This window comes from Eschscholzia californica, unplaced genomic scaffold (genome assembly GCF_041429995.1).
Source record: "Eschscholzia californica isolate CP2 unplaced genomic scaffold, dmEscCali1.0.p SCAF_1, whole genome shotgun sequence".
Lineage (NCBI taxonomy): Eukaryota > Viridiplantae > Streptophyta > Magnoliopsida > Ranunculales > Papaveraceae > Eschscholzia > Eschscholzia californica.
Window position 1 is genome coordinate 20,738,792 of NW_028238198.1, and position 72,089 is coordinate 20,810,880.

Below are 72,089 nucleotides of genomic sequence, written 5' to 3' on the forward strand. Positions count from 1 at the left end.
AGTTGAGGGGCATTTGCGCGAAGAGGACGCGCTCAAATCTGGACGACCAGCGTTCATCGCGCGGATTTGCGCGAGATCTGACGTCTGGCGTTCACTCCGCATTCGGGCACGCTCCGGGCTAGCATCTAACGGTCGGTTAGTGCATCTGTGGGACAGCTTCGGTTTTGATCTAATGGATCAAGTTCTGGCCGAGTTTTTGAGCCAGATCTGATGGCCAAAAATTCACCCGAAATTCCCAGTTATATAACCAACTTTTCTCAAAGAGTTGTGTCCCTAAAAACCAAGAGTTTTGTCCCAAAACTCTAGAGATGTGTCCCCAAAACACTAGAGATGTGTCCCAAACCAATGTGACCACTCAATTCCTATAAATACCACCCAAACTCACTTCATTTTTAATTAATTCAATTCATTCTCTTCTTCTCTTCCCTTCTAACAATTAGAAGTTCTGGTTAGCCTAGAATATCTAATTAAAGAAGTATTTTCTAGAAGTTCTGGTTAGACTAGAATATCTGGAAAAGGAAGAAAGAAGTGTCGAGTGACATCTGAATTACCGAAGCATCTAGAAGATCATCCGCATTTGTCCAAGAGCTCATAATACTGACAAAGGTTCGTCCGCTTTCAGAATATAGAAGTACCATCTTAAAATTCTGAAAGGTTAGTCGTTGTATCCCGAAGGCATTCACCCTAACGTTTGGTACTGTTACGGGGGTGTAAAATGTCTTAAGGAAAGAGAATTTATTCTTGCCTCGACTACATTAACACCTATCTCGGTTAGCCCGAAAGAAGGAATATTGATTAATCATTATTCTTTAATAGTTTATCTCTCTATAAGTTAGAGAAAGGAAACTCTGTCTAAATCAAGCCAAGACAGAGAGAAATCGACTTCTCGATTGATAACCAGAGAACAACATCAACCGCCTCATCATCACCGTCTATTAACATTCGGTTCAAAGCAGCGTATAGGAACTATTCAAGATACAAGATAACTCCAAAAGAAAACTCCAAAGGGAAACCCCAAATCTCTTAGCTACAAAATAGTAGTTCCAGTACAACACGGTGGGTCTCAACCGCCTCATCATCACCGTCTATTAACAGTTGGTCCCAAGCAGCGTATAAAAGGGCATCAAATCACCTCGAAGAAGGTACACGCTAAAAAAAGGTTCACTCAATCCTCAATCTTTTATCTGCAAGGGTAATCTGACCGACTTGAGCGTCGGAGAGGCACCTGAACTCCTTACAGATTTTCCTCCAGGTTTCCAGAAAATTGAGCGGAACAGATGGTGGAAGGAACCAATGGAGCAAAATCAATCAACCATACCTCATCCAGCATCAAGTCATCTTTATTTTGACTGATACCGGATTGCCAAAAATCGACACCAGTAGATACTTTCTTGTTCGCTAAAGCTTATAATTTGATGATTGGGATGCTTAAAGATCCTTAAGGGCCTCTGAAATCAATGCACGCTTCAATATCATCACGGGGTTCCAGCTAACTGCCTCCATGTCATTATGGAATTCGAGATAAAATGTCCCACTCAAAATTGTTGTTTAACAAAAAAAATTTAAAATCTCAAGAAAGACTCTAAATTTTTTAGAAATTGAGTCTCCTAGATATGTTCTTAGGGATGATTTCCTTGTAGCAAAGAGCTAATTGGCCAACAACCTTTGTGTGCTACCATATTATGCATTAGCCTACTCCAAAAAAAAAAAAAAAAAAGTATAATGCATTGGCCAATTTAGTAATGAAATAAACAACAATCCAGTTAATCCAGCTTTGTTCAAATTTTTCCTCTTGGTCCCCAGTACAAAATCTTTAGTCGACATGTAAACAATTCACGATTATATGATGATTGGAGATATAAATTTAAATAATGACACGATAATTTAACGTGATTCGGTCGGATACTCAAGACCTACATCCACGGAGAATAACTTCTTTATTAATATTAACCACATACAAATGTGGGTTGATCGGTTACATTGGTCAAATATAACTCGATAAGTTTGAATCCTACAACCCTCTCCTATTTATAGAGACTTTAGAGTTCAGGGTTTCCTAGTTTCTCATAGCTAAACCAGGAAATAGTTTCTCCTAACTAAACTAAATTATAGATCTTCACATATCTTCAAATATCTTGGAATATCCTGAATTCTTCTTGATAGGGGTGGGAATCGGTCCGGTCGGGCCGACCGCGGGCCTTAACTTCATCGGTCGGTCTCGGTCGGGCACTCAAAATCAATGTTCGCCTATTTACTCGGTCGGTCCGGTCCGGTCAAAATCAACATTTCCATCGACCAAATCCCGTTTGTGACCGAGAGACCGGTCGGGACTCACCAGTATCGGTCAGACGGTATCGGGTCAAAACACCTAATTTACAATTAAATAATACCTAAATGAAAGGTTAAAATTCTAAGATTTCATTAACTATTCTTATACTTTTAAATACCACTTAGTCACTTACAATTTACAAGTAAGATTACAATACTTTCAAAAACAAAAAAGTAACATTATAATATTTGGGTATTTAAATTACAAAAGCACAAAAGTGAAGGCAGAGAGATGAACTTGAAGTGAAGAAGAGAGTCGAGAGATACGAAAGGGGAAGGCAAATAGATGAACTTGAAGTGAAGAACGAACTAGGGTTAGTTGTTTACAACTTAGAACAGATGAAGTGATGAATGGAGGCAGAGAGTGAGAGAGATGATTCAGATGAAGGTGCGGCAAATGAAAGGAAGGGAGGTGTTTAGATGGTTTATATAGAGGAGGGTAGAATGTTCTGGACTCTAGGGTTTTAATCCAACGGTTGTGCATCATACTCGATTGGCTCCAAATATCAACCGTTGGATTAACCCTAATTTACTACGAGTAGCGGTCGGTCGGTCGGGTAGATAGTTAAGTCAGTACTTAATGGTCGGGCCTATCGGTATTAACCATCGGTCTGTAATCGGACGGGTTAATCGGTACGGTCACCCGGTCAAAGGGCTATGACCATTTCCCGACTGCTAACTACCCGACTGACGGGCTGGGCTTTTCCTGTCACGGGTATCAGGTACCGTGGGACCTAACGGACCCGGGCGGACCCAAGCGGGTACCGGGCTTCCGGGCCATTATCCCACCCCTACTTCTTGATCGTCGGATCTCGTCTTCTCGATTTGTCATGTACATACACTATCTCTTTGTTTGGACAGGTCTTCGCCGTCGGATCTCTTCGTCTCGATCTGTCTTATATCACGTATCCTATTAGCTTTTGACACGCTTTTCTGGCATAGCATCACTGTTAGGTTATAACTTACATACATTTTTAATATTATATTAGCCAGAATAGTAGTAGAAGTAATGCTTATGACCTTATGGCTTATACTGTAAAAGCACATACACCTTGTTTACACACGTTTGGCTCATAGTCTGCAGGAAAAGAAACACATTACACATGTGTACTAGTTACCACCCAGCTAAAGTGGGTTTTAAACACACTAGATTTGTTTACAGTTAATTAAACGTACTTAATCACCTAATTTTTAATTGACTTGTTAATTATTTAGAAGATACATAAAATCGTCAATAATGAATTAGGTGGGGTTTTATTATAAAGTCATAATTATTGGACCCTCCCATTTTCCTTATTTTAAAATTGTTAAGCACCCGATTACCTAACCATAAGATGTTTCTCTTTTGATCGATCAATAATGAACTGTGAGTTATATATTCATCCCATATTGGTCTATATGGTGGTGGGCTAAGTACTAGAGTGTTCTAAGTGTGAAAAATGATTTCTTTAGTAACATAAGCTTTTTAATTAATCATGTTAAAGGAATCCCTTTACAGATATAATGGTAATATTATCAATAGTATGATGAAATTTCTTTTTTTGAAAGGTTGAAGGTATAACTTATAAATGCTACTTGCTCTTCTATTCAAGCTTTACAAGTTTTCATAACCCTAACCCTACCTGGGTAAAGCCTAAAAAGAAAAGAGCTTCTTGGTGTTTTATAAATTATTCCATTTAATCAGGATCGTGTTGGAATCGGAGCCGATTTTGGCTCGACCCGACTCGTCAAACTCATAAAATGAATGCGCCATCTTGTTCGTCTCGTCGAGCTCTTCAATTTAGAGCCAAGAATCACTCGAATCCGATTCCGGATGAATGAGAAATTCAAGTTTAAAGTTTGGACGATGATCGGTTGAATTAAGGACTAAATCTACAAAAAGGACAAAGTCAGATTGGGGGGCTCTTAAGCAAAGAGAACGCGTCAAGATCTGGACGGTGGGCGTTCCTTCCCGTGTCGGGATAGCTTCGGGACAATCCAAGAGCGTTAGATCAAGGAGGATCTAACGGTGCGCATCATTCCCGTGTCGGGCAGCAGGTGGGATAACCCAGATCGTTCATCCAACGGTCATTTTTTCCCATCTGTTGGGCAGATTTCGGTAAAGACCAATGCCATCTAATGATGGGCGTTCTCTCCGAGAATTCAAGCCAGATCCAACGTCCTAGATTATAACCGACTATTATATTCAGTTATACTTCATATGTAGTCCTCCATTCCGAACAGGTGTGTCCTTCTAACCCAACAGACACTATGCACCCATTCAACTCCTATATAAACAACCCAAAACCATTCCATTTCATATCAATTCAATTCATTCTCTTCTTCTCTTCCCTTCTAACAATTAGAAGTTTTGGTTTGTCTAGAATATCTAATTAGGAAGTATTTCTAGAGGTTCTGGTTAGACTAGAATATCTAGAAAAAGGAAGAAAGAAGTTTCGAGTGAAATTTGAATTTCCGAAGCATCTAGAAGATCATCCGCATTAGTCCAAGAGCTCATAATACTTACAAAGGTTCGTCGGCTTTCAGAATAAAGAAGTACCATCTTAAAACTCTGAAAGGAAAGTCGTTGTATCCCGAAGGCATACACCCTAACGTTTGGTACTGTTACGGGGATGTAAAATGTCTTAAGGAAAGAGAATTAATTCTTGCCTCGACTACATTAACACCTATCTCGGTTAGTCCGAAAGAAGGAATATTGATAAATCATTATTCTTTAATAGTTTATCTCTCTATAAGTTAGAGAAAGGAAACTCTGTCTAAATCAAGCCAAGACAGAGAGAAATCGACTTCTCGATTGATAACCAGAGAAACAACAATCTTAAGACATTTTACATAACGATTATTTCTCTGGTTATAAGATTTTGATCTGGGTTATTTTCTGTGTGTTTCAGAAAAAATGGCAAGAACAAGAACAACCCTACGGGTTCTTCAGCCTAACACCACATACGTGTAAAACCCAGAGATGTTCAAGGGAACTGACTTCGCTCTGAAGCGGAAGCGTCCATCTCAAAACAGAGGCAAGTCGAGGAAAAGGCAAAGGCTTATCGAATGCTACAAATGTAGAAAGCGGGGACACCTAGCCAAATATTGTCACTCCACATATGGCAATCAAGGGGAAAAGGTTGATAAACAATCTTCATTTGTAAAAAATACCGAAAATCGGAATCACTGTCTTATGACTACTGAATTCGAAAAGATGTTTAAGATACTTCATAAGATGAACCTCTGTGCAGAGGCACATGAAGATAACCTGGTTAACAACCAGAGATGGTGGGTCGACACTAGGGCAAGTTGTCACATCTGCAGTGACAAAAGCCTATTCACTTCTTATACGGAGGTAGCTGAAGGAGAGACCTTATTCAAGGAAAACGGCTCGACCACACAAGTCAAAGGAAAGGAGGAGATCGTGTTAAAATTTACTTCAGAGATAGAAGTGACTTTGACCGATGTACTGCATGCTCCAGACATTCAAAAGAACTTGATCTCTAGTTCCCTTTTAAGTGAAAACGGGTTCAGACTAATCTTTCTGTCAGATATCGTTATCATATTTAAGAAAATGATGTATATTGGAAAGAGCCATTTATGTGGGGGGTTATTTCAATTAAATGTTACCCATGTAATGCCGAAGGCACTTATTATTAATGAAATTAATAATTATGCGTATACTGTTGAGTCCTCCAATATTTGTCACGAAAGATTATGACATGTGAATAATAAGTCATTAAAGAAACTAATGAGCTTGGAGTTAAATTTTCGAAACTCGAAATTGACTCAAGACGAACATGTCAAACACATGCAGAGTTAGGATGACTAAGACATAGTTCAAAACTTTAGACTTAAGTCACCATGAACTCTGGAGCTTAAAAACGGTTCAAACATGAGGAAGAAAAAAGTAATTCATTACCTTTATCGATGACTCCACTTGGTTCTGTTATACTACTTACTAAGGAGTAAGGACGAAGCAATCGAAAAGTTCGAGCTTTAAACTCAACTTTGTAAAAAGCTGGAGGCTTTGACAAACGATTGAGGAGGAGAGTTTGAAGCTTCTTTCGCCGAGATATGCGCCACGAGTGGCATAGTTCATCAAACGGCGACTCTCTTGGTAGAGCACAACAAAAGAACAGAATGTTAAAAGGGATAAAACTCGATTAGTGGAGATTGAAAACAATGATTCATCTCATCTCGTTGGGGTTGGTGAAGTATTTCACTAAAGTCTATTACTAGTCATAGGCAGAAATAAGGTTCAACACATGGTGACCATGAATGTTGACTTAGTTGATAACTCTTAAAATATCATCTCGATAATAGAGACATCGAAAAGCTAAGTGACACCTTGACCACCAAGTATCAACATAAATACTGGGTGTGAAACCGGCTATCGAGAATACAGAGAGGGATCAATAATGTTGGCATAAGTCTTGAATACTTGATCCTAAAGGTTCAATTCGATGACGAATCGAAGAAGACAACCGCATAAATGAGTGGAGAAGTGTGTCAAGACAAATGTCAGAACCTAAACGGTTAGACAAGGTCGACGATAGAATGTTCTCATTATACAAAGAGTTACAAGACGATGAATTGTTCGAAAGAACTCATCGGTCCGAGATAATGAAAATTCCGTGAAACAGTCTCGAATACAAAGTTGTCGGAGAATGCAAAATTCTGAAATTAAACTTGTTTTCGAGAAAGTAAGTTATTTCGTATAACATACTCAGACGATAAATTAGTATAATTCTCTAGAAGGTCCTTAGACCTATCTAAGAATTACAAAAGGATCCTCAGATATGTTAGAAAGAAGGACCTTTGTTGAAAGATCACGAGATCATGAGTTATTATAAATAAATCCTTAAGTCTTTGTAAGGAGGTCCCTAGTTCTGTATCATTACAGAATAGTCCGTATAAATCCTCATGGCAACCTAATCTTCTTGGATAGACAAGAGAATTAAGGTTGATAAGACGTAAAGTTGAATATTACATCATTCGGTCTAGACGTGACTCGAATAGTAAATTCAAGGGTCTTGGTAAGATTTTCGATTCAAGAGTATGAATGAAATCTAAAGACGATAAAGGACAAAATAGGGAATGATAACTTTGATGATCATGCGATAGTTTAAATCTATCAAGGGAGTATATATGATTAAGACATATAACTTAAGAAAGAGTTAAAAGAGAAACTCACCTTGTATTATATCTCAAGGTTCTAATGATCATAAATTATCATGTTATGGAACAAAACTAAACACACTACACTAAAGAAATTGTGTACGAAAATAGTTTTGTCAAAGAGGAGAACCCAATGGTTACCCTAGAACTGTGGGGGCAAATATTGTTACATATCTGAATGGTACCCTATATGGAATACTATAAAATTCCACACAAATTGACGAATAAGAGAAAATACTCTTGAAATGTGGGGGGAACCAAGAAGGAACCGAAAAGCCAATTATACAGAAATAAAATGGCATATAGAACTCCAAATTTTCCTGAATATATAAAACGTCATAAGGACGTTAGAAGAAGGAAATTATGGAATACCTCGGAAACCAGATTTAACCAATAAGAATGTTTGGTCAATAAGGTTTCATTGAGCTAAGAACTGTAGTTATATTCACTAAAGATTGAGAAATCAAGTGTGTGAATATAAGTAATGACGTGAACGTCTAATTCACTCAACAAATCTGGAAAAACACAAATGAAAAGAAATCTTCTTTCTAATCCTAAACTAAGTAACGAGATTCAACCGTGAATCAATTGTTCAAAATAACAGACGATACTAGTTAGGAATAAGAAAGTGTTTGAGAAGATGTGATTCGATGCTTTCCAGATTGAATCGTTACTCATGATTGATAATCTAGGTGCATGGTTAGACAGAGAATGGTATAATAATCACTAAATAACCACGATAAGCATAAACACATGAATTTGAACAAATTCAAGAAAGAGTTATCTGAGTAACAAATAGTTCTTAAGTATCTGAGCAGACTCGTATTAATTGGTTGTACATATCATAAAGGAAAATGAAGATATGTGGACAACACTCGAATCTCAGATACAAAGTCTAACAGTGGATGTGAAAAACCACTAAGGGCTACGATATCACAAAATCCTCAGAGGCAGACGTGCATAGCTGGATCAACAATGTAATCCTAAAGGCCTTGATGGATACATTGCTTTGGAAAAAGCAAAGGAAGTAGGTGAACTTCCTGGAGGATATTTGTTTGTGATAGAAGTCAGTGCACGCAATAAACCTAAGTAGTTTTTGCGTAGGCACTAATACGGTAAGTCTAGAGAATTCAAAATAAATAGACTAGCACCGTAAAGCAATTGCTCTCAAGGAATGCATAAATTAAAATTATGCTCAATCTTAAGTTACCTGGCGGATCCGTAAAGAACAAGGGTGAACAAGAGAGTTGAAATTGCATCATCAAGGGGAATGTGGCAAAAAACGCCTAAAGTAAATGAGTAAAGGCATGGTGAAACCCTACCTAGATGACTGGAGATCCCACGATCTAGGTTCAAAGGGCAAGTGAAGCTATATCCTGACTCGACAGTAATACTGTAAGAGACTTCTATCTCTTACCCATTCCTAGGATGACAACAGTGTTGCCTGCAGTGAGAGGCTAAGCATTAAGCTTTTAATGAATCCGAAAACTTAGAACTTGATTCTAACGTGAGGTATAGCAGGATACCTTATTACGGATAACCTATATGTGTGTGAATTGATGCCGGTTCCGTGGGAAGGTCGTCTAGGCCGATTTCTCTAAAGCACACATGAATTCGGGATTGTTCAAGGCCGAAATGAACACAACCGAGAACTTAAGTAGGTAAGGGATTAGCTGTGTGATAGCTATTCAGGTTTACAATTTCCAGAACTCAGTTCAAGACGATAAGTTCACTGCCGTCCTTGTAGGCCTTGTAGTTATTCACTAGAAAAGGTTCAAAGTCGAAAGACTACCTTCTTCTGATGCAGCGAAGTTGCGCATATGAGCTCTTTTAGTGTCAGTATGTCAGTATAGTATATATCATAGTAAACCTCGAATTTTCATTCATGTGGGGGATTGTTGGAATCGGAGCCAATTTTGGCTCGACCCGACTCGTCAAACTCATAAACTGAATGCGCCATCTTGTTCGTCTCGTCGAGCTCTTCAATTTAGAGCCAAGAATCACTCAAATCCGATTCCGGATGAATGAGAAATTCAAGTTTAAAGTTTGGACGATGATCGGTTGAATTAAGGACTAAATCTACAAAAAGGACAAAGTCAGATTGGGGGGCTCTTAAGCAAAGAGAACGCGTCAAGATCTGGACGGTGGGCGTTCCTTCCCGTGTCGGGATAGCTTTGGGACAATCCAAGAGCGTTAGATCAAGGAGGATCTAACGGTGCGCATCATTCCCGTGTCGGGCAGCAGGTGGAATAACCCAGATCGTTCATCCAACGGTCATTTTTTCCCATCTGTTAGGCAGATTTCGGTAAAGACCAATGCCATCTAATGATGGGCGTTCTCTCCGAGAATTCAAGCCAGATCCAACGTCCTAGATTATAACCGACTATTATATTCAGTTATACTTCATATTTAGTCCTCCATTCCGAACAGGTGTATCCTTCTAACCCAACAGACACTATGCACCCATTCTACTCCTATATAAACAACCCAAAACCATTCCATTTCATATCAATTCAATTCATTCTCTTCTTCTCTTCCCTTCTAACAATTAGAAGTTCTGGTTTGTCTAGAATATCTAATTAGGAAGTATTTCTAGAGGTTCTGGTTAGACTAGAATATCTAGAAAAAGGAAGAAAGAAGTTTCGAGTGAAATTTGAATTTCCGAAGCATCTAGAAGATCATCCGCATTAGTCCAAGAGATCATAATACTTACAAAGGTTCGTCCGCTTTCAGAATAAAGAAGTACCATCTTAAAACTCTGAAAGGAAAGTCGTTGTATCCCGAAGGCATACACCCTAATGTTTGGTACTGTTACGGGGGGTGTAAAATGTCTTAAGGAAAGAGAATTAATTCTTGCCTCGACTACATTAACACCTATCTCGGTTAGTCTGAAAGAAGGAATATTGATAAATCATTATTCTTTAATAGTTTATCTCTCTATAAGTTAGAGAAAGGAAACTCTGTCTAAATCAAGCCAAGACAGAGAAAAATCGACTTCTCGATTGATAACCAGAGAAACAACAGATCGGTCTAGACATTTGAGAGACCCCAAGCAAAATTAAAATTTAGAAATAAAATTACTTATGGTGTTTAAAGGAGGATCTGAATCCTCGACCTTTTGTACGAGATCTACTCGCTTAACCGTTAAGCACAATTTAGATTATGTCATAAATTTGCTTAAAATATAATTATTATTTCGGAAATATACAAAATGACCGCTTTGGTTGTTCTTTTCTCGAGCCACCCTTACACTTAATCAATGTCTTCTTTTGATTGATTAATTTTGTTATAAGTCCTAATGTGATCAACTAACCGGTTTAGCTTCATGAATGTCCAGCAATTTGTTTTGGTCCCCAGAGACCAAAAAGATAAAAAGAAAATTCGAAAATACTTTAGGGCATAAATAAATTTAACTCTTAAAAAAAATTTAAAAACATAAGAACCCGCACCATCTCTTTATCTCTCTTCCGCTTCATCTCATTTCTCCTCCATCTTGTCTCTTTGTTTTCTTTGTTTCCCACATCACTTTTCTTTTTCAGCAGAAGGTCGTCCAGCTAGCATTGTCCGTGATTTCTAAATTCAAGTATAACCCCTACAACTATAGCAATTTCGGTTACCAAAAAAGAAAAACTTTAGCGATTTCAGAACGGACTCTACATAATGGGTCTCCATTGCTAAAAATTGAACCAATGTTTGGCATAATGACATTCCTTAACCATTTTATTACTTTGATTTCTTGATAAACATGAAACATGGTGTGGTGAATTTCCAAGAAAAGATCCCACCACCAACGGGACAGGTTGGCTCCACTGCCTCCACATGGCCTTGGAAGTCAAGGCCACCGCAAAAAGGCAGGAAATAACTTGTTTTTGTTTTTGGTTGAAGAGGGAGTGATTTGTTAACTGTTAAGTGTTAATAAATTTTCCATCGATTTGTGTGAGCCACATAAAATTGTCTTTATTTTGTTTTTATAAATTTCTCTGGCTTTTTATTTAGTTTATTAATTCTATCATTGCTTTATGTCATATTGCCATCAGGCCACCCCATACTTTCTCGAACATAATCATTTTTGTTGGGTACAAGTCACTGAGGATATGTAGTTACTAAGGGCATACCCACCGTATGGGGTTAGGGCTCCCAAATTCGGTGGGTCTCCCAAATTTATATTAATCCCAACCCGGGAGTCCTGGGGATGACTCCCGGTGGGGCTGGGAGTCTCATGCTTCCGGCTCCCGTTTGAGAGTCGGGTTGGGGGGGCTCCCAACGGATAGTTGGGAACCCCCAATTTTATTTTTTTTATTTTTTTAAAATTTCTTTTGATTTATTTTTTTAAAATGATGATAGTCTTAAATTTTTTTACTTTCCATTCTTTCTCCGATTATTGTTTTTTTAGTCTTTTCATAAATTTATCTCTCCGTAGAATAATATCAAATTTTGTATTTGAAACTAGCAATTTATAGTCGAAAATACGCGCGTTACGCTTACACCACGCATGTACATAACTTGGATTTGAGAGCCCAACGTTGGAATGGCGAAACGTCCCGGGGCTCTCAAAATTGTGAGCCCGAGCCCACATGGGTGTTGTCTTAAGCCTACATTTTAATTTGTATGTGTAATTCGAATTTTTTTTCAGTGCTATTCTTTTGTTTGCTTAATTCTGATTATATATGGATTTAATCTAGTTCTAACGAAAATGATGAACAACGAAAGTAGATAAATATATAAAGTTATGTCTGTAAACAGTAGTTTATCGGATCAGATATAGGTATATCCGTATCCGATAAGCTATCTGATATCCGAAAAATAGCCGACGAATATTATAAATCAATATCCAATATTAACGGAATATCCGATATCTGAAACTTTAACAAATTTTATATTACTTATCGGATACAGATAATTATCGGATCGAATATTAGTGTATTTGTATCTGAATCCGATAAACAGGTATTCGATAAGGAATATCCGAATCCGTATCCGATATCCAAAATTTCAGATGTTTTTTAAATTCGAATACGAATGTACGAATGTGAATCAGACGAATATTCAAATTTCCATTGACAGGCTTAGTTTTAATAAAGAATTTTTTGATGAAAGGCCCAATTTTTGGGCCCAAATACAAAAAAAACCAACAAGGATTGTTAACCCACCCAAAACCCAAAAATCAACTAATATCTCAAATCAAACCCAATTACACATCCCTATGCTCAATCTGGACCCAACTTGTATCTCTAAGACCTAATATTTTCTTCTAATCCCTCTTTTGCCCTCTTATATATATCCAACAACTCTCTCCCTCTATAAGAAACCATATCTTTCTCTCTCCAAAATATCTCTCTTCCAGAAATCAAATATCTTTCTCTCTCCATAATCTGTTTTCACTTTCTCTCTCTACCATATTAAAATCGAACCTCACCGACCATCATCTTCTTCAATCATCATCTTCATCTCTCTACAGTCATCATCTTCTTCAATCATCATCTTCACTTTCTCTCTCTACCTAAACCGAAACACAAACCCAAACCCTCTTTTCTCTCTCGAACCTCACCGACCATATTCAAACTTTTCCACCTTCATCTCTCTACAGTCACCATCTTCTTTAATCATCATCTTCAATCATCATCTTCGAGTTATCGCCATATTCAATCTTTTTCACCTTTCTCTCTCTAAATAAACCGAGACACAAACCCTTTCCACGTTTGAGCGACCTTCATCATCTTCTTCGTTTGAGAAACCTTCATCATCTTTTATCTTCAATCATCATCTTCTTTAATGGAGGTTAAAAAAAACTTCAAATCTGGTTTTAGGGTGTTTTCATGGTGTTTTCATGGTATTTTCATAGTTTTGTAGAGAGTTAAATATATAGATTTGTAGATCTACTTATTTGAAGCTCCCTTGGTGAGGTTGTTCTTGGTTTTAGGGTATTTTCATGGTGTTTTCATTGTTGTTCCGTACAGATTTGTTAATATTAGCAACCACTTCTCGTTTTGTAAGCAACACTTTACAGTTTGTCTAAACATTTTACGGGATGTGTTAACACTATTCCGTACAGTTATGTTAACAGTAGCAACTTGTTCTCGTTTTGTTAAAAACACTTTACAATATGTGTTAACATTTTAAAGGATGTGTGAACATTTTGAAAAATGTTCACCACAATTTTGTATTAAAGATGTTTAGATCAGTCTAACGTTTTCTAAGCATTTTAAGCAGTGCCCAAACATTTGTTAAATTGCAAAGCAGAATTCAATTTAAAATACCTACACTTCTCTGCTGATGAGAGAACTTTTGATTTTGAAACGGACATACTCCGCCGTTGTGTAACATTTCCAAATTTGTCTTAACATTTGTTAAATTGTTTGGCCACTACCCAGACAAACTAAACATTCCGTATAATGTTGGGACATTCATTTAGATGTTGTAACAACACTCTTGGATGTCATTCGACAGATTATTATGAACAAGATGACAAAGCACAGAGACGCCGCTATTGGATGGAATACATTTCTTTGCCCCTCCATTAATTATGTTCAGGATGGGAAATTCAAAGTTGCCGAGACGTGAGTTACGTCGAGGCAGGCTAATGAGACATGGAAATGTCCCATCTGAGTCTCTTAATTTAGACGAGTTAGTCTCTCTAGAGCAGTTACTCTCACGAATCACTCTCTTTTATGTTCAGGTACCTTTTTACAGAGTTACGCGTGCAAAACGGATAAAGTCAGAAAGAATACAGACTAGGGACATTTTGGTCATTTGTTCTGACTTCTTGGTCAAGATTAATGCTCGGATGAGAAGAGGGGTCCATGACGAGTCCGTAGGCGAAAGCAGAAGTCAGATCGGAGTCCGGATGACAAAGTTAGACCAGGTCAAAGTCCGAGTCAAATCAGTTGACTAAAAGTCAACATATACTATCAGAGACACGTGGCGTGCAGATGGGAAGCAAAACTGACGGCTCAGATGGATTCGGGTTACTTTCTGGCACACACGGTGGTACTTCAGGAGTTCCAGGGGTCCTCGATTCGGTGCAACCGCGTGCATGAGATTACCATGTATTCTCGACATCTGACGGATGATAGGAATCACAACCGAACAGATCAACGGTCGTCCCACTACATCGTACAGAAATCCATGGTCCGCGCAACAGAAAAGCTTGGTCTTGAACCGCACATACCAGATGATTCGAAATCTTCCTTCTCTCTTATCTTCTTGAACTGTTTTGGTAAATAAAAGATGGTTCTCTAAATCCGAAAACAGAAAAGATTTAGAGAGAAAAACCCGAGAGAGAAGGATGGGATTCGATTCAAAATGGGTCTATAAAGAACAGAAGAGTTCGGCTGAGAGGGGGGAGTTGGTATCGGTTTTTTTTAGAAAAACAGAGAGGGAGATAGCTCACGGGTTAGGAAGAAGAACAAGAGAGAGAGAGAGAGAGACAGAGACAGAACCGAGGCAGCTCATAATTCGAATTGTTTTTAACTTTGATTTTTGTTTTTCTTTGAAAACCTTTGTTTCTTAGTGAGAAAGAGAGAGAGATTACAGAGGAAGAGAGAAAGTTAGAGACAGAGACAGAGAGATATTGTATAGAGAGAGAGAAACTCGGTTTTAATATTATCATTTTCTTGCTTTTTATTTTTCTTGTTGTTTTCAACTTCTTAGTGAGAGAGAGGGAGATTACAGAGAAAGAGAGAGAGAGAGAGAGAGAGATTAAGAATAGAGAGAGAAAACAAAAAGTTTAGAGAGAGAAATAAGGTTGAAGAAGATGAGAAAATAAATTTCCCAGAGGGAAACCATTTCCGGGAAGACGAGAAAATTGTTTTCCCAGAGGGTGCGTTTGGCAGATTTCCAGGAAAAACAGACGGAAATCAACTCCTTAAGGCTCTATTTGGTGAGAAAATCGCAGAAAAGTAAGTTTCTTTCTTCTTTTCCTTATATTAATTCAAATATTTATCGTTTCTAGCATGAGTAGCTAAATCTTTTATATCTAGGGTTTTAGATGAAGTCATAATAATTATTTTCTCGATAATTTATTAAAGTTTTTACCATTTTAACGATAAAATCTTCCGGGTTTTTAGACCGTTCATGGACTAAAACCTGAGTTATATAAAGAACTCTCTAATAAGAACAAAATTAAACTGTCGTTAGAATTATTAGGAAGACGGATTCGAAAACCCTAGGTTCCCTTTTTCTGAATACCGACTTATTTCTTTATTTATTTATTTTTTGAGTTTTATATTTTATTTTTATTTTACATCCATCAAACCACTTTCGAAAATCTCAATAGTTTTAAGGTTAGAATTTAGTTTAACTTAGTCTCTAAGGAACGAACCGGTCTTACCGGAACTATCACTTGACGCCCGTATACTTGCGGGTGGAGACCTTTTAGGGTAACCTTTTAGGCCCATCACAGGCCCACTTATTTTTGAAGTTTATTCCACTCTTACATGGTCTTGCCGGCGTTTGCAAGTAGACATTCTGAAAAATGTTGAATGAATGGATTGTGCCTTGATATATTTTCTTAAACAAAAATCATATTTATTTCTCTTAATCATATAATGTTATCAACATTCCTCAATATGTCTATATATCTTTGGTTGTGTCTTCACATTTTGTTTATTTCTTTACACATTCCGAAAAATATTGAAAGAATGAATACTTATGTTTTTTTTTTTTGTTGAAAGAATGAATACTTATGTGGTTAACTATTCTTTTGTAGATTTCTTTTTCATCCAAAACAAAGGCAAAACTGTAGATTACATTCATAATAATGTTAGAACATTATTGATTGTGGCTTTATATATTTTCTTAAACAAAAATGATATTTATATAGAGTTTGAATCATATAAAGTTAGCCACATGGCCAGCATTTTGTCGACATTCTCTAAAATGTCTATAGATCTTTGATTCTGTCTTCACATTTTGTTTACTTCCTCAGACAAACTATTTATTGTCTATGCATCTCATATATTTTGAAGAACAAAAATAATATATTAAACAAATGTACTCCATATTCTTTCAACATCAAGATCCCACAACAAACAAAAAAAATAAAATACCAAACAAAATAATTTACAATCATTTTTTGTTTGTCCTCTAAGCAAAATTGAAGTCATTGCGGGTTTACGAATGTGAACATAACACCGTTTCTCAAAAACAACTTCACTATTGCTTAGAACTTCTTTCCCCAAAGCACAAAATATCAATTCAGGTTTAATCTCCACAATCTTGTGTTTTCCTTCAATATTGATGACACCGCCCGATGCTTCAAAAACACAGTAATACATATGTTAGTATTTCTATATATTACTTGCAAACACTGTAAGACTTATGCAAACAATCTGTAAAATGCCATACCACCACCACTAATGTGACGCCCCGTGTACCGAATCACGGTTTGCCAGGCAGTTTATAAAAGAAACTCGGTCTCAGACTCACTAGAACCAGTTTCAAATATAAACCCAAGCCAAAACTCTCATCACGGGTTACCAATCAAGAACAAACACAGCGGAAAATCAAAATAGTTTAAACCTTTTGAAAAATGCTCGGAAAATATGTAACCCAAAATAGTTTTCATAAAGAGAAAAAAACAACTTGAATTCATGTTTATAAAAAGTTCACAGAAGAGACTGAATTAGGACAGAGTCTCCTCTATAAATTGAACATATCAAACCTGAAAAACCTGTCAAACATTCATCATACATATCTCACAAACTTCTAAATATCAATAGCATCAAATAGAAAGTGATAATGTGCATACTATTTACATGTGTACAATCGCAAACGAGTGAGAGAACGATCCTAACTATTCTAGATGATACATATATAATATTAACGTTGTGATTATGTTGAAAATACAATAGAAGTTATAATCTTACATAATGTGAGCCGTCGAAGTAAACTATGTCACTCCGGGTCACCAATACCTGCAACTGAACAACAACAAATAGGAATGAGATAACCCGAAGGCCAGCTCAGTAGGATACCTAGACATCCTACCCGCACCACACACATCAACATTTTAATATATTAATAGTTATAAGTGTTACATATATACAGATATATATACAGAGATATCAATATGCACACGAAGCAAAACAATATAGCAAGATAATTCTTCTAGCTTACCAAGATCACGACTGAATACGCCCTCAGTCGGGGTCACCTACTATTCGGCTAGGAAGAACTGGTAGACCTTTGTTAGTGCGTAGGCAGGCGGCGCCTTATCGAACGTTTGACTACTGATGGGCCTAAAAATAGGTCTTTTCCCGCAAGTATACGGGGTCAAGTTATAGTATTGAAAATAAGATCGAGTATCGTCCCAAGGGATAGGTAGGTAACTTCGGATGTTGACGGCGAGTTTAGCCCAATAATCCAAATGTCAATAGGTAACTTAGACTAACACACACACCCATCACTCATTGATTTGATGATTGATTTGTAAAGAAATAAGAAAACGAATAAAAGTAAATAAACTATCTAAGAGAGGGGAGAAGATATCTAAGGTTATAAAATCCACCACATAATTTCACTTTATAAAACAAACACTTAATCACTTAAATCTCTTTTGTATTTACTCGGGATCCAATATAATGAACTATTTGGATTCCGGATGATATTCTAGATAAAACAATTTTATAATTAAGAATGTATGATTGACTACCATATAAAACTAATTTCCTACACTATCATTCAAGATCTAAAAGGCATATCTCATCTAATAAATCAATAAAAGCATGAAATATATAATTATAATACATGAATGATAATAAGGTTATAGAATCAACATGAAATGACAATCAATAGGCATTGAAGCACATCAAAGGATTTAATTAATCAAGAACAAGTATTATAAAGATCCAAAATAGGTTTCATTCACAACCTTAGATTGCTAAATTAACTATACATGAAATCTAGAATAACATTCATTGACATTGTAAAATAAATGAAAATACTAAGAAATTAATGGAAAGAAATCACCAAGAATGCTCAAATTCCATATCCCCATGTATCTCCAATTTGTCCAAGATTTGCTCCATTTATGTTCAACAATTGTACTCCAAGAAATCCCAAGTAATAGCTATTTTATTGCAACCCAAATAAGAAAAAGAAAGAAAAGAAGGAAGAAATTAGATGTAGAAAGAAGTTAGAAAGAAGAGATGAAAGGGGATAAAGATGATGGAAGAATATGGAAGAAAGAAGGAGATGACTATTAATGGAAGAAAGAATAGTAGTAGAGAAGAAGATGGAAAAAGAATGGAAAAGAAATGGATTTAGTAGTAGAGAAGAAAGATTAGGTAAGAGGAAGTAGAAGAAAAGAATGGGGGATTAGGGTTAGAAGATAGAAAGAGAAGTGGCTTAGAAATTAGGTAAGGAAGCCATTTGAGAGGGTTATTGAAGTCTCGGTTTTAATGGAGGAGAAAATGATTTATTTATAGGTGGGTTTTGGTTTTAGTTGGGTTAAATGGTAAAAAGAAGGTAAAAGGAGGGTCATTTTGGGAATTAATGGGTTAAAGTGCAAAAAAACCCTAAAATAATTCAAATAGGCTGGCGGCTAGGGTTAGGGTTTTGAAATCCGGAAGCTGGGTTGTAGCCGGGTTCACGGTTTAAAGTTGCGGTTTAAACAGAGGCCGTCGGATGAAAGGTGTATGCGGATCTAAAGGTTTGGATGGAGACACGTGGTCGGGAGCATGTTCATACGAAGCTTCGGGTGCACGGGATCTGGTAATAAAGCACGGATGTACAGGAGCCGTCCGATCTTGATGACGCGGGAGGTTGCGGCCAAGATTATAACGTGGGAGCGGGTGCACAGAGTTAAGTTGCAACGGCTACACAGAATCATTAGATTGGAAGACGCTCAGCAACCGTCGATCTGGGACACGCGGAGAAGGACGGTCAAGATTAAAACGTTGAAGTGGGACTACCGTACTAACATGCAACGCGCTACACCAGATCATGCTCGATGGCTCCACTTCGCTGTTGAGCGCTAAGACGGGAACCGCGTATACCGGCCTCCAAAGCGCGCCACGTGTCCCACCGAATCCCGCGTACCCGAATTTCTACAAAATATATCCCACCTGGTCAACCCTCTTTGACAAAACTTTGACCTTGATTTATTTCTCCATCCGGACTCCGATTTGACTTCCGTTTTCTCCTTCGGACTCGTCTCGACCTCTACTTTTCAACCACGCACTGACCTTGGCCAAATTACCAGAATTTCCTTCACTCCAAATGACCAAAATATCCTTCATGCGTCTTTTCCTCGTTTTTAACCGTTTTTTACACCTAACTCCACAAAAGACACCTAATCAAGAAAACCAACCATTTTATTATAATAAAGACTCGAAACGAACTAACTCGACTAAATTAAGCGACTCAGATGGGGCATTTTTATGACCCATCAACTACTGTAGTGTAAACATGGATCCACGTAATACCCCGGTAAGAGCTTCCGTAACTCTCCCTTCGTCATCATTGCCCATCGGGCTGGCTTGTGATCTCAATACGCATCGAATAGTAAATCTCACCCAAACAATGATACGCTTAGAATATGTCATGACTTACCCAGACGACTATAAGAGTATCGTCGCTTAGTAGAGCCATATACTCACGGCGATACAATTATCTCGTCTTGAGGCGCGTCCTATCTCCGGCCAGATCTGACGCTTCCTCGCAAGGTAACTCATTGACCATTCGAAGAATACCCAAACATATGCATGAACCTATAATAATATTAAATGATCTGATAGGCTCCCAAAGCTACAAGAACAGATCCCTCCTAAAGGTCCCATCAACCCAAAGGAGAAGAGCGTTCTTGTCTCTCAAGGTAGGGTAAACCCTGTTTAAAGCCAAGCTTTTATAAGTGTCCACTTTCAGGGATTAAGTATTTTCTTATTAAGAAAACTCGGGTAAACACCCACTTTCAGTTCGGTGAAAACATTGTAAGTATCAACCACAAGTCATTACAGAATTCAAACCACACTCACCAGTGGCTTAGCAGAATAAATAAACAAATATGACACTGGTCAGTCCCCTAATCACTCCAAGGGTCGGAATACCCTAACTCCCAATCTCTCTCGGACCCCATTCCGGGTAAACAAGAATGGTCGTTTACCAAACGGCTGGCCACACGCACCGAGTGTAACCCTTAACATGAATTCATGGCTAATCCATAACAGAAATATAAACAAGGGGACCAACCAATGCACGACGTCAAACAATCAATACACGTAACACAGATCAAGCGATTCCGCATCCATGTTATACACGCAGCTCAAGCGATTCCGCCACCACGTGTTTACAATTCACACAAAACGATCACACAGATCAAGCGATCCCGCCTCTATGTGATTATTTTTCAGAAAAACCAATTTGTTTTGAAAAGAGAAACATCCATAACATATAGCACACCACTAAATTCATATCATACCATATCATATCATAAATTGAACTAGAGAACTATAAAGAGAAGAAAATGACTATATATATATATATATATATATATATATAATGGTGAAACGGGGAATACCCGTGCTCCAAGTAAGATTCATAGGATCTTACCTCTTCTTGCGCCTCCAATGGTGCTCCAGACTAAGCTCCACTTCTCCTCGAGCTCCCTATTGCAGTTCATTAGTCTTACTGAAATATGAAAGGGCAAAACGGTCATTTGACAGTTACATAACTATCAAGAGTCCTCTTGCAAAGCAAGAATGCATAAAATGAATGAAACTATACTAGGAATGTCCTATCGGCACTATCCAGTTCACTGAGACATCCACCGAATAACTGAAATACAAAGAAATCAACCAACCAACTTCCCACAAACTTTATTAGACATTTCGGAGTCTTCATAAGCTGACAAATTATATAACACACCAAATACCATGAATCTTGAACTATCAAATCATAAAATGAACCCAATGTTACGAATCCATAACTCAACCTATCCATTTATGTGAAATATGACATAGTTCGAGTAACCATTTCTATTCGAATTCATTTCCAAAACTATTCCAAATATGAAATTCGAGCAGTAAAATAATTCGGCAGCAACCCGTCTATATTTGGACACCCCAAAATAGTTTATAACATCCTAAACAGGGTCCTGAACACTCATCATTCGACGAAACTAAAGAATAACTGCTCCAAATCATGAACCCAAAAGAAACTAGTACAACTATACAGTATTCGAAATATCTATCCTAAAACCATCAAATTTGGACGAAATTGAAAATTCTGAACCGCCAAATACGCAGAACAAGTCGAATGGGATTACCTGGAAGAAGTTTTATAGATTTCGGACCAATATTCGCGAAGAAACCGACGACAAAAACTTGAGACACTTTTACGGCCAAAACGGTTTGCTTCTTACTGCTCACGGTTGGAATTGATTTTGCCTCTCAAAATAGAGAAATGGACAATTGGGTTTAAAGGGGAATGGTAATTTGGGTTGGTGACGTGGGCAACTATATGGTGGGTGAGTGTAAAGTGGGAAATGAATTAAAAATTCATTTAAATAAAGTGGGCTGATGGTTTTCTATCCAAAACGGTTTGGGCACCAAGTGTCACCCATGCAAAGGCCATGTTACTTAGTTAATTTGAAGTCCTTCATTTACATACAACTCATAAGCAAGTCCATAGATTTGACCGGTTTGCAAAATAGCCACTAAAATCAAAACAAGTTGTAGATTTAGCCCTTATCTTGACTTGCCCCAAATGTAAAATAGTCCTTCTAGTAACCTTTAAAACACGGGATGTTACAACTAATGTACAAATATATTCTAAAATAAATGAAGATTAGGTAACTTGCATGCTACATTATACATAATGTTTGAGGAACAATTTCTGCAATTCTTAAACATGCTTTAACATTATTAATAATGCTTTAACATTATCTATAACTATACACAGAACCCTAGGAATAATGTAGACAACACTTTCCAAAATGCCGGGACACTACCGATAATGCAAAAATATTATACTTAATGCTAGACCACAATCAATATTGAGAGGACATTTCAAAAATCTGATGCCACTGTTTTTTCAAATTTTAACTTTTTTCACAGAACCTTATGTCATTTCGTATGCATTCCTAAACATTTTGCAAAATGTTTAGGAATGCATCTTACCTTGGTCTGTGATTCAGTCACCTTTAATATTTTTTTTGCCTTTTTTACTAGGCCCTGCAGTTGTTGTCTCTTCACTAGCCCTCTTTCTAGAGCTAGCTCTTTGTACAGCCTATTGTCTTGCTGCTGCTGCTTCTCCTTTTTAAATGTTTTGCACAAAATATTTCTACACAACCCAAAATGTCAAAAACATATCAATTTTTACTCATTAATAACCACAAAATCCATAACACCCCACTAAATGTTAAAACATAAACCACTCTTGGATGCCACATTGAACAATAACATCACTGTAATAATCAAGTAAAACTCCCAAAAATCATAAACAAAGTACTAAATGTCTCGACATAACCCCAATTTCTGGAACACACCCCAAAATGTTAAAACAACTCATTCATTTCATCAACATTCCAGAGAACAAAAACTGGACTACAAATGCTTCCAAATTGTCCCTTGCTACCTTGTGAACTGCTTTCAAATTACATTTGTTATTTCAAGAATTTTTCTTCTTTTTCTCGCTTGGCTCTGTACGTAGAGCCTCCACCATCTGCTCTTTCAATTTGGATGTCGCAGATCGATGCTTCAAACACACAGTAATAGATATGTTAGATCATTCAGCAAAATGGTCCAACATGACTACAAATGCTATAACACTGTAAGCTGATGCCAATGGTTTTCAGAACTTTTCACAAAACCCTAGGAATAAGAGTATGAATAAGTGAAGCACCATTTTACAGAATGACAACACACTACCAATTATGCCAAAACATTATACGAAATGCGAGACCACAAACAATACTGAGAGGACAAACTCCAATGGTACAAAACAAAGTTCATTGTCTGAGCTCCTATATCTGTCCACGGAACTTCATGAATCATCAAGTGATCATAGGAGAGCCCATTCTTGGAGTATGTCTGATGGATTAGAGCATTCAGAGAGAACAACTGATATCAAACTTTTTGGGCAAGTTCTGAGTCCTCAACCATCTTCACAAAATCCACTAACGACATCCCGTGAGACCAATGATAAGTCGTTAACCAGACAAAAAATGACTTCCGAGCCATTTAACTTGGATTTGAATGATGAAGGATTAGATGAAACTTCGGTCCCATCGAAGCTTGATGTTAGCAATCATTCAGGTTTAGAAGGTTTTCCCTTGAAAAACGATTTTCCTGCTTCTTACGAAGCAGGAGATAAGCAACCAGTGCCATCAGTTGCCAAGGAAAAGGACCTGAACTTGGATTCTATCCCAGCTCCGACCAAAGATCAAGAGTTGATCGATTATCGAGTGTACATAAGCTACGAAGACACAAAAGTAAAGCCCCTTGCAGTTGACATAAAGCGGCATGATTCTTTTCCAGAGCTGCAAGAATGCGATGGATTTGGAACTGAATCAGGATCGTCTCAAGGAGGAAGCCGGGTAAGTGGAAGTTGTAATGCCATATCCTATCCTATTACAGCCATAAAACTGCATTGTGCCATAACAGAGCAGCGGACTGGTACAGGAACAAAAATTGAACAGGATGACTTGCAGTTTGCAACTTGTTATGGTAGATGGGCTGAAGCAGGTTTCAGGAAGGAGGTTACCCTTCCGTAATTGGCCTCAAGCCATGGGCTTGCACAGCGTTGTATCATATTAGTGGTATATGGAAGTGTGAATCGTTGATTTAGACTTCGTTTTTCATTGAAGAAAAAGAACCTGCAAGAAGTTCAACAGGTTGAAGATAGGTAGTTAATGTAGCCATTAAAATGTTCCAACTACGACGTGCTAAAGTTAATTCTTTCTTTTGTTGTCTGTAAATTGAGGTATGAATGTTAGGGTTTAGTTTATTGACTCTGTTAGAGAGTTGTTCCATTGGGGCGGTGCAGAGAGAAGCAGATATTGTCAAATTATGTTGTAGTCTGTACATATTCTTTATAATGTTATTGACCTTCAGAAGGTTGTCATAAGTTTTTCATGTTTCTCCTTTTCTGTTAAACAAGGTTCCTTCCGGAATCATACATTACCAGAAACTGGAGAATGAAAAATTAACAGGTCCAACCTAGAGCGCGCGGCTGACGATTTGAGGATTGATGCCAACCCATATTGAAGGTCCTTTTGGACTAGTTAAAAAAAATTTATAACCCAAGTAATTAAACGAAAACGAAGTCATTTAACTATAAGAGTAAGTCGTAGATGAATCTAAGCTTTAACATATAGTGTTGTTATTTACTGTCAGTCTGTCGTGAAGTGCATCAGGAAGTGATACATTGCACATGAATGCCGAGTTATCCGAGTAAGATTTATCTCATCTTTCTAAAAATGTATATCTTGTTATTGAAGTTAATTGACTTCTATTATAAGGTTCAACTTATCTCCCTATAACTAAAACTGCCGTGTGGTTAGTAGAGGGAAATGACTACTGAGACAAACATCTCATCATCCCACCTAATTTGCAACAAAAATATATACACATTTACAGCCAAAAGAAGCACTGATCACTGAACCTAAGAATTTGAGGTACACAGATATAAACCTTTTCAAATTTCACAAAAACTTCGGTTGGCCGTCTCCAAATGGTAGCATAAAGTAATGTCAGACCAACCTTAACTATTCATCGGAAAGAAAATATAAAACCAAACAATGAATTTCTGTTCAGATGGACAAGTTCAACCATTACTCACAATGTCAGTTGAGCTCATGAGAGTCGTATTCTAAAAAAAAGAAAGTGCCCCCTGGCCGCAGAACTGCAATTTCATCTTCATCAAGCCACTCTTGATCAAGGTTACCAGATTCGCGGTACGCTCCGGTACGCGGTACGAAAACGGGTACGCGGTACGAAAACGGGTACGCGATACGCCCATTCGGTACGATAATTCGATTAATATAAAATTTCTCCCAAAATTCTTCACTAATAATTGTATTTGTAACTAATTCTCCCATTTTTCGATTGTGTTCATCACAAAAAATTTCGATTGTGTTCCTACCATTCTTCATGAGAATGGTTCGCTAGATCGGGCGATCTGGTTCGCGAACGTACCCTAAAAGGATTCGCACGAACCAGATCGCGGTTCGCAGGGGTTTCCAGCGAATCTGGTAACCTTGCTCTTGATAGTCTTCTTCTTCTTCTTCATACTCTTCTTCTTCTTCATACTCTTCTTCGTCATCGAAATCTTCGTCATTTTCAATGTCTCCGTGCAAAATATTGGCCTCGGTCCAGAGTGGACAAGAACATGTTGCTTTTTTGTTCTTCCATTCTGCTCCACACTTGTAACAAAATTCGTTGCCGCACCTGAAACCCAAGTAAGTTGGCATTTAAGATATTGTCAAAACATGGAAGAGTTCTTCAACATCCTACATTACTTAGGAGGGGCTTCGGAGACTGGGTTATGAGTATGAACTCTAGCCTAGAGTCTGTAAAAGCCTTTTGTCATGGAGCAGTTGCCAAGAACAAAACTTTATACACGTTGGTCTTGGGCCTGAGTGGTAGAAGAGGGGACAATATTAATAACTACAAGGGCTTGCGCCATTACAAGTAGATATATCATAGGGATTTTCCCAAGTCGTAAACATCAAATCGAAATGCTCAACTATTGGGACCTCTGCATTAAGGAAGAGAGCGAATGAAGCATGATAGAAAAATTATCTCCTCTTGTTTCTACTCTAACACTCAGAATACGTAAAGCAAGAGATGGTATGAAAGAATGTTACAGACACTATATTTTAAGGAAAGGAAGCAGAGAACAGATATAAACTTTTACAGTTTCTAATCTTTATACTGGTAAGGAGGAGTTGTTGTTATGCACAAAAGAATCGATGATTCGAGCAAAAAAAGATGTTAGGCATAGAGAATAAGTCAACATGCCGAGAATTGTTTGCAGAAAGAACCCAGTCCAAAAATGAAGTTGAACATTCAAGAACACACTTGAACCAATAATAGTCATGAATTTCAGGATAGGATCATATGTTTCTATCTTAATATTCAAAACAAAGCAAACTTGGGTTGGTTGTTAAGAGAAAAAAAAATACCTGCAAGTCATGTGGAAGCAACCTTCAGCCAGTTCTATCATATGGTTGCACTTCATACACTGGCGCCACAGTTTCTGCGAAGCAATAAACTTTAGTTTTGCTTCTTCTCCACGCGGATTTACCTGTTTATGTTCATCGCAGGACATGCCACTGTGCCATGTTACTTTGCAATTGATACAGAAAAGCCCACGGCATTTGATGCACTTCCTGGCTCCAGATCGATTTGTATTGCCAAATAAATCATTATCAGACAAAAGCTTCTTCTTAGACATCAAAGTCGAGCACTTTGGGTATGGGCAATAAAGTTTTTCTTCCGCAGGAACAGATTCCTCCTTTATACGTTGGTTCATCATCTCAACAAATTTAGGGGTTAAAAATCTTCTACAACTATCTACTTTCAGCAGGATTTTACATCCTTCATGAGGGCACTCAGGTATTATGCCATGAAGTAACTTAACTTCTACATGCTGCTTCATACAAGGAAAGCAATAGCGGTGCAAGCAATCATCAATGGCGAACACTTGACTAATATCAATATCTTCCAAGCAGATTTTACACGTTTCTTTGATGTTTTTGGCTTTATTAGATTCGTCCGGCTTCATGGTTTGAGAATCTATAGCATCCCTTGCCAGTTTGATTGCAAATTTAACATCATTCCTTGCCAGTAAAACTGCACGACAACTCGTAAACATCCTTCGAAGGGCAAACACCAGTTTGATTAGTACTTCCATATTACGTTGCTTCACTTTCCATCTCCCAGTGATCTGTGTGAGGAGGTAGCCATAAATTAGTGCCTTTGATATCAGGAAGCAGAAAATCAGACTAAACTTGTAAGAGAAAAAAAGGTTTTCTCTGGAGAATCAAGGCGCATGCCACGAGCAATAAAAAGAGTACATCAAACTTGAGAAGGAAAACTACATCATACTTATATATATAGTTTATATAGAAAAAAACTGTGACATGCATTCGTACTTCGTTACAATAATATAAAGTTTTAAGTATTAGTTTACACTAAAAATAACACCTAATGCTTCTACATTCTCCTTTTATATTTTTGCTTTGATATTTTTCTTAAAAAAAAAATTTACGAAAAAAGATTACTATAAACCATTTCATACAATTGTGCCCCAATACGTGAGCCTCTGTTGCCTCAAGGCATATGCTTCACGAAGTGTTTGGCCTTTAGATGTACGTCTTCAGGCAAAATACGACCGAATAGATTTGATGCACGCCTCAAGCCTTACACCTCAAGCTGTACGCTTCGACCAAGTTTAGACATATAGCTCACAAATGAAATGCGTATACATTGCTTGAGCCTTTAGATGCATTATGGGGTTGGGCCAAAATACAACCCAAACGCTTTGATGTGCATCTAAGGGAATAACCAATTCTGCTAGATTATCAACTTAGGATAAGAAATTCGGAATGGGGGGAAAGGTTCACAATCTTAAAACGCCTACATACATCTTATGCTCCCGACCAAAACCCAACTAATAAGTGATACCCAGACATGTCAGAACTTCAATTTTAAATGGAGAATGGAAAGTTAAAAGTAAATTAACTTACTTGTTTAAAGAGGGGATAATAATCAATGAAGATGACAATATTCTTGATCTTCAAAGAGAGAGCAGCAATAAGACCATCAATCAAAGCTTTTACTTCAACAAAACGATGACTTCTCAAATTACCAATCAATGGTTTTTGAATTTTTAGAATCAAATTATCTCGACGATCACAAATAGCAGCACCAATAGCAGAACAAGTAACTTTATGACCTTTAACTATTTCTTCACTGACTAAACCCCTAAAATACAATCTATATGGTTCACCAGTTACTGAATACAAAGAAGAAAATGAAGAAGCCGAAGAAGAAGAACCCTCACCAAATGGTTTCTTGAAATAATCACCGTGACCTGCCCTTTCTTTATCGGGAAATTGAGTGACATTACGATGATCAGTCCGACTTTGAAGATAATCACGAACAATTCTAGAGTGATCATGATCTTTTTTTTCTTGATCTAAGTTGTCCAATTTTAGGGTTCGCAAGCCAGTCAGATAAACTAGATCATCATCGTCATCATCATCATCAAGATCGTAATCACCATCATCATCAAGATCGTAATCACTGTCTGTGAATCCAGTTTCATATCTAGAGGCGTTCATGGCTTCCTCCATCTGCAAACGGAAGGCAAAATCGAGATCAGAATTAAACCCTTCTCCTGCCATTTTTTCTAGGTCGTCGTCGTCTTCGTCTTCGTCCAATGCAATATATCCTCTCACTCTCTCTCTCTCTAGAATTTCATTTGTGATTCTGTCTACTGTAACTGCCCAGATAAAGCGTACATGATGATTTGCTTTTTTTCACGAAAATGACAATATTATCCTCGTTCTCGCGTCCTTTGTACGCTCGTTCTCGCGTTCTTTGTACGTTAGTAATATTTGGGCTTCTATATGGGCCTACAGCCTATGGGCTGTTCCAACGAATCAGTTGCGGGGAATTAAGCGCTCGCCCTTGTTAATTGCTACGCTTTACTTGGTATAAAAGTTTTCTCAATTTTGCCTCTCCAGAGCGCCAAAAGCAATAATAAGAGGCGCCTATAGGATCATCAGTTGCCCTTCAATAACGGAAACAAGTCTATTTTTTTTTTTTTGTTAAAAGGAAACAAGTCTATTTTGGTCATTTAAACTTCGAGTACGTATACCCTCCCGCCAAATGTTTTTAGGACGTTTGGGCCAACTAAATTGGTCAAAGTTAGGGTATTGTTTGACTCCATATAATAATTGTATCATAAATGGAAGATTTCCATCCATATACTTTCTCTTTCTCCATCATAAAAAAATTCTCCCGGGCTGAGCGTTTCTTCTTTTGGGCAGTTAGGTCGGATTCCGCCTATTTGGGTGGCTCTTTCAGTTATATTGCATCTGGTCGGTTCACTTTAATCAGTTTTTCTACCTTTTTTGTCAGTTATTGGCGGTTCTCCGCCAATTGAGATATATCTTTGCTCGATTTAGACTGATTTCAGTCTGAAATCTTCTCATTTCGTCGCTCTCTAGGGGCTTTTATTGTCGAGATTTAGTCTCCATTCTGTTCGTTACTGCTATTCTTCTCCTCATTTTTCCAATGGATACTACAAACAGTCAATTCTTACGCCAATTTGAGGCGTTAACTACTGATGAACGTCCTCCATTAACGGTGGATGGTGGCGATGTTGATCACTTGGAAACAGAACTAATTAAGCAAGGCATTGTATGGTTCCAGAGTCCTAAGAAGATCGATTTAGGTCAAGCCATGTATCGTCTCACAAGGGTTATACACGGCCCTAACAAATTTACTATTTCGGAGATTAAGGACAACTTATTTATGATCAAATTCGTCACGGCTACTGAAATGGAAATCGCGATGGAGAGTACACCTTGGGTTATGCAAGATGAATTAATAGTACTTCAAGAATGCAACGCAGATATCCCTCCGGAAGAACAGATAGTGGATCATGTTTGGTTCTGGGTCCAACTTCATGGGATCCCTCCTAGTCATCTGAACTGTACTATAGTTAACCGTTTAGCCAGCACTATGGGAACTATTATTCCGACGACTAAAGAAGATGCTACCAAATGGTGTCTTTTTGGTCGTATTAGGGTCAAACTGTGTATTACTCAGGCTTTCCAACCGAGAGTTAATCTTAAACTCTCGAACAACAAACTTGTTACTATAGAAATTAGGGTTGAGAAACTCCCAAGATTTTGCATTTATTGTGGATTCATTGGCCATACTATGAAATTTTGTCCCACTATTCTGGCTTTTGGAGACTTGCTTAAACAAAACCTTTCAGAAAATGATAGAAACAGGGTCTTAAAGATCATGACCCCAAAATTCCCAGAAACCTTTAAGGTTCCTTTTTCTAATAAACACCCAATCAAGGAATTGGGATCCTCGGGATCTGACCTTATACCCAAGTTTAATGATCTTAATATCAATAATAATGAGGATAATCATATTGAAACAGTATGTGCTAATAATCCCCGGATAAGAACTAACTATGGTAATTTATTATCGAGTTTATGTCAGGTTAAACGAAGCAAGGTACAGACGGAACACGGTGTTTTTGCAGTTTACTCTAATGATCTATACAATCATAATCGGGAGACACAGATTCAGGATCACGGTCTTGGTCAAAGTGCTGGAGATCAGATTGATGAAGACATGACTCTTTCCGAGGTTCGGATCAAAAAACAGTACCGCAAGACAACTCGTCAACCAGCAAAGGAAAATAACGATGAATGGGTAACGGCAACCCAAATGCCGTCCCAGCGATGAATATCTTGGCGTGGAATTGTCGGGGTCTGGGGAACAACCCGACAAAAGTAACATTGCAGCAGTTCCTTTCTTCCACTAATCCCTCTATTGTTTTTCTCTCGGAAACGAGAATTTCTAACTATATACCTCTGTCTTGTTTTAATAATTATAATCTTACTAATTTCCACACGGTTCCATCTGTCGGCAGAAGTGGAGGTTTGATCTTACATTGGTCTAACGATATAAAGTTAGATATTCATTTCTCCTCGTCCAATCTTGTACATGCTACTATTACGAATGTAACTCTTGATAATATTCCTTGGGATATTTTTTGCATTTATGGTCCCCCTTGTGTCCAAAATAGACTCCCCTTTTGGCGTAATTTGTTACATAGAATTGAGAGTATTAATAACCCCTTTGTGTGTATTGGGGATCTAAATGCCTTGGCTAATAGAGATGATAAATGGGGGGGAAGTTCTAACATACCGTTTATGAATCATTTTCAGAAATTTATCCAGGATGCGCAACTTCTGGATTTGGGTTTTAATGGACCGGCCTACACTTGGACCAATTCCAAGGCGATGCATCATCTTACGAAGGAAAGACTGGACAGAGTTCTTAGCAACACTAGTTGGCTCATGCAATTTCCGGAGGCAGGAGTATTTCACTTGCCTAGATACAATAGTGATCACGCTCCCATCCTGTTAAAGTTAATCACGCAAGGAATCCCCACCACAACTCTATCCAAGTTCGAAATTTATTGGACGCATCACACTGACTACACAAGTGTTTTTCAGGAGAAATGGGCAACAATAAATGGATCATTTACAAGTAAGACCAACGACATAAAAGACTCCATCAAAGGTTGGAGTAAGAAGGCTTTCGGAACTATAAAGAACCGATTAAATATTCTAAGAAAGAGACTTCTGGATATTCAGGTTCTTAACCCTTCCACAGAAAACCTGGAAATTGAAAGTAAAATTCAGGAAGACATTTTGCATTTGGAAAATCTCCAATGTACAAAGGCAGAACAGAGAGCCAAGTCGAGGTGGGTACATAATGGGGATCGTAATACCAGAGCTTTTCATTTAGCTATGTCGGTACGTCGGCAGAAAAACAAGGTTCATCAATTAATTTCAGAAGATGGTCAGACTATTAGGGATTTTGATAATATTTCAAATGAGTTCATCAATCATTTTCAGAATTTATTTTCAGCTGAACCAGTGGATCAACCGTCAACCGAATTAATGCATGATTATAAGGTCTTTTCGCCTGATCAGCTGGCCAACATCTCAAGGGTCCCTAATTCGGAAGAAATCAAATCAGTCGTCATGAATATGGGGTCGATAAAGAGTCCTGGTCCTGATGGACTTCCTTGCTTTTTTTATCAACATAACTGGGACACAATAGGGACGGAATTGATCCAATATATTCAAGAGGCTTTCATTTCGGGTGTTATAGACCCTTCTATCAACCAGACGACAATTGCATTAATTCCAAAGTTGAAGAACCCGAGTATGGCCTCGCATTTCAGACCCATAGCCCTTTGTAATACGGTTTATAAATTCATCACTAAATTGATAGCAAATCGGATTAGACCATACTTAAATGCATGTATTGCCTGGCCTCAAAATGCTTTTGTCCCCAATAGACAGATTTTGGATAATGTCATCATCACTAAAGAGTTAATGCACTCCGTGAAAAAATGTACAGATAAGGAGGGCACTTTCTCTTTAAAGATGGACATGGCTAAAGCGTACGACAGAGTCAATTGGGACTTTCTGTCTCAAGTCCTTAAAGCTACTGGTCTGGAGGGACCTATTTTAAATCTTATTATGTCATGCATCACAACAGCTACCTTCAATATTCAGGTCAATGGGCAAAGAGTGGGTAACTTCTCGGCCTCTAGGGGCCTCAGGCAGGGATGCCCTCTTTCTCCCTACCTGTTTATTCTATCCTCACAATCACTCTCTCTCTTATTTCATTACTATGAATTACAAGGTTTGTTTACAGGGTACAGAATCACTCCGGCCAGTCCAAGCATAACACATTTGCTTTTTGCGAACGACCTAATTGTCTTTGGTAAAGCAAATGAACATAATCTCAATACTATAGTACAGCTCATTAATCAATATTCAGCCTTCTCAGGACAAAAGGTAAACTTCTCTAAGTCTTCTCTTCTATTTAGCAAGAATGTATCTCCGGACATCCAAGATCGGTTTGTTCATCTACTCGAAGCTCCTGTTATGCTTGACCATGAGAAATACCTAGGAGCTTTAATTCTCAAAAAAGGAAACCGTATTCAGAGTTATACTTGGCTTATAGATAAATTCAATAATGCTCTTTCAAATTGGAAAAACAAGTATATTACTCAAGCAGGTAAAACTACACTAATCAAATCTATATTATCAGCTTTTTGTACATATCCTTGCAGTTTTCAGGTATTGCCAAAGAAAGTAGTTGCAGATCTTGAAAAGATTGAGAGAGATTTTTGGTGGGATCATTCACAACAGAGAACTAAGATGCACTTCATTCGATGGGATATCCTTACAAGTCCTAAACACAAGGGTGGTCTAGGTATTAGATCTATTGAAGAGATCAATTTGTCACTAATAGCAAAAATGACATGGAGGTTTGTGACAAACCCTAATTCTATTTGGGTAAAAATCCTAAAGGCCAAGTATCTCAGAGAAGATGATTTTTGGAATGAAAACAATAAAACAGGTTCTTCTCATTTTTGGCAAGCTATGGCTAAAACAAAAACTGTCATCAGAAACAATGTTCTCTGGATAATTGGAGATGGTTCAAGTGTTAAGATAAGATTTGATCCATGGATCCCTAATATTCAACACAATACTCCAACCATTACTGTCGCTCTACCTTCTAATATTTATTGGGTTTCGGATTTGATAGATCGACATCAAAATAGATGGAAAGAAGAACTCATTACTAATCACTTTGACGTGGCTACAGCAACAGCTATCTTAAATATTCAACTCCCCACATATAATCAGAGAGACAAACTAATCTGGTGTCCAGTGGATAATGGCAAATTCACAACAAAGTCATTTTATACTCAAATAAAGAACTTACCCACTATTTCAGAACAGGCAATCGATTTCCCATGGAAGCTTTTTTGGAAACATAAAGAAATGGAACCAAAAGTACAGTTATTTATTTGGAAAATGGTGCATGATGGGTTACCCTCTTTAGCTAATATAGGAAGACGAATCAATCATCTGGATCAAACATGCAAGATGTGTAACACTAATCAGACAGAGACACAACATCACCTGTTTGGAGAATGTCCGACTTTCATTGAACTCGCAACAAGGGCTGGAATTAATCGGCACCTACAACCAGATCTAAATCCAATAACTATGTTGTCTAAAATACTAATAGACAAGGAAGTTGATGGAAATGAATGGCTTAAAGTCACTTACCTGCTGTGGGAATGGTGGAAAATGAGGAATGAGCTTCGTTTCCAGGCTAAACCTCCTGATACAACAAGATGTGTATGGAAATCGATGGATCAAGTCAGGTATATCACTGAACTTAATATAAATGATAACTCTAACTCGATCTTGCAGGTTAATAGATGGATACCCCCTCCGATTGAGAAGATAAAAATCAACTTTGATGGGTCGTACAGAGACGACCAAGCTTCATGCGCGGCCATTGCAAAAAATTCTGAAGGAGAGATCATTGGATCGAAAGCTAAAATGATAATACCAAAATCGCCAATTTTCAGTGAGTTAGAAGGATTTAGGTGTGGGATGGAACTGGCGACAGATTTAGGGTTGGAGGATTTTATTCTGGAAGGAGATGCTAGGGTTTTAATTGACGCAATCCTGACCGTCGAAGAGGACGTACCGTGGCGCTTGATAAGGGACATAGAAGGGGCGCGTGTACAGGTGGTTGATAAACGCGTGGAACTGAGCTATTGCAATAGAATCTATAATAAGGACGCCCACACTTTAGCTGCTTCTCTGTTAACCCCCTGATGTTAGTTTGTTGTGTTTTAGTCCGTTTTTTAACTATTTGTAATTTGTATGGATTCGGTTAGTTGATATATTTGCTTTTACCCTCAAAAAAAATGGAAGATTTCCAAGACATTTTAGGGGGGAGTCGGATTGGGAAGTTGGTGGGCATGATTCGAGACATTCTCTTTAATTCTGTAAATTGCACCTTGAGATTTCACTTGATTGTTGTGAATTTTGTGAGTCTTGTGACTTGGAATATAAGTGAACTAATGGAAAGTAAATTTGACTTAGAAGTTTCAATTTTGAGTGCAACTAAAAATTTAGTAATGAATAAGTGCTTTGACTAGTTGTGAGATTTTGATTTTGTAAAACTAGTTGTTTGTCTATTATGTATTAAGAATTAGAATTCAAGGTAATGTTGGTTTTGTCTATCGGCAACTAACTTACAATGCAATTAGAGATCTTAATAAATTTTCGAATCTTATTTAAATTTAAATCGAACGCAAGTTTTGCTAGTATAGAGTTATTTGGTTCACTTTCTCGAACAGAAAGAAACCTGTAGAATGTAGAAGGAGATACTTGCGCTTATGATATCTTCCACGACGTTATTTGTCTTCATAGGAGGGGTTTCATTATTATTGGAGCAAGCATCTACCACTACTTTTGCATCGCCCTCAATGATACACTTCCGGCAAAAAAAAACTTTGATTAGCTAGACGTAAGGCTAACTTGCCGACATTACTTCCGCCTCTAATACATTCATTGCCATCACCACTGTAAGTGTGGTTGTTGTGAATGACCCATCATGGTGCCTCCCAACCGCCACTATTGTCGCTTTACCATCTTTAAAAGCATAATCAAAGTTGAGTTTCATCACTTCAACCATAGGAGGAGTCTATGTTACTTCCGTCTCACTTGTTTCTCTGTCCACCACATCATCTTGCTCAGTCTCATTCACGAGAAGTCATTCGTCATGTTTATAGCTTCCGGAACAACCATTGATTACGTGGATTAATCTCTTCAAATACCATCTCATTCCCCACTTTCCACAAAGACTATAAAGTATATATCCTTGTCATGATCGAGCATCCGATGTTATCTCCTGTGAACCGCCCACTAACTATGTCAATGAAAGTCATCGGTTGTTCCACAGAGAGCGATAAGATGTGATAAGAATATTACACTCACACTGAAATAAAACAGGTGATTGTGGGGGTTAAAGTGTCAAAACATCTAAAATAATGATTTATTTTACACAAAACATTTTTATCAAAAGTCAAAAATTGAAAGTGAAATCTAACCTCGTTACCTCGGATATATTTTCATTTGTATATTTCTTTCTTAGATACTCTATTAAACAGACCAAATCTGATTGAAAGTACTGTCGACCCTAATGTATATACATATATACTGATTATTTATAGTAATTTTATTATTTATATCTTTTTTTTGTTGAAACTTATTATTTATATTTACTGTAATTTTTTTGTTGAAATTTATTTAGTGTAATTTAATAAGAAGGATTGGGTTAACCATCCAAAATGAGGGAAGAAATAGGTTCCCTATCCTAGGTAGTCAAAAAATGAAAGGCATGTCAAAAGAGTCAGGTTAGAAAAAAAATGACGAAATGGCCTTTGGAAAACAAAGTATTTACGGTTCATGCCATCGAAAATTACAAAATTGCCATCAAAATTTTCTCGGGAAACGATTTTTTTCTGAAAAAGAATCTGACAACCCGTCCATCAGAATCTGTACTGTTCAGAAATTTACGGAATTGCCATCGAAAAATTCCCGGGAAATGAATTTGTTTTGAAAAATTGTCTGACGCACCGGGAAATTATTTTATTTACTGAAAATTTTCTTTTGTACTAGACACTTTTTGTACCGGGAATTTTCTTGTGACCGGGAAATTATTTTATTTACTGGAAATTTTTCTGTACTAGACACTTTTGTAACGGGAATTGAAATTTCGTTTGAAAATTGAAAATTTGAATTTTCTTGTGTACGGGAAATTATTTTATTCACCGAGAAGAGATGGTTTGCTGGCGGAAATTTGAATTTTCGTAAAAAATTTGAAAATTTGGATATTCTTGTGTACGGGAAATTATTTTAGTTACCAGGAAGAGATGGTTTGCTGGGCGACAATTTGAAATTTCGTTTGAATTTTCAAAAAAAAATTGAATTTTTGAATTTTTTTGTGTACGGGAAATTATTTTATTTACCATCTAGTTTTTTTTTGTCAGGAAACGTCAGCATGTCCCGTCCAAGGGGAAGAGGGGGATAAAAAAAAATCAGGAAACAATAATCTGTCCTGACATTTGGACTGGAAACTCATATTTTGACAAAGTTGGATTTATTTTGGTTTTACCCCCCCCCCCCCCCCCCCCCCAAATATTAAAGAATTTTTTGATGAAAGGCCCAATTTTTGGGCCCAAATACAAAAAAAAAACCCAACAGGGATTATTAACCCACCCAAAATCCAAAAATCAAGTAATATCTCAAATCAAACCCAATTACACATCCCTATGCTCAATCTGGACCCAACTTGTATCTCTAAGACCTAATATTTTCTTCTAATCCCTCTTTTGCCCTCCTATATATATCCAACAACTCTCTCCCTCTATAAGAAACCATATCTTTCTCTCTCCAAAATATCTCTCTTCCAGAAATCAAATATCTTTCTCTCTCCATAATCTGTTTTCACTTTCTCTCTCTACCATATTAAAATCGAACCTCACCGACCATCATCTTCTTCAATCATCATCTTCATCTCTCTACAGTCATCATCTTCTTCAATCATCATCTTCACTTTCGCTCTCTACCTAAACCGAAACACAAACCCAAACCCTCTTTTCTCTCTCGAACCTCACCAACCATATTCAAACTTTTCCACCTTCATCTCTCTACAGTCATCATCTTCTTCAATCATCATCTTCAATCATCATCTTCGAGTTATCGCCATATTCAATCTTTTTCACCTTTCTCTCTCTAAATAAACCGAGACACAAACCCTTTCCACGTTTGAGCGACCTTCATCATCTTCTTCGTTTGAGCAACCTTCGTCATCTTTTATCTTCAATCATCATCTTCTTTAATGGAGGTTAAAAAAACTTCAAATCTGGTTTTAGGGTGTTTTCATGGTGTTTTCATGGTGTTTTCATGGTATTTTCATAGTTTTGTAGAGAGTTAAATATATAGATTTGTAGATCTACTTATTTGAAGCTCCATTCGTGAGGTTGTTCTTGGTTTTAGGGTATTTTCATGGTGTTTTCATTGTTGTTCCGTACAGATTTGTTAATATTAGCAACCACTTCTCGTTTTGTAAGCAACACTTTACAGTTTGTCTAAACATTTTACGGGATGTGTTAACACTATTCCGTACAGTTATGTTAACAGTAGCAACTTGTTCTCGTTTTGTTAAAAACACTTTACAATATGTGTTAACATTTTAAAGGATGTGTGAACATTTTGAAAAATGTTCACCACAATTTTGTATTAAAGATGTTCAGATCAGTCTAACGTTTTCTAAGCATTTTAAGCAGTGCCCAAACATTTGTTAAATTGCAAAGCAGAATTCAATTTAAAACACCTACACTTCTCTGCTGATGAGAGAACTTTTGATTTTGAAACGGACATACTCCGTCGTTGTGTAACATTTCCAAATTTGTCTTAACATTTGTTAAATTGTTTGGCCACTACCCAGACAAACTAAACATTCCGTATAATGTTGTGACATTCATCTAGATGTTGTAACAACACTCTTGGATGTCATTCGACAGATTATTATGAACAAGATGACAAAGCACAGAGACGCCGTTATTGGATGAAATACATTTCTTTGCCCCTAAACCCTAATAATGCTTTAACATTATCTATAACTATACACAGAACCCTAGGAATAATGTAGACAACACTTTCCAAAATGCCGGGACACTACCGATAATGCGAAAATATTATACTTAATGCTAGACCACAATCAATATTGAGAGGACATTTCAAAAATCTGATGCCACTGTTTTTTCCAAATTTTAACTTTTTTCACAGAACCTTATGTCATTTCGTATGCATTCCTAAACATTTTGCAAAATGTTTAGGAATGCATCTTACCTTGGTCTGTGATTCAGTCACCTTTAATATTTTTTTGCCTTTTTTACTAGGCCCTGCAGTTGTTGTCTCTTCACTAGCCCTCTTTCTAGAGCTAGCTCTTTGTACAGCCTATTGTCTTGCTGTTGCTGCTTCTCCTTTTTAAATGTTTTGCACAAAATATTTCTACACAACCCAAAATGTCAAAAACATATCAATTTTTACTCATTAATAACCACAAAATCCATGACACCCCACTAAATGTTAAAACATAAACCACTCTTGGATGCCACATTGAACAATAACATCACTGTAATAATCAAGTAAAACTCCCAAAAATCATAAACAAAGTACTAAATGTCTCGACATAACCCCAATTTCTGGAACACAACCCAAAATGTTAAAACAACCCATTCATTTCATCAACATTCCAGAGAACAAAAACTGGACTACAAATGCTTCCAAATTGTCCCTTGCTACCTTGTGAACTGCTTTCAAATTACATTTGTTATTTCAAGAATTTTTCTTCTTTTTCTCCCTTGGCTCTGTACGTAGAGCCTCCACCATCTGCTCTTTCAATTTGGATGTCGCAAATCGATGCTTCAAACACACAGTAATAGATATGTTAGATCATTCAGCAAAATGGTCCAACACGACTACAAATGCTATAACACTGTAAGCTGATGCCAATGGTTTTTAGAACTTTTCACAAAATCCTAGGAATAAGAGTATGAATAAGTGAAGCACCATTTTACAGAATGACAACACACTAGCGATTATGCCAAAACATTATACGAAATGCGAGACCACAAACAATACTGAGAGGACAAACTCCAAAATGTCTCGAAATTATGTAAAATGCTTAAAAATTGTTTGAAATATTTATAGAATATCATACCTTTGTCTATGATGATGTCACATTCATCATTTTCTTGCCTTTTTTTACTAGGCCCAGCGGTAGTTGGCTCTTCACTATCTTTTATATGTTTTCTGCACAAATTGAAATGTTTGTAAGATACCCCCACATGTTTGAAACAAACCAAAAATGTTTCTACACAACCCAAAATGTTACATCATATCAAGTTTCAGGGGTAAAAACCACCAAATGCATCAACACCCAACAAATTTTTTTATAAAAAAACAAAATGTCTCCAATATTTACCAAGAACAGAACCCAAAATGTCTCAACATAACCCTAATTTCTTTAACAGAACCCAGAATTCTAAAACAAACCATTCATTTCATCAACAAAGACAAACAACCAAAAATCGAAAACAAAGTACTAAATGTCTCCACAGAAACCTAATTTTCTCATCACAGCCCAAAATGTAACAACAAACCCATAATATCATCACCAAACCTAACTAACAACAAACCCATAATATCATCACCAAACCTAACCTAAAAACTTGATGAAGAACCATAAACCCCAAAATTACCTTCTGTGAAGATGCATGATTCCGAAATCAAAAAAAAAATCCATAAATGTTTTATCACAAACCAAAATGTTTTCAACAATCACGAAGAACAACAACTTAAGAGCAAGTTAAACCCCAAAAATCAGAATCAAAGTACTAATGGTGTGAAACGAAACCCTAATTTTTTGAAAACAACCCAAAATGTCAAAACAAACTCATAATTTCACCACCAAAAATCCTAAAACTTGACCAAGATGTTACATCATATCAAGTTTCAGGGGGTAAAAATCACAAAATGCATCAACACCCAACCAAATTGTTTTTTTTTAAAAAAAAAAAAGCTCTCCAATATTTACCAAGAACAGAACCCAAATGTCTCAACATAACCCTAATTTCTTTAACACAACCCAGAATTTTAAAACAAACCATTCATTTCATCAAGAAAGACAAACACCCAAAAATCGAAAACAAAGTACTAAATGTCTCCACGGAAACCTAATTTTCTGATCACAACCCAAAATGTTACAACAAACCTAACCTAGAAACTTGATGAAGAACCATAAACCCCAAAATTACCTTCTGTGAAGATGCATGATTCCGAAATCACAAACAAGATCCATAAATGTTTTATCACAAACCAAAATGTCGACAGCAATCACGAAGAACAACAACTTTAGAGCAAGTTAAACCCCAAAAATCAAGATCAAAATACTAAATCTGAAAGACGAAACCCTAATTTTTTGAAAACAACCCAAAATGTTCAAACAGCCCTAAAACTTGACCAACAACAGATAGAGGAAGAAGATTTAGAGGAAGAACAGAGACGTACCTGTGTGTTAAACTCTGACGAACAGAAATTAGGGTTTGATGATGCTCGAACAAGAGAGAGAATCACCGGATTTGTTGAAAGAGAGCGAAATAGAGAGAGAGATGAGAAGATCAAGTTGCTTGTTGAAAGAGAGTGAAATAGAGAGAGAGATGAGAAGATCAAGATGCTCGAACAAGAGAGAGAATCACCGGATTTGGTTTCGTTTGATCGAGATAGAGAGAGAGAGAGAGAGATGCACCAAAACGTTTTGAATGAAGAAGCTAGAGAGGGTTTTAGTTTCTAATCAAGGCTGTAGAGAGAGAAAGAGAGCGTTTTGAGAGGAAGGACATTTTGAATGAAGAGAGAGAGAGAGAGTCTTAGGGTTTTAGTGTCTAATCACTCAGACTAGAGAGAGAAAGAGAGAGGCATGTGTTTGGCTGACGCAAATGACAGAGAGGAAGGACGTTTGGGAGGGAAATGGGTGAGGGACATAAGAGGTAAGTATTTCTTTTGGGTGGATAGGAAGGTAAAATCACTTTTTGGGTTTTTTTTTAGATATTATTCCCTATTGGGTTGGATTTCCTATTTGGGCTCCTTTTTTGGGCCTTAGATTTATCCTCTCTTTAATAAAGTGGTACCTAACATGGTGTGTGCACCCAACAAAAATAGAATAATTATTGATTTGAGCAATGAATTGACTAATCTAGAGAAATCTAATTAGAGAAATTCTTTTTCCGTAAAAAATACTCAAATTTATTCATTTATGCTTCAATGAGGCAATATAAAAATCACAAATGGAGAAAGGAAAATGAGAGCTATTATTATTATTATTATTATTATTATTATTATTATTATTATAAAGATACAAAACTGACCGTTTGGAATTGAGATTGTACTAGTATTTATAATGTTAGAGCATTTCCAATGCAAAACTTATGAAAAAACTGTTAATATTTAATCTTAAGTGTCAAGTTTCGATTGAAATTCCTATTCTTAAGTAGCAAAACGGAGATTTTCCAATGTAACTACCGCCACATCATCTTAACTAAAGATCCAAAATTAATTTTGCGTTAGGGAATTTTTATTTTAAAGAATAACTCCAATTATTTTATGTACCACTTAGAATTTCTGAAATGAAGTGTTTCGTTGGAGATGCTCTTTCACCGATAAGTAATTTCTGAAATGGAAGATAAGTAATATGAGCGACTACACGGTTAGATATACATACAACTTTATAAGACACAAAGAGCAGCTAGTTCCCTGGTCAAAATTAGTTTAGTGTCCAGAGAGAATACCGAAACATTCATTTATAACTTGAATTGCCATGAAACGAGGGTTAAAAACCAAAGTAAAGTTAAAATCATGGGGGCTGGATATAGATGAGGTTTGTCCACTATGTAAAGTAGTTGAAGTGTCCGATGAACACCTTTTTTTTCCAATGCTCTTATTCTCTTAAGGTATGGACAAATCTTCTAATGTTAATGGGTATTAGGAAAAATGCAACAGGCTGGGTTGATGAAATTGAATGGTGTATTAACACTTTCAAAGGCAACTCCATTATAGGGCGACTCGGTAGCATGGTATTTATCGGGTTCTTCTATCATATTTGGATCGAACGCAATAATCGAGTCTTTCGTAGGGAGGAAAAAACAGAACAAATCATATTCAGGCAAATAGTCAGTGACATCAAGACAAAAGTAATGACGTGGAAACGTAAATCGAATGGGTTGGATGGTGCTTAACAGATCTTAGAACGACGGAATCTTACTTTACCACTATCAATTCAAGTATCGAAAACTTGTTAATGGGCAGGCCCTAGTATGGATCAGACTCTAATCAGTACCGATGGGGCCTTTGATGATGTCTCAGGTGGTTATGGTGCGATCTTGAGAACCTCACGAGGTGAGCCTATAATAGCAGCAGCAACATGGTCAGAGAGGAGGTCGGTAATTATGCATGAGATGTAGGGAATTTGCCTAGGGTTAAAGCTAGCGGCAAAATTTGGTAAAAGACGAGTGAAGATCGCTACGGACTCCTCCCTTACTGTTTCGATTTTGTCTTATGAGGGGAAGAAGCCTCCCTGGCAACTTATCTGTGTAGTCCGAGAAATATGGGAGTTATGGAGGCAAATGGATGAATGCTCCATTCATCATGTTTACCGAGAAATCAACCAAGCATCAGATTATTATCGAAAATGAAGCCAGTATCGGGATATATAGAGATGTTACCACATAATCTACCTGCTGACCTTCAGAAGATTGTAGATGACGACAAAAGAGGAGTTATTAGAGTTCGACGTAGCTAGTTAGCAAGACAACATTTGCTCTATTCTTTATCGTTTATTCGTATTTTGTTTCTCTCTTGACATTTTGATGTATTATTGTTTTTTCTCTATTTTTTTCTAGTCCTTTTTGTTCTGGTTCGGCCCCTTTATTCCCGCTGACAAATTCAAATAAAAAAATGTGAGATATACAAGAATTAAAGATTTTATTATTTTCTTTTTTAGCTGAAAAAATTAAAGATCTTCTCTTCATCTTCAATATCTTCATTGGGTCTTCACTAGGTCTTCAATGGGGCGACTGTGGTGGTATGGTTGTTTGGTTGTGTGGTGTTCAATGGGTCCATGTTGGACTGTTGATGACTCGTTATTTATTGTGATGATAATATTATCAACACCTATCAAAATATTTTATTGATTAAGACTGACGAGAACATAGAGAACTATTGTCTACATTCGCGCTTGGGACCATAAACTGATTTTTTAATTGAAAGACACGGGACATCCCACCTGACGAATGTGGATGTTTCATGTGACCTCTTCAACGAAGCGTCCCCAAAGAAACCTATTGTTGACATCTAGCTAATGTGATTTCCAACCTTTAATAGTGGGGTAATGACTGACAATAAGATTTCATGTATTGTTAGCTTCAAGAGTGGCGTTTCTTTTGCCGTGACGTCTTGCCAAGGAGAAAAAAAATTCATCATTTGGATGAACGAAGTTGTCTAGGGAGGCCGCTTTGGTTGGGCGCAGTGATATTTGTGTATTTTGCTAGAACAATCCTCTCACTTACTCTTGTCTTGTAATTCTATATCGGATCTTACTCTTCTTCCTATATTTTTCTTCTCTAACTTCAGCGACATCACGCACGGACACATTGAACACCATCATCAATTGGACTGTATATATATGGTGTGCTTTAAACCTAAATGCTTGATTTTATGGGTTTGAGACATCCAAGACCCAGATAAGTTCAAACGGCCATCTGATTTTCAATTGCTTTAATAAAGAAGAGCCCCTTATTATTGCTAAAAGCACCTCACGCCCTTTATAGATGAACCCACAACAAATTCGAAGAAAATTTCATATTCACACACCCTTTTTGTATACACACACAAATCTCCTTGGACTTGAGAAAAGATCCTTAGATATGTGTGCATGTAAAAAAAATTGTGGGAGATAAAATTTATCAATTAACAAGACAAACCACAAGAATTTTCCAATTTGGAGGGGTGTTTTTAGCAAAACAAAATGGTATCCTGTATTCAATTTTAGAGAATCTCCAATGAAAAATTCAAAAAAATTTATTGGTCCTATGTACCAAGTCTAATTTAGATTTCATTCCTGTGAGCATTTTTTATGCAAGAATCAAGAAAATTTCTGTTAGTCATATGTGTCTACTCATTTGAGTTCTTTTAATAATAAGTAGCAAAATTGAGATCCTCTAATTATCGCGAGTCTCCTTAAATGGTTTTGTTTGCTTATGTAACACGATTATATTCTTAAAGACATAATTAGTCATTTTAAAGATTTTTGAAGATATATATTTTACTAATTTAACAATTAGAAATATCCAGAGAGATAGCACGGACCCAAAGCAGCCAAACGATCGCTTTGCCCCCCCCAATGCAATCAAGAATCTCGTGGTTAGATTTTGTATATTACTTTTGAAATAATCATTATATTCTAAACAAATTCGTACATTGACTTGATTTATAGCTTAGCAATTAAAAATATTTTTATTTTATTTTATTTTTTATTTTTTTAGCATGAATTATATAGGACATCAATTTTAACTCTACTTGGATCTCCCAAGTGTGTGGGAAGTCTCAAAAAATATCACAATATGACAACTCTAAAGGATATTTTTCTCCTTACACATATCTCCAATTCACTACCACCACGGCATTTAAGTTTATTATAACTTTCATAAGCTATAAGAGTGTCTCTAATCCAAAATTCAATCTTAGAAACTTGGAGTGCCACGAAAGATTTTTTAAACGTTTCATAAAAAACGTCTCCAATACAAACCTCAACTAAGATCTCAAAGATGATGTGTCGAGGGTGGAATAGAGATATCTCACGAGGACATCCTAGAAATAGAGTATCCTCTTGAGATATCTCTAATTTTCCAGCTCATCAATATTTAAATTTCATTCAATAGAAATCAAGTCTTTGCATATTTCCAAAAAAAAACAAAGTATTTTGTTAAAAAAATAACCATGCAACATAAGTAAAAAAAACAAATTCAGAGTTTTGCACTAGAGACGTATAAGAGGATCTCTATTTTTGCCATTTATGAGTGAGAATCTCAATTGGAACTCAACAAATAGGACGAACAGAGATTTTTTTTTTGAGTTTTACATTGGAGATGGTCTTAGAGTTCCATACATTGTTAGTTAGATATTCGTTGGATCTCCCAAATCAAGTATATTCTAATTACAAATAATCGTATGAGCGCCGTCTTCAAACCCTAAAATCATGTTAAGACATAGTGATTAGGTATGAACACCTTACGGCTAATTCTTTTCGAATTTATCAACAAAAGTATAAATTAGGGTTTTAAAATGTCATGGGGATCAAAATCCTTTATAGGAGTTACAAAAATAATAGGGATTTGGATAAATAACATTCTCCTAGAAGAGAGCTCCTCCCATTTTGGGTTTGACTGAAAAAACAAAACCACAATTAAACGTTTCCTTAGGTGTGGAAGACCAAGTTTGAGGAAGACTAAAACCTCCCTAAAGAAAGAAAGCTAAATAAGCTTTAATCATTTTTTATATCATAACTAATAGTAGCTTAGGGCATAATATAAGCTAACAAAGAAAGTTGTAATTATTTTGTAACAATCTCACGTGAAACCTTTGGCGAAAGTTTCGAATTGGATCCACAAAAGTTAGTAATATTGAAACCAAATCTTTTAATATGATATTCAATTCGATCGAGTTAAATCTTTGATAAAATGAGCCATTTGAAAAAATATTGTAATTCACTTACTATATTTGATGTATCAATTATAATTAGGTTAAGAAAGACATTTAGTACTAAATCAATTTTTAATGAATGGATAAGAACATTTTGTCATATTATGGAGTTTAAAGTAAATTTTTTTATGATTAAAATGGATAAGAACATTTTCACAAATCAAGAAATATGTTTTTAATTATCTAGGGTATAAGACAGTTAATTAGGTACATAATCTAATTTTAATTTATACTATGTTATTTTAGTACATGTGAACTGACACAAATCCCTAATGCAAGAGCCCCCTCTTCAACCAAAATAATATTATTAGAAGAAACCCCTAATTTATCTTGTTAAACACGTATCAAATTTTCATTATATCACAATTAACAAGAAATATTTTCATTCACTTTTTCTCTGACAAAAAATTATTCGACTCTTACAGCAACATTTACGGGAAAAAATTGTGATTAGACTTTTGAATTCACATTAGTATAGATAAATATAATATTTTGCAATATGTCCTTTAACCCCCACTAATTTTGGCTTACTGCACGGGATGCACACGCTCACATATTTTTTATAAAGTATGATGCTGAAACTTCTAGAAAACAATCAATGTATTAGGTATATTACAATTTTTATTTTTAGATTTTTTTTATGGAAAATTATTTTCGATTGACTACTTAAACAATAGTGCTACATGTCCCTAAATACATGTCCCAACATGACCCAGTACTGATTTACATGGTTATATAGATATACTTTTCTACTTCCAGACATGCCATGTCATCGCTCTTGCCATGCTCGAGCCAGAATTCGAGTCATGTCATATACCCGTGTTATTTCTCGCTTGACTTGTGGCATAATTTGGGTTCATACTTTATACAGGTGGATTAATTAGTCACCACTAATTACTTTTCTTTCCAGTACTAGTGTTGGGATGAAGAAACTTAGGATGGGGGTTTTGCCTTGGGGTTTAGTGCAATTGAAAATGTTGGTAACCAACAAGTGTGGTGGAACCTTATTTTAATGTAACATTAAGTAGTACAACTCAACTGTATTTACCTGTTTAGCTCTGATCACGAAAATTATTAATATTTTACCATAAGTTGTAAAGAGAAGTTTCGATTACTATTTTATTTTATACATAAAGAAGATTAGTCAAACAAATAATTTTTCCACACCCGTACTGCGTTGTGAGTATATGTATAATATTTTTAGGTTAAATGATTGTGGTATAACTCCTATTAGGTAGGGTAAATGAAAGACAAATAATATATACTAAAAAAATTGGTTTAGTTGGTCGTGATATTTCCATTAACGTTAAACTTGTTATTTGTTAACACTAAGCAAATTTTGCTAATGGTGGATACTTTAGCCACGAGTAATTGTAATCTTGTAGTTTCTACTTATCTCCGTGGATAAATAACTTGTACTGAATAGTCGTTTTATAAACAAACCTTAATGACAATTTAAGTATATTCATTTATGTACTTGGTAGACACAAGTTTTTCTATATCATTGACACAATGATAATATAAAAACACATTGTACAAATTTTGATGGTCAAAAAGTTTGAAAGTAGTGACAGATTGGAATAAATATGTCACTAATCTAAGGAACAATATGAGAATAATAATTATCACTCAAATCTACCTTCTCTTTTATCTTTTTGTAGTTACATTTTTTCTTAATGAAAAAATCTATTTAACTACACGTGAATGGTGTATGGTTAGAGTACACGTGAATGGTACATGGTTAGACCGGCAAGATGAAAATACGATTGCATCTGGTCGCCTTGTCCTACTTCTATAATTGAGGAAGAAACACGAATAAATCTAAGGTGTAAATATTTGGATGTCCCCGGCAAATAGAAACATGGAAGTTATAAGTCCATAAATGGGAATGTGATGCAAATGAAAAACATAAACAAACACATGGTGTGGATGCATTTATTCTCAAAATAGATCTCCCTCTCAAATACGTGTACCCATTACTGGAAATAGATTCGTTTCTAGAATGTACATTTTTACTTGGATCCAAATGACATGTAATTGTGGGTTAACAAGTTTGTTTTATTTTTGTTGCAATGTTAACAAGTTTGTTTACAACTAAGGATGTATATGTATTAAGGATGTGTGTTAATGAGCATGTGATCTTCTTATTAGGAGATTAAGCACTCATTTTTAGATAATTTAAAAAAAAAAACATGAGGTCTAAAAATGTTAAAGTCAGACAGTATCACTAGCATCTCGAGAAACTGGTTTTAACGATCTTATCGAACGTTATCAACACGATCTGCTGTACTACGATGTGGTATTAGGAGTTTGTGTTGTAAAAACAATCTCACACTAATGGAAGACGAAGTGAATGTTCCTCTTAAGAAAATAAATATCATTCTTTAGTGTGGCCTTTTAAATTTATGAAAATTAAAAATGCCAAAACATGCAATATCACCATCAACAAAGAAGGTTTGTTCACGTCACTCTATGACACCTAGAAAAAGGTTTGTTCACGTCACTCTATGACACCTAGAAAATTGATTCTTGTCTTTGAACTTCTCCCAATAGATTTGGTGGTGTGGTGTCACTTATCTAAAAATAGTGACTAAAGAATGATAAAGATACAACTCTGAATTTAGTGGTTCATTATAGCGCGTCTAGAATCTGAAGTAGTAAGACTTGGAGCATCCCCATTACTATGACGAGAATAGTGTAATAAAGATTTTGACTGATGATAAATAAGAGAAAAATTATAGACAATTTTAATAGCGAACATGGATTGAACATGTGACCTCTATATATGCCCATATATGACAATTTTACGGTATTGCAAGTTCTTTTTTTATGCTGAAAATACGGTATTGCAGCTTGATCCAATGAGTTCAAACATAGCACAGAACAATGTCTCCTACTTATTTTATGTCATTTTGTTGAATATTCAAATTTTGATCAGTTGTTGCAAAAAGTGGGAGAATCCATATGAGATCGACTGATTTTAACCTACTTTTAGAAAGAGAATTGGACTAGTTTCAAGCCATCTCGCATGGATGGTCATGACGATTATTATTTTTGTCATTTTATGCACTCATAGACTCCCGGAGAATTAAGTGACGAGTGTCTCTCAAATCACCAAATCGATGGTTATGATTATTGACATTAGTCTTGCTATATTTATTTAGCATTTTCCAAGCGTGTGTAATCAAAGGAATGACCAAACCGTCCAAAATATCAGAGTCAAATAGAAAGAGATCTCCTGCTGAACACAAATCAGTTGCAGGTCCACAAGTGAGTTTGGTTAAAAGTTATAAAACTATACGTACTTTACACCAAATCTATAGATTTTTCATTGAAGAAAATCTCGTGTCTATGTTGTTTTCTGGTAAAATTATATATGTCATATATTTATTTTTTTTGAAGTCTGATCGTAGTACATTTTGGCATCAATACATCAAAGATGTGATAAGCTCAATAACTGCCCACTCAAACTGAAACAAGACCGGACCTCTAGCCCAACAAGACAATGGCCTAAAGCCTAACTACATTATTTATACCCTAATAATCCCAAATCAAATAACCAAAGATTTCACCTTCTCTGGTGATTTGAACTTTGAACCTCCACGGCTTTCTGGAGTTTATGTCAACACCTTGGAACCACTTGGGCTACCAACTGTTGACATATATGTCATATATTAAGATAATGACATGTATTTTTTTTATCTTTCTCGAAACTTAAATATTAACTCTCTCTCTCTCTAAATTTACTTTTCTGCTTTTTATATCTTTCTTATTACTACCTTCTCGTCAATTTCTTTTTTCTTTCTGATTTCTAATTTCTCTTTCTATATTCTTTCTCCCTGTTTTCTCTCTCTCGATTTTTCGCTTTCCTTGTTTTCTCTCTTTTTTTTTCCTCTTAACATTATTTCTTTCTTCAATCTCAACATATTTTTGTTTTTCTTTACAACTTTTCATCTCTAGATTTTCTACTTTTTTAATTTATATCTTTTTTTCTTTAAATATTTTCGTTCCAGTTTACTTTTTATCTCCACAAATATTTTTCTTTCTTTAACTACTGTCTTCTTCTCCGACTTTCTCTCCTTATACAAAAGATAAGTTATTTTAGTCAAAACCTGATCAAATGTCATGTACTGTACATATGATCATGTCTTATACACTTTTCAAATTTTTACATCTTTTGGAAAGAGGGTATAGAACGTTAATTTTGTTGTATACAATACATAATCAAATGTCATCATCATCTTCGTACACAAATTTGTTAAATCAGCAAATAAATTAAAAATAATTCCCCTTTATCATCATCAACATCGTACACACCAAATAAAACCTCATTCCTAATGTCATCATCATCTTCGTACATAAAAAAGAGAAAAAATGATTTCATCTTTTCAAGGGTTCAAATCTAAAATTTTCACATTTGTCAAAGAAATAAGTAGATCTTTATTCAAGAAAAACATCGAGATTTGTAAAAACAAAAAATCTAAATCTGTTAAAAAAAAACTTCACGTAGTTTTGAAGTTAAATCTTTCAGATTTGTTCTTAAACCCCATTAATCTTTGTTTCATCGAGTTGTAAAAGAAATCATGCTCTTTTTATGGGTAAGTCGTCATGGCCACTTCTTTGCAAACAAGATTTGTCCGTGAATCTTTGTTTAGAAAATCAATTTGATATTTTTTTTAGAGAAAAAATAAAAAATACCGAAAGATGAAAGAGAGACATGATAAAAAAAGATATAGAGAGGAATAAAAGACAGAAGTAAATAAGGAAGATTCTTTAAACGAATAGGACATGAGTTAAATGAAGAGTGTAATGTACTGTATTTTTTTCGACTACCCCACATTTCTAATATATGTGGGTGGATTTCGTATTAAGGGGTTTGTTTTTGGACCGTTTTCCAATTTTGGGATATAATTAGTAGTGGTATATGATTTGTATACACTTTTTTTTCGAAGAGATATTTGTATACTCTTGAATGCCTATTTACTTTCTCATTATCTGGACCTCTTAACTTCATCTCTGCTGCTAAAAATCCCTCTCTCTCTCTCTCTCTCTCTCTCTCACTTAATTCTCAAACCATCACGTATCTCAATGCGTTACTTGGAATACAAGGGTTCTTCTATTTACTCCCCTCCCATTCACCACTCTCTCTCTCTCTCTAAAATCTCTCTCTCTCTCTAAAATCTCTCTCTCTCTCTCTCTCTCTCTCTCTCTCTCTCTCTCTCTAAAATCTCTCATGTAGCCGTTTTCACTCTACTGCCCTAAAACTATGGTCTCTCATTGAATACTGCTTTTCTTCTTCTCTTCCTCCGCCGTTTAGTTTTAAATAACGCCCCCCAACCCCACCTCTCTCTCTCTCTAACCCACGTGAACTTTTTCCCCTTATACGTTTTCCATTCCCTATTTAAACACCCCTAACCCCTCCCTCTCTTTTCATCACTACTACAACACACCAACAACTCTACTACTACTTTCTCTCACTACCTTCCCACTTTCTCTCTCTAAAACTTCTCTGTATTCCAAAACTTTCTGAATCAAAAAATGGAGTTAACCTTGATTTCAAAAGATTCAACTTGGTGGGTATTCACAATCCCAGCTTTTCTTGGTACCCAAAACTTATTTGATGGTCTAATCATTTTCTCTCTCTTCATTTCTTTCTTATCTCTTTCTCTTCTAACTTGGTATTTCACTTCTGGTGGAATCGCTTGGAAAAACGGTCGTAACCAACTCGGTTCTATTCCGATTCCCGGTCCTCGTGGTCTTCCTGTTTTCGGCTCATTATTCGACTTAAGCCGTGGCTTAGCTCATCGTACTTTAGCTAAACTATCATCTTCTCTATCAGCTAAACAACTCATGGCTTTTAGCCTTGGCTCAACTCCAGTCGTTGTTTCATCTGATCCACACATATCTAAAGAAATCTTAACCTCCCCACACTTTGCTGACCGTCCGATTAAACAATCGGCTAAAAAACTTATGTTCAGCCGAGCTATTGGGTTTGCTCCAAATGGTACTTACTGGCGGCTGCTCCGAAGAATTTCTTCTTCTCATCTATTCGCACCCAAACGGATAGGAGCACACGAAGGTGGCCGTCAACAAGATTGTGAAGAAATGTTGAATTTGATATCTAAAGAGCAAAATCTTATGGGGAGAGTTTCATTGAGAAAGCATTTACAGAGTTGCTCTTTGAATAATATAATGGGGAGTGTGTTTGGTAAAAGATATAACGTGGGTGAAGAAAATGAGGAGGTGAAAGAATTGAAAGAAATGGTTAAAGAAGGTTTTGAACTTTTGGGTGCTTTTAATTGGTCTGATTATTTACCTTGGTTAAGTTATTTTTATGACCCATTTCATATCAACCAACGTTGTTCTGAACTTGTTCCCCGAGTTAGACAACTCGTTCGTGGTATTATTCAAGAACACCGAGTCAATACCGATTCGAATGATAAACTATCTGATAATGCTGATTTTGTTGATGTTTTGCTTTCTTTGGATGGTGATGAGAAGCTTAATGAAGATGACATGGTTTCTGTTCTCTGGGTAAGTTAAAAAAACTAGGGTTTTTGAGTTTATCTGCTTCTCTTTATCTCTAGGGTTTTTATTCTCTCTCTCTCTTTCTTTCTAGGTTTTCTTATTGTGTTTTGTTTCTCTTTTCAGGAGATGATTTTCAGAGGAACTGATACAACAGCATTGTTAACTGAGTGGGTTATGGCTGAGTTAGTTTTAAACCCGGATATTCAATCAAAACTTCAAGCTGAGTTAGACCGAGTTGTGGGAAAAAGAACCGTTACCGATTCAGACGTTACAAAATTACCTTACCTTGAAGCAGTAATAAAAGAGACGTTACGTGTACATCCACCTGGACCATTACTATCATGGGCAAGGTTGTCCACGTCAGATGTCCAGCTCAGCAATGGTATGTTAATTCCTGCCAACACAACAGCAATGGTGAATATGTGGGCCATAACCCATGACTCAAAAGTGTGGGACGAGCCTCTAAAGTTCAAACCAGAGAGGTTTTTAGTTAGAGAAGGTGGTGCTGACGTGGACGTTAGAGGAAGTGATTTGAGGTTAGCACCTTTTGGAGCTGGACGTAGGGTCTGTCCAGGAAAGAATCTAGGGTTAGTCACAGTGAGTCTTTGGGTGGCTAAGTTGGTGCACCATTTTCAATGGGTTCAAGACCAAACTAAACCAGTTGATCTTACTGAACTTTTGAAGCTTTCTTGTGAGATGAAATACCCACTTTCTGCCATTGTTGTTCCAAGAAACTAATCAAGTGAAGATTTAACTATTAGGGTTTAAGAGAAGATATAAGTATGGTACTTTAATTTAGGGTTTGATATGGTAATGTTATGATACTATATAATATACTGTCGTTTCAATGTCTTGTTTTTGGTTGATTTTGATTTTTAAGTAGAAATAGTGGGGTGTCTTTAGGTGGTCTCTTTTTTGGGGTGGGGTGGTTTAATATTATGTTTTCATGTCTCCTCTGTTATAATACATGTCTTATATAAATATGAATGTAAGCGACAAAGGATAGTTAATACAATCTATGTTTCCTATCTCTTCTCGTTCATTTGTTTTCTTGTTTTATTTCACATATTTTTCGTATCTTAATTCTAATTCCTACTCGTTGCTGGTATGGTAAACTGAGCATATCGCAATGTCCTCACTAATCTACAATTTTCTCTTTAGAGTGAGACTATCAACTAAATTTAAGACTATAATTTAAGAGAAATGATAAAGTTACAAAAGAAGGTTCCCAGCTGATGTAGCGGGTGACTTTTTTTTGTTAAAATTTTTTGTGATTTTAGCATCTCTCATAATTTAAAAAGGAAGTTCGAGCAATAGATAACTAGTAAGAAAAGGGTGGTTGGATACAAATTGATTTCAAAGAATATAGCAATTTGGTGCAAGCTAGTACTATTTTTACATTTCTAACTGTATGAAAATTTACCATTATTAATTCAATTTACCTTTGGAGTTAAAACATTATTAAATTGTTTTTCATGATTGATGATTCCAATGGAAAACTTAGGAGACCTTGTCAACTTTAATTGGATATGATTAGGAGTTTTTTTTGCAATAAAAAGAAAAAGAAATGATTAGGGTTTGACTTAAGTAAGAGAATTATGGTTAATTAATATGATGTGATCATTTGCTACACCCGCCGAAGCCTAACGACCTTACCAAAAAAATATAAACCTTTTCAGTTTGCTGCTTTGATACGCCTAACATTGTTGGTGTGATGGCCCAATTAGAAACCACCACCTTGCCAATTTTAGTTTAAATCTGATTTACATCTTTATTATTTTATTGGCTGAAATGTGAACACATAAAGTTTGACTGTCTAGGACACTTGGTGAATATATGTACATTGACTTCCATTAATTGGAATATGTTAATTTCTACTAGGTCAATTGGAAATGGGTTTACATTAAGAGCTAGAATTAGGTTGATTTGGTACATGAGTTTAAGTGTTTAACCTAATTGGGAAGGGAAATGATAGAGTGACTTAGAAATTGGTACTTAGAGGGTGACATATTTCCTCATTTAGAAACAAAAGTGGTCCCTACCGTAGTCAAACTTTGAAAAAACCTTGTCTTTTAGTGATTCCACATCAGCTGGGCATTAAAATGCTCAAAAAATTGGGCACTCTAGCATCTCCCAATTGCGAATCCCTCAAGAGACTAGGATGCTTATGTTACTCCTCAGAGAAAAACCAAGAAGTCATAGGTCAGTTAGTTTTGTGTCACTCGAAAGACAAAGTGGTTAGGGTCTTAGGGAAGGTGTCTACAATTACATTCTCATTTACGTCTGTTAAATGGTTTGTGAATAGAACTTACCGAAAATGTACTCATCTCGTCTCTCGGATTGTTTTTGCCATGCTTGGCTTCCATGGTTCAAAACCTAGTAGGTTAGGACTTTCTTTTTTAATATCTACTAACTGTCCAAGTTCTATTTCGCTATGACATGTTCACATTTCTTTGCATTTGAATTAGAAATCTTAGTTACCAATGGTGTAATTGATTAATCGACGATAGGCTAATGTTATGACTATATTTAACAAGTAAAATCTTTTTTACTTGTAGTATTCATGTTTTTTAAACATACGTTTCCATGATGCCCATGATTATGTAAGGACCTAAAGAATCTTAATGTGATACAACTGAGTTAAATCTTAAGTGTTTCTTTACCATGTGAGGGACATTTGATAAGATGTTCAATAATGGTTGAACTCACAACTTGATAAGCACGAATCGATTGTCGGATAATGGGGCCTATGGGCATCTAATTTTTCTGATTGCACGATCGATTTGGGCCCATAACCTTAGAGTACATTATATATAATGGGACATTTCCCTAATTTTGTCACTGTTTTATTGTTGTCCAGCATAGTCAGAATTTCTCGAGACAGTTACTTCTTTCAGATTAACATTTACTCTTTCTAAAGTTTTCTCAACATTACTTGCAAAAGAAATAGTCACGTATATATTATGTTCTTTGTATATATACTAGGTATAGCCCGTGCCCGTGGGGCACGGGTATGTATTTTTAACTCATCACACGAATTGAAACTAAAATTAAAAAAAAATTATAAGTTTGGAGATTCAGAGATTTAAGAATTCAACTAAAAGATTCAAAATAAATAATATTTTTGAAACAAAAAAGTTAAACTTGAATAATCGTTTTGAAATTAAAGATTCAATAAGAATTTTAGACGTACGAAAATGTCAAACTTCTCAAATGAAACACAACCACACATTCATGGATTATTTAGACCTCTTCAAGTCCATAACTCTTTTATTCAAGTACATCTACAAATATCCTTTTTAATACATTTGGATATACGGATGGTTTGATACCATTACTTGTGTTATTCATTTCTTCTCAAACTCGAGTAGAAATACTTTTTACAACAAAATAAAGGTAGAAATACTTTTGTATTCTTTCCTTATGACTCTTAACTATCTCTCATTTTCTTCCACATTTTTTTAGGTGTAGTCTTTTTTTTTTCAATGACACTTAGTCTCATTAGCTAATTTGAAAATATCAATTTTTCTTAAGTACACGTCTCCCTCCATTGAATCTGAAATTTCTCCAAATTTTGTGCAACAGTTATTCTCCAAAGTTAAACCTTCAAATTATTATTATAAGAAAAGAAGATATATGCACCTAAGCATGCAAAGAACCCGACTATGTTAAATTTACGATTATGTATAATCGAAGAACTATAATAAAATAATTGACATGATAATATAACGTGTTTCGGTCGGATAATCATGACTTAAATCTACGGAGAGTAATTTTCCTACTAATAATCACCACGTACAATTGTGAATTTGATCGGTTACATTGATAAGAAAAACTCGATAATTTAGTTGCTGGATCTCTTTCTAATTATAAAGGAATTAGGATTTAGGGTTTGTATCCCAACAGAACAATTGTCAATTAAATTTTTACTTTTTTTTTTTTTTTTTTTGTTAAGAATTAAATTTTTACTTTGTTGTTGATGTATTAAACATCATAACATTTGTTGCATTAGTTATTTCCGGAGTCTAGATGACAAGATAGTTCAATTATGAGTTTATGACAAAGATAGTTTGGAGTACAAAAGAAAAAGATCACAATCTCCTGCAAATGTACCACATCAGGTTCTGATCAACCATCCCCATAATGGCACATGGAGGAAGCAGCTAGTAAACCCTAGAAATAGTCATCCAGTATAAACCCTAATTGCATGTACGATTCTGCACATCAACACTTGTCAATTTCAAATGAGTAAGAACCCCAGCTGTATTTTCTCTGGTCGAATCTCACTGTACAAAAAACACACAAATCTAATCCCCTGTCTAATGAATTTTGTCATCACTAGTGTTTTTTTAACTAGCATTCTTTTTAGAAATTTTGTATCATTTTTTTTTTTTTTTTTTGTTGTTGAAGGAGAAATTTTTATCATTGGAAACCAGTTAACATTGTTTACTAGCTACTTGTTTGCTGGTGCAATGGGGTGATTTTGTGTGATCAATTAGGGCAATTAGAGTCCATGAGCCTTTGTTTTGTGAGAATAGTCCTACATGGGAGAATGGATAACTAGCAACCAAGAATATAAAAAATAAGTCCTCTCCACTCATTGACAATTGATTTTGAGTTGGATGACCACAAACATTACATGGTATCAGAACTAGGCCCACACGTGATAGGCTTAAAAGCCACACGTGCTCCACGTCACCCGTAAAGAAAAAAACATATGTGTTAAGCTCAAAGAACGGCACACGTGAGGGGGCATGTGAGAATAGTCCGACATGGGAGAACGGGTAACTAGCAACCAAGAATATAAAGAATAGGTCCTCTCCACTCATTGCCAATTGGTTTTGAGTTGGATGGCCACAAACTTAACGTAGACACCCTTCTTAAGTTCATAAGGGCGTGGGATCGAGTCGCAAACTCGCAATGGAAGTAGTTTGTCGTCAAGATATTATCCCATATAGTTTAGGCTATAAATGAAGTAAGTAAATTTGTCGGACTGTAGGCCTCTTTCATGTTGTTAGGCTTTAAGCCTCTTTCATTCTTGGTTTGAATGAGGCGGTTATCGTGCCCATCACATCTTTGTAATTTATCAATGCCTTGTAACGACTAACGTAGATCGTAGTCGAATTTTCAAAAAAAATTAGGGCAACTAGAGATTCACCAAAATTAAAGTCTCAAACATTAGATTTTTAAGGATATAACTAAATTGGTTCGGTGATAAGTAATTTAGAAACTCACCGGTCTGTCGTGTCTTACTTTCGTCCAAATTTCTTATTTTTATGCGAAAAATGTAATCTGATTTTCTTACTCATCTTAATTAAGTTAAATGTATATGATTACTCTCTGTCAGATGATGTTATAAAGTTTCTTAATTGTGATTGTCGAAAAGACACTCCAAAGATCAAGACGTTAGCCTTATTCAATTTGTTCATTAACTCGCTTTTATCAAGCCAACTAGAATCATATCCCCAAAGATATTTGCATGGTATATATGAAAAAGGTAGAGTAATATGTTCCGTGCCACTAATGATCAAGGGTAGAGCCAGGATTTTAAACAAACCCGGACTAGCCTAAAATTACTTAGAGAATAAACTCTTTTTACCTTTAGTATATATCCACTAATAAGTTGTATTCTAAAAGTAACATTTTGCGAATACAATATTTTTCTAATAATATCTACATGAAATTTTCGATAACAGTTCAAACATGAAGAACTTACAAAATCTTCACATCCATTATAATTAGTGTATGGAATCATTGGTAATTTGAGGACAAAGAACTATAACATAGTATAGAACCTTCCAAACGGAGTAAAATTTAACTTAACAAAAAGAAAGGGTCAAAAAAGAAACTGGTCCAAAAATAGGGAATAAAAGAGAAGAGAACTAATACGTAATGCAAAGACTAATCTAGAATTAATTCACAAAATAAAAACAAAACTACAATTTGAATGGGATGGGGTGGATCCGAGGTTGGGAGTTAGTTTTGTAATGTTTGGCATGTAGATTATACAAGTTCCTTAGATTTGACCCCTGACTGCACCCACAGACCGCCCTACTCTGTCGCCGTCCTTGCTAAGATATAACCATGCCGTGCTCACAGGTAATTATTGTGGTTGACTCTTTCAATCAGGCTACACTATGACAAGATTTATTAAAACGTTTTGGCCAACCAACACTAGGTAAGGTTTGTGCTTAATGTCCCATGCACGACTCTTTGGAAAATACTAATTGCTTAAACTCAAGCTAGGTCGCCCGGGATCTGAAACCCGATATTCATATTATACTCAAATTTGTTCTATTTTGATTAGATTCTATATTTTGATTAGGCGAAATCTAACCATCCACATCTAACCGTAATTAGAGAATTTTAAGGGGGGTAGTGGAGCAAGACTTTCGCGGACTCTTGAGAGTCCGCGAAAGTCTGAGGCAATTAAATCCAGACATTTGAGAGTCTACGAAAGTCTGAGGCATTCAAATCCAGACATTTGAGAGTCCACGAAAGTCTGAGGCATTCAAATCCAGACATTTGAGAGTCTATGAAAGTCCGAGGCATTCGATTGTAGACAAAATATGTCCCAGACTTTGGTGGACTTCATAGTTTGATGAATTTGTGAAGGATTTGGGACAAATTTGGAAGCCAAAATGTCTTTCAAAAAACAAGAGACATTTGAAGTCCATCATGTGATCAAACAACAGTAATAATATTAAAATAATAAATGTCTACCAAATGTCCATCAATGTCCACAAATATTCACAGATGTTTACGAAAGTCGAAAAATATATTTTTGAAATGTTAGTATAAATATATTATTTCATGTGATTAAACAATAATAATAATATTAAAATAATAAATGTCTACCAAATGTCCATCAATGTCCACAAATATTCACAGATGTCTACGAAAGTCGAAAAATATATTTTTGAAATGTAGTATAAACATATTATTTCATGTGATTAAACAATAATAATAATATTAAAATAGTAAATGTCTACCAAATGTCCATCAATGTCCACAATATTTACAGATGTCTACGAAAGTCGAAAAATATATTTTTGAAATGTTAGTATAAATATATTATTTCATGTAATTAAAAAATAATAATAATATTAAAATAATAAATATCTACCAAATGTCCATCAATGTCCACAAATATTCACAGATGTTTACGAAAGTCGAAAAATATATTTTTGAAATGTTAGTATTAATATATTATTTCATGTGATTAAATAATAAGGGTTAATTCCGTTTTGGCCCCCGATTTGTGACCAACTCGCCGTTTTGGCCCCCATAAGTGTCCGGCAGTTCGTTTTGGCCCCAATTTCCTGTTTGGCCCCAACATATTTTTGTAAGCTTCTCCATTATACCCTTATGGCAATTCTGTAAATTAAATGTATTTTCTTTCTCTTTGTCCACCTCACTAAGCAATTGCCACGTCATATTCGTCCACATAAGGTCGCCGGAAAATGTCGCCGGCGACATCATTTCCGGCGACCACCATTATTTTTTTTTTATTTTTTTTTTAACTTCTTCTTCTCCAACCATCTCCTTCTTCTTCTCCAACCATCTCCTTCCTTCTTCTTCTCTCTCTCTCTCCTTCTTCTTCTCTCTCTCCTTCTTCTTCTCTCTCTCTTCCCCTCTTCTCTCTCTCTCCCCCTCTTCTCTCTCTGTTAGGTTTCCGGCGAAGGGAAACCCTTCGCCGGAAACCGTCTGGATCTGGGGAAAACCCCAGATCCAGACGAAGAGGTGTCTGGATCTGGGGTTTTCCCCAGATCCAGACGGTTTCCGGCGAAGGGTTTCCCTTCGCCGGAAACCTAACAGAGAGAGAAGAGGGGGAGAGAGAGAGAAGAGGGGAAGAGAGAGAGAAGAAGAAGGAGAGAGAGAAGAAGAAGGAGAGAGAGAGAGAAGAAGAAGGAAGGAGATGGTTGGAGAAGAAGAAGGAGATGGTTGGAGAAGAAGAAGTTAAAAAAAAAAATAAAAAAAAAATAATGGTGGTCGCCGGAAATGATGTCGCCGGCGACATTTTCCGGCGACCTTATGTGGACGAATATGACGTGGCAATTGCTTAGTGAGGTGGACAAAGAGAAAGAAAATACATTTAATTTACAGAATTGCCATAAGGGTATAATGGAGAAGCTTACAAAAATATGTTGGGGCCAAACAGGAAATTGGGGCCAAAACGAACTGCCGGACACTTATGGGGGCCAAAACGGCGAGTTGGTCACAAATCGGGGGCCAAAACGGAATTAACCCTTATTATTTAATCACATGAAATAATATATTAATACTAACATTTCAAAAATATATTTTTCGACTTTCGTAAACATCTGTGAATATTTGTGGACATTGATGGACATTTGGTAGATATTTATTATTTTAATATTATTATTATTTTTTAATTACATGAAATAATATATTTATACTAACATTTCAAAAATATATTTTTCGACTTTCGTAGACATCTGTAAATATTGTGGACATTGATGGACATTTGGTAGACATTTACTATTTTAATATTATTATTATTGTTTAATCACATGAAATAATATGTTTATACTACATTTCAAAAATATATTTTTCGACTTTCGTAGACATCTGTGAATATTTGTGGACATTGATGGACATTTGGTAGACATTTATTATTTTAATATTATTATTATTGTTTAATCACATGAAATAATATATTTATACTAACATTTCAAAAATATATTTTTCGACTTTCGTAAACATCTGTGAATATTTGTGGACATTGATGGACATTTGGTAGACATTTATTATTTTAATATTATTACTGTTGTTTGATCACATGATGGACTTCAAATGTCTACCAAATGTCCATCAATGTCCACAAATATTCACAGATGTCTACAAAAGTCGAAAAATATATTTTTGATTAGCACAAATATAATATGCATTACACATTTTGTCAATGGACTCAAGATCTTAAAATGTCTCCAGGACATTTTGTCTATGGATCAAATGTCTTGAAATGTCTATAAAGACATTTTGTCTACAAACTCTCAATGTCTTGAAAATGTCTATGAACACATGTTGTCTATAATAACTCATCCGAAATGTCTTGAAATGTCTACGGGACATTTTGTCTATGAAAGTCTGTGAAAGTCCCGCTCCACAACCCCCCCCCCCCCCCCCCCTAATAATCCATTACCTTGTCAAAATGGAGGTTAACACAAATAATGTATCACTACATTTTTTTTTTGTCATTATGATGCATGTGGTCTGAATTTATGAAGGTAGTTTGGTTGTACTTGGGGAGTTGTCAGACAGTAATTTCCCTTCTTCATTAATAGTTATTAGAGAGAGAAACAAGGTAGAGTGACAAAAGTAGTCAGTAGCTAGGAAGCCGACTAATCGATAGATGACTAATGAGTACTCAAAAAGAAAAATCTGCCCATACCAAAAAAAGAACACCATTAATATTAACTTACTCCTCCTCCCTGTGTTTTGTTTACTTACCCCACGTGATTTTAGTAATTATTTCTGCTCTGATCTTTCTTTTCTGCTGGGTCTAGTTTTTAGGACTTTAGGGTTTGATATTTATAGATAGTTAAGTTTCATCTCAGTTTCCTTTGAACAATATTGATGAAGACAACAAACAGGTTTTCTCATAATGAAAAAGCACTGCAATATTGCCCAGGGATGAGATTCCTCCATGATCAATGATCATCATCACTAAAGATTAGGGGAATCGGGTTAATGATTGTCAAAAGAAAAATATAATATGTTTGTCAACTTAATTTGTCCAAACTTTTAATGAATCAATTTTACCTATTGATTTGGAAGTTTCTGATATTATTATTATTATTATTATTATTTTTGCTTGACTAGCTTCTTTTTTGATTTTCGATTTTTTCCGGGCTCATTTTGTTAACATCTTCCGTTAATTTTTTGTTTCCATATTTGTCTTTCTTATATATGATTTTGTAAATTCAAAATTGACTCCCTTATAGTAGCCATAAGTGTAAAGATAGTGTATAAGGAGTGTAAGTCGAGTATGAGTTAGTTGGTAGTAGCCATAAGTGTAAAGATTGTTAGTAATAGGTTTTGAATAAAATCTAATAAGTACTAAAGAGACTTTCACAACACAAATTAATTTAGTCCCACATCTCCCAAAGAGAAAAATAAGCTTGTGTTTATAAGGATAAAGTTGGGTGTAAAGGGGTGTGGCCCTTGGGGTTACAATAGTGCTCTCCGGAGGAGAGACCCATCACTTTTTAGAGGCACCCTTACCTTAGGCACACTTATATTTATACCTTTCACACCCTCGCGGGTCGACCCGACCCGGAACCGGTCTCGGTCTCGGTCTTCAGAGAAATGCCCTAATTTTTCTCTGACCTTTTCCTCCCCTACTGGCCAGTGGAAAGAGTCCACTACTGGCTAGTTCGTTCTCAGACTTTTTCTTCCACTAATTGCTAGTGCAAAGAGTCCACCTCCTTAATCTTCTCAGACATATTCTTCCTCTACTGGCTACTTTTTCTCCACCGTTGGATCAAAACTACCCAAGTCTTATGATCTGGTTTCGTACTCTATAAATAGGGATAAACTCCCAGAAGGAAAATACACAGAAAAAATATTTCGTCTTCTATCTCTCACTCTCTCTCTCAGTTCTTTGTTTACTTCTCTCTGTTTCGAATTCTGTCAAGATCAGTAGATCAAAATTTAAGTTTGCTTCTTCAATTTTGATAAGGAATAGTTGAATCCTGGGGGACTACGTTCACAAACTGCAAAACAATACCTAATTCTACGGTAGCAGGGGCGTTTAAAGTCTTCAGGAAAGCGAGTCCAACTTGTGCCTCTGTTCCACCTTTATTTTACTACGGTTTATTGCAGGTTCATTCTTTCTGGTTGGTTCGATTAATACTTGATTTTAGCACTGCAAAAAGATAAGTCACTTATTTAATTTACTGTTTATTGCTCATTGAAATTTTCTTTTTACAATTCGATTTTTAATACTATTTTATTAACAAAGATAGTGTATAAGGAGTGTAAGTCGAGTGTGAGTTTAATGGGTTAAGTATAGGTGTGTTGTAATATATTTGGTGTGGCCTGTCACACTTGATTATAAGTCCCTAACAACCCAACTAACTCATAACTAACTCTAACAAGATCTAACTGATCCCTAACAAACACCTCTATATAAATGTAATTTCTGATCATTAATAAACAAGGTTCTCATTTTCTCACTACCTTATAATATGAGAGATGAAGAAAAAAGAAGAGGGAGAGATTTGAAAAATAAAAATAAGTTTGAAGGTCACCGAAGAATTTAACTGGTCGGTGACCTTCGTCAGAGAAGATGATGAGGTGGCGAGAGATGATGTGGAGGAGAGAGGCGATGAGATGGAAGAGAGAGGGAGAGATAATGAGTTTGTAATAAATGAATTCTATTTTGGCCCTCTAAATTGTTCTAAAATAGTTAGAATTTTTTGGAATTAACCAAATTTAAAAGGGGGTCCATTTTGAATTTTACAAAATCATTTTTATAAGAAGGTCAAATATGAAAACAAAACAATTAACCAACAGTGTTAACGAAAGGGAATCAAATTTGAATTTACGAAAAAACATGGAGCAAAAAATGAAGTTGGTCACAAAACAGGGGGCCAGAAAGAAAAGAAGTCTTATTAATTTTAGTTATCTAGACCAAGAGTGGATCAGTTTTATCAAGTCAATGTGTCTGGCGAATTGATGCTGCTTCATCCGCACATATAAATAATTCTTGATAATACTAGAACGTAGGTGGACAAGAACGAACTCTCCTACCTGAGCTCTACTATTAATACAAAGTTCATAGGGAAGTCAATACGAGTCTCCTGAGCACCTTGAATTCTGTTCCACCGTATAGGAAGCAGGAGGTGGGTTCGAGTAAGCTAAGTCCTTGAACAATGATCAATCGAGACACACAAAGTGCGTTAGTCTGCAGAAGTGAGTTTGGCACCCTGGACTTTGTTTTGCCAGAGAGAATGGCAGTCACACGGAAGGTAGATAACGCCAGTAGTCCGCTTTTCTAATTGGAGTTGTTGCTGATAAAGGACACAATCACGATCAATGATTCTTGCTTTATATGACTATGTCGCGTCACTATCTATTAAAGGTGGACGCCGACTCAAAAATCTATAAATATCACACATATTTGCTTTAAAAACGAATCAGAATTCGATCCTCATGTCCTTAAGAGTTTGTATCAATGTCCTATGATGTCTTTCAATAAGATAATGTCCTACAACATAATGAGAATTTGTTATTATATTTCATGATGCTCATTCATGTATAATAAAATGTACCTAAATAATAAGAGAAATATGGGGTTTTGTTAGCCACACATAACAACAATGACGCATAAATCCACCGTATCTAGATAGATATGGTTGTGGCTTTTGTTGTGTCTAAATCAAATTTAAGAACCAGTGTTTTAATCTGTTGTCAAAAACAAGTGTTTTTCGAAACATTGAATCCTTTGTCCATTTTTGAAATATAAAGGTTTCTGGTTCAAAACATGAACGGTTTCATTGGACTTGTCAGATTCTTCCAATGACCGCACGTGCAAATAGTGATCTACTCCCTTTCAAATGTCTGACACGTGTGGTTTTCATGTTGATCACATATGTGCTGTTTTTCACTTGTCTCTCCATCCCCACTCAACTTTGCATACTTTGTAACTTTATTTTATAACTCTCAAAATGGTATTGTTATTTGGTATATTAATTTAATTAATTCCGACAAAAAAAATGTATTTATGTCAGACCACTGTGTTGGTTGAATTTAGGTCAGAATATGTGTTCAGACCGAATTTAGAGAGAGAGAGAGGTAGGACTCTATAGAAATAATGGCTAGACACGAGTAATTTAATATTATATATTGAATTGTCCTCGAAGAGTTGAAATAGCATGGAGATGGAGAAGATGGGTTAAACAAGGTATGAATTCAACTTATTTTTTCAGTCTTGATCAATAGAGAATCGAGTGGTTTTTTCAAAAGCTTCAAAGGGTTGCGATAAGGCGATCCTCTATCTCCTTTTATCTTCATTTTAGTAGGAGAGGTCTTTTGTGGACTAATGAAAAAAGCCATAGCATCTAACAAATTACGTGGGGTAGAGGTCAATAACAAGGGAGTGAGATTTCTCATCCCAATTCGCGGATAATACAATGATATTTTTGGAAACTAAGATTGAACAAGTTCAAGCTCTTAATATGGTACTTCAACAATTCAAATCTCTTACAAGACTGGGTATTAATAGAGGTAAATCTAATATTATTGGGGTGAATACAGAGCAAGTTTTCCTATATGAAGTCACAAACACACTTCATTGTAAACAAGAAAACCTTCCATTCTCTTATTTGGGGATGCCTCTAGGAAAATCGCCAAAATGCAAGTCCTTTTAGGATCCTGTCACAGATAAACTTCAAAAGATATTGGCTTCATGGAAGTGTAGGTTTTTGTCTAAAGGAGAAAGAATTGTCTTGATTAATATCATTCTCACAACCATCCCACTTTACTTTCTTTCCCTTTTTGTAATGCATGTATCCATCAGGAAGAAGATTGATAAAATTATCATAAATTTTTGTGGGGTTCAACCGAAAACAAGATAAAGAATCATTGGGTTGCTTGGTCCAAAATAAATAACAGCAAAAAGTTAGGACGCTTAGGTTAAAAAAAATATAATTTTGAACAAGCGCTAATCGATAATTGGGCTTGGAGATACAGGCAAAAACCTCGGAGCTTATGGAGGAAGATCGTTCATGAAAAATATAAGGGATGAGCTTACTTCTGGTTCCCAGTGATAAAAAAACCTCTAAATTTTTGGGTCCACGGAGATACATCTCTTCTATGATCCCAAGTATCCTTAAACATACAAAAGTAGAGATTAAAAGGGGGTCACAGAAAAGCTACTGGTTAGATTATTGGACTGAGAGAGGACCTTCAGATCTAGATTTTGAACACTATGGCGAGCCACCAAAAAAATATTTACTGCGATTGAAAATAATTTAGGTGGATCTTTTAGGGATGATTGTTGGAATCTTCACCTTTCTCGTCCGATAAAGATTTCAAAGATTGGTCTCCTCACTACCCTCCTTAATGCTAAAATAGAAGCGACTCACTCTCAATTCAATGGTAGATTTTCGAAAATAGATGCCTTCTAAAAATAGATTTTCAGTCAAATCATTGTACCAAAAGCTAGAGCAATAAGCAACACCATCCTCTCAATCTCAAGTTAAAATTCAAAAATGATTTTGGAGCAAGGGTATCCCCTCGAAGGTCCCCTTCCTTCTATGGGCTATAGTGCATAATGCAGTCCCCACTATGGATACCATCATCAAGAAAGGCTCCACAACTCCTAATAGATGCTCTTTTTGCAAGTCCAATTGGGAATTATCAACACACCTCTTCCTCACTTGCCCATTTACTTCTAAAATTTAGGAGTCGATTAATTCCTCTCAATATCTCATTACTAGCAACCAATCCATCTCTCAGGTTTTGACATAGTGGAATCCGAAGAAGGTAACAGATAGGAAATCTTTCATTCGTATGTGCATTCCTCTTGTCATTGTATGGGCCACTTGGTTAGAGCGGAACAACAAATCAATGGAGAAAGGTAATGATAAAGAAACATCCGTGGAGAACATAATCAACAAGTGGAAAGCTTGATACATTATTGGGCTTGTAATCAAGAATGGAACAGTACTACTTCGTTTAGCATTTATATTAAGAATTGGGATGTATTGAACATGCTTTAAGCCTGATGTAATAGTTTGCTCTTCTTTTTGTGCCTTAGCTGGTTAACCAACTTGGTTTTCACCATGGTTGTGTTTTTGATCTTCTTATCAATGAATCTGTTTTACCTTCTCCAAAAAAATGCCATTAACATCTTTGCATAGAGTTTATCTGTTATAAGAGGTTATTAAAAAAATATCTTCAGCTTCCATCAAATATTATGTTTTCTTTTGGTCACCTAGGTTCAAATAACTTTTGATTCATTGATTGTTTATTGATTTCATATTTTTTTAGAAAATTTTATTCTTCAACACCTCTTGCTCGTATGTCTCGTGTTATTCAATAACTCTTGTCTAAGAAATATCTTGCTCGTATAAGAAATCTCCTACTAACCCGAGCGAGTAAATGTTTATCCCGTTGCTAAAACTATTGGAATGATGACTTAAATTTGCGAAGGCTAGCCTATCAATTGAACCTGGTCCAATTATCTGCAACATTTTGTTCCCTTACCAAATTCAAGACTAATTATACAATCAAAATATAGTAAGAACATTCAATTTATAGATAACATATTATTATATGAATGGTTTTATATGGACGTATATATTCTTGTATAAAGTAATGGACCACACGCAAAGTAGTGTAAAATACATAGAGACAAGGTTGATTAACAAGGATAAAAAATTGTCCATCAAAAAAAAAAAAAAAACAAGGATAAAAGAATATCACAATGTTTTATGCATTCATATAAAACCATTCATTGTTTCATCATTTCATACATCATCATCACCATTAATTTATTAGGTTTCTACATGAGATAGAAAGAGAGAGAGTGGTCAGATTCTCAAGAAAACATTGGGTATAGTAGGGAAGAGTGCCCTTTCATTTTCCTTACCTGCAATTGTCATAATAATCTGAACATATCTCCATTACCCCATACCTCTTCTCTTTTTAGCTAAGAGTCAAACATAGTTGACCATTCATTTCACACAGTACACACAATGTACTTAGGTTAGTAGTGTACTACTTTTACTGCATTATGCATGCTCTCTTGCAGAAGATTGAGTCAGATCATAGAGAGAGAGAGAAAAAGTTAGTGAGAGAAAGGGAGAAGTTGGGTATGTTATATGTATGCAACAAGTAAGAGAGAAAAAGAAGTGGTTGGGGTCCAACATGAAGATGTGTGAAAATAGACATAACCTATTTTAACCTTATTTTGTGTACCCAAAGAATCAAAGATTTGTCACCATATCATTTTGGACCATTCAACCAAAAATCAAACTATTTCTGTGGAAATGTTGTACGAACAGCTTACCAGTTCGCGGTAAAATTGAGAAGTTTATTGGTCATAACTATGAATGTGTTTACTGTCGAGCCCCTGAAACATTGATACACACACTTTTACATTGTGAGCTGGCTACTGTGGTATGGTTTCACTTTAATATCTTTTCTAGCAACATTACTAATCTTATTGACTGGATTATCTCATGGAAAGATATTGATGAGCAGATTAGTGGTCTTTTTGCTAACGTCCTTTGGCAGATTTGGAAAGCGAGGTGTGATAGCTGCTTCTCTAATGCTAAGATTCTACCCATGATGGTTATTGATCAAGTCCATAGCACACCGAATCTCCTCAAACATCCTATGCCTCATCAACAAATTGAACGGAATATCCAATGGTCTCCGCCGATAGCACCTTACATTAAGATCAACGTCGACGCCTCTTTTATGGATGGAAAAGAAATAGCAGGGATCGGATGTATCATGTACGATGACAAAGCCAACTTTCTCGCTGCCTCGGCAAGTAATTATAGAGGTCAAAATGCAGAAGAATGTGAATGCTGGGCAATTGTCAAAGCTCTCCAATGGTCGACATCAAAGCATATCGATTATCTTCATATTGAAAGTGACAATAGTAATATTGTACAATCTTTCAACAGAGAACAGACAGATATTAACTGGCAAGCAGGCAAGCTCATTGACAAAGTGCGGCAACTAGAAGGAAACTTCATCAAAGTTATATACACTCACATCAATAGGTCTGGAAATGCAAAAGCTGATATCCTAGCTAAATGGAGTCGCAGAAATATGGGTACCTGGATTTGGCGAGCTATATCGGATCTCCCCGAGTCTTTAATTTCGTTTTTTTAGTTAGGCGCAGTGGTTTGGTGTTAGGTTTTATCTCAACAAAAAAAAAAAAAAAAAAAAAAAAAAAACATTTTGGACCATAGAGACTAGAGAGAGCTTTCAACAAAAAAAAAAAAAAAAACGAGACTAGAGAGAGAGAGAGAGTCCATATAGAAAACATCATCTCTTTTCTCATACTCTTTCCATTAATGTCACTTTTATCATAGGTAGGACCCACTTAAATGCGGGCCTCATATTATTCCATGCAGTATGTTAGTGCACTGTGGGCTGGACACTTGGACATAGGCTATAACTCCACTCTGGACTATTTGTATATGTGGGACAGGGTTTGCTCGGTGGTTATTTTGTAAAGGAGGGGAAATTTTATATGTACTCACAATTTTTGTTATATGCACCTATATCTCTTTGAGTTAAACAAAAATGGTGAGTGCCTTTAAACCTTTTTTTTCCGTGAGATGTCAATCTGGTTGGGGGTGACAGGAGATCAACAAGACTCGACAGTGCCTTAACCAGTCTAGAACGAGCTACTACGCCAACATGTGGTTGTTTATAAAGTTAACTTGTTTAGCCTCTGCACTTGGACTCGTAAAGGCCCCACTAATTTGCCTTTTCAAGCCCACTTATTGTGTAAGGCCTTTAAACCTACATCTCTTTGAGTTAAACAAAAATGGTGAGTGCCTTCAAACTTTTTTTTTTTTTTTTTTTTTTTCGTGAGATGTCAATCTGGTTGAAGTGAAGTTGTGAAGTTTTAATACACTTTTGCTTGTTAGCTTTAGCAAGTTTTCAGACTATATGACAGATTTGGGTTGTTAAGATGAAGTGTGTTCCTAGGCCCAAACATATGTTCTCAGCTGAAGCCTGAACTGCTGTTCGCACTCTGCGTTAATCCTGAGACACACAGTCAGTGACATTTTGGAATAACTAAACTTTTTTTCATTACATTTTACTAGCATATATTTTGAGAAGTGATGAGTCCAAGTTTTATGGACTAGTGAGGATGCAACTATTTGAAAAGTAAAGGTAGTTTGAATCCGACATTTTAGGTTTCTTTTCTAGAACTTTATGGGTTCTCCTTGAAGATCTTAAATGATATATTGAAGTATCAATCATATTATAGAATGACACTTCAATAACGGTTTATGAACCCATCTTATCCCTTTGATGTGCTCGTATCATATGACATAACTAGGTAGATGGCCAAAGACAATTTTGTCTACGACATGACATAACGATTAATTCAATCACTTGGAACAATAGAAAATATTTACCCAATAACCTCTAAATCTGAGAATTCACTATTTTCAGACGACAATCTTTCCTCCAAGATTATCAACCAGTTTTCCAATGGATGTATCAACATATCCAAGGACAACGAGCAAGGATAGCCAGAAACATGAGGACTCAGTTCATTTGCTTTCTTGATCAAACTCTAAAATGGGCAAACAGCGATAAAACAAGTCATAAAATATCTCTCTACTACAACAAACTTGTAAAATCACAACACCCATTTTTCCAAACCTTGTAATTTGCTTTTGCGTACGGTTTCCTTGGTCGTTTTTGTTTTCTACGTTTCGCCATAGATATCAACTTGTTGTCTATGAGACACATAACGAAAATCTCATCTGGCAAGCTCAAGCATGTTACGAGTTCTTACTCATAACATTAGGAATCTGCTTTGGTGTTGGTCACAGAATAAAAGCAATCAAGACAAGAGCATTAATATAGCAGTGAATAATGATACGGAACAAGAAAAACTAGACAGACTTTGGACATACATACTATGTGGCTTTTCTTAATTCGTTGTTTAGTAGATTAGAATCATCAAAAACACGAATCACAGCAAGCCACATAGGATGTATGTCCAGAATCTGTCTAGTTTTTCTTGTTCCCTATCATTACTCAATTGAGTTTTGCATTGGAGATGATTTCTTAAGAAAACTCAGAAAATCCTACGTGGCACTCCGAGTTTCTAAGATCGAGCATTGGAGATGCCCTAATGCTTGTGTATCTCCATCAAGACAAGACAACAACTTACGGAGATGATTGAAGTTAGAAGACTTCCAGATTTATCTTGCAGTTCTAATTTTCTACTTAATCAACATTTGCTAAAGGTATGTAACTTCCGCATATAATTTTTTAATAGCCGATTCGTATTCTCAAGGATGAAGACGAAGCAATTCGATCACTCGTAATTCGAAAACGTTAAATGTTTGACAAATGTGTA

General features: G+C 35.9%; 2 protein-coding genes and 1 long non-coding RNA gene across 4 annotated transcripts; 1 reads left to right on the forward strand and 2 right to left on the reverse strand.

Annotated features, from left to right (window-relative positions):
• Positions 1-17,184: 17,184 nt before the first annotated feature.
• LOC147565039 (uncharacterized) lies at positions 17,185-21,123 on the reverse strand. Its single transcript, XR_015229897.1, has 2 exons — positions 21,040-21,123; positions 17,185-17,411 (listed from the first exon to the last, which is right to left on the reverse strand). It is a non-coding gene; the product is annotated as an uncharacterized LOC147565039 (long non-coding RNA).
• A 3,937-nt stretch (positions 21,124-25,060) lies between these two features.
• LOC147565040 (E3 ubiquitin-protein ligase RSL1-like) lies at positions 25,061-29,006 on the reverse strand. Of its 2 annotated transcripts, XM_086651437.1 has the most exons (4): positions 28,181-28,973; positions 26,615-27,378; positions 25,692-25,877; positions 25,061-25,359 (listed from the first exon to the last, which is right to left on the reverse strand). In XM_086651437.1, the coding sequence occupies exons 1-4, from the start codon at positions 28,838-28,840 to the stop codon at positions 25,350-25,352; spliced, it is 1,620 nt and encodes a 539-aa protein (XP_086507563.1). In that variant the 5' UTR covers positions 28,841-28,973; the 3' UTR covers positions 25,061-25,349. The 2 variants fall into 2 exon arrangements, with proteins under 2 accessions (XP_086507563.1, XP_086507562.1); XM_086651436.1 differs by lacking the exon at positions 25,061-25,359 and having other exon boundaries at positions 25,454-25,877; positions 28,181-29,006.
• A 22,593-nt stretch (positions 29,007-51,599) lies between these two features.
• LOC147565041 (cytochrome P450 78A7-like) lies at positions 51,600-54,018 on the forward strand. The gene is made up of 2 exons (XM_086651438.1): positions 51,600-52,996; positions 53,114-54,018. Exons 1-2 carry the CDS (start codon positions 52,001-52,003, stop codon positions 53,726-53,728), a joined length of 1,611 nt encoding a protein of 536 aa, XP_086507564.1. The 5' UTR covers positions 51,600-52,000; the 3' UTR covers positions 53,729-54,018.
• The last annotated feature ends 18,071 nt before the right edge of the window (positions 54,019-72,089 follow it).

What these genes read in the sequence shown, in the direction of transcription:
- LOC147565041 (XM_086651438.1), top strand. Translation starts at nt 52,001, where the DNA reads ATGGAGTTAACCTTGATTTCAAAAGATTCAACTTGGTGGGTATTCACA. An exon ending in ACATGGTTTCTGTTCTCTGG is followed by an intron (nt 52,997 to 53,113) that starts GTAAGTTAAAAA and finishes TTCTCTTTTCAG; the next exon opens with GAGATGATTTTCAGAGGAAC.
- LOC147565040 (XM_086651436.1), bottom strand. Translation starts at nt 28,840, where the DNA reads ATGGCAGGAGAAGGGTTTAATTCTGATCTCGATTTTGCCTTCCGTTTG. An exon ending in ATTATCCCCTCTTTAAACAA is followed by an intron (nt 27,379 to 28,180) that starts GTAAGTTAATTT and finishes CTCCTCACACAG; the next exon opens with ATCACTGGGAGATGGAAAGT. An exon ending in TGCTTCCACATGACTTGCAG is followed by an intron (nt 25,878 to 26,614) that starts GTATTTTTTTTT and finishes CTTGGGTTTCAG; the next exon opens with GTGCGGCAACGAATTTTGTT.